General features: G+C 32.4%; 5 protein-coding genes, 2 long non-coding RNA genes and 5 pseudogenes across 9 annotated transcripts; 10 read left to right on the top strand and 2 right to left on the bottom strand.

The window, feature by feature from the left end:
- The first annotated feature begins 2,329 nt into the window (after positions 1–2,329).
- LOC149492215 (putative O-methyltransferase 3) lies at positions 2,330–3,718 on the top strand (annotated as a pseudogene).
- Positions 3,719–3,812: 94 nt separating this feature from the next.
- Positions 3,813–6,073, top strand: LOC149492214 (trans-resveratrol di-O-methyltransferase pseudogene; annotated as a pseudogene).
- Positions 6,074–8,372: 2,299 nt separating this feature from the next.
- On the top strand, positions 8,373–13,105 carry LOC149492213 (putative O-methyltransferase 3; annotated as a pseudogene).
- A 289-nt stretch (positions 13,106–13,394) lies between these two features.
- LOC149492212 (uncharacterized) lies at positions 13,395–16,495 on the top strand. Its single transcript, XR_016319084.1, has 2 exons — positions 13,395–13,979; positions 16,266–16,495. It is a non-coding gene; the product is annotated as an uncharacterized LOC149492212 (long non-coding RNA).
- A 2,128-nt stretch (positions 16,496–18,623) lies between these two features.
- LOC149492211 (OPA3-like protein) lies at positions 18,624–20,668 on the bottom strand. Of its 2 annotated transcripts, XM_089716797.1 has the most exons (5): positions 20,369–20,668; positions 20,120–20,254; positions 19,805–19,891; positions 19,606–19,644; positions 18,624–19,083 (listed from the first exon to the last, which is right to left on the bottom strand). In XM_089716797.1, exons 1-5 carry the CDS (start codon positions 20,495–20,497, stop codon positions 18,925–18,927), a joined length of 549 nt encoding a protein of 182 aa, XP_089572923.1. In that variant the 5' UTR covers positions 20,498–20,668; the 3' UTR covers positions 18,624–18,924. The 2 variants fall into 2 exon arrangements, with proteins under 2 accessions (XP_089572923.1, XP_089572924.1); XM_089716798.1 differs by lacking the exon at positions 19,606–19,644 and having other exon boundaries at positions 20,369–20,666.
- A 4,563-nt stretch (positions 20,669–25,231) lies between these two features.
- On the top strand, positions 25,232–26,745 carry LOC149492210 (putative O-methyltransferase 3). Its single transcript, XM_089716802.1, has 2 exons — positions 25,232–26,079; positions 26,237–26,745. The coding sequence occupies exons 1-2, from the start codon at positions 25,291–25,293 to the stop codon at positions 26,534–26,536; spliced, it is 1,089 nt and encodes a 362-aa protein (XP_089572928.1). The 5' UTR covers positions 25,232–25,290; the 3' UTR covers positions 26,537–26,745.
- An 11,825-nt stretch (positions 26,746–38,570) lies between these two features.
- Positions 38,571–39,957, top strand: LOC149492209 (putative O-methyltransferase 3). The gene is made up of 2 exons (XM_089716796.1): positions 38,571–39,418; positions 39,576–39,957. Exons 1-2 carry the CDS (start codon positions 38,630–38,632, stop codon positions 39,873–39,875), a joined length of 1,089 nt encoding a protein of 362 aa, XP_089572922.1. The 5' UTR covers positions 38,571–38,629; the 3' UTR covers positions 39,876–39,957.
- A 985-nt stretch (positions 39,958–40,942) lies between these two features.
- LOC149492208 (trans-resveratrol di-O-methyltransferase pseudogene) lies at positions 40,943–42,326 on the top strand (annotated as a pseudogene).
- Positions 42,327–44,629: 2,303 nt separating this feature from the next.
- On the top strand, positions 44,630–49,356 carry LOC149492207 (putative O-methyltransferase 3; annotated as a pseudogene).
- A 637-nt stretch (positions 49,357–49,993) lies between these two features.
- Positions 49,994–52,754, top strand: LOC149492206 (uncharacterized). The gene is made up of 2 exons (XR_016319085.1): positions 49,994–50,236; positions 52,525–52,754. It is a non-coding gene; the product is annotated as an uncharacterized LOC149492206 (long non-coding RNA).
- Positions 52,755–61,868: 9,114 nt separating this feature from the next.
- On the bottom strand, positions 61,869–63,684 carry LOC149492205 (OPA3-like protein). 2 transcript variants are annotated; one of them, XM_089716801.1, is made up of 5 exons: positions 63,386–63,684; positions 63,137–63,271; positions 62,822–62,908; positions 62,623–62,665; positions 61,869–62,100 (listed from the first exon to the last, which is right to left on the bottom strand). In XM_089716801.1, exons 1-4 carry the CDS (start codon positions 63,512–63,514, stop codon positions 62,654–62,656), a joined length of 363 nt encoding a protein of 120 aa, XP_089572927.1. In that variant the 5' UTR covers positions 63,515–63,684; the 3' UTR covers positions 61,869–62,100; positions 62,623–62,653. The 2 variants fall into 2 exon arrangements, with proteins under 2 accessions (XP_089572927.1, XP_089572926.1); XM_089716800.1 differs by lacking the exon at positions 62,623–62,665 and having other exon boundaries at positions 63,386–63,683.
- A 4,545-nt stretch (positions 63,685–68,229) lies between these two features.
- LOC149492204 (putative O-methyltransferase 3) lies at positions 68,230–69,743 on the top strand. Its single transcript, XM_089716799.1, has 2 exons — positions 68,230–69,077; positions 69,235–69,743. The coding sequence occupies exons 1-2, from the start codon at positions 68,289–68,291 to the stop codon at positions 69,532–69,534; spliced, it is 1,089 nt and encodes a 362-aa protein (XP_089572925.1). The 5' UTR covers positions 68,230–68,288; the 3' UTR covers positions 69,535–69,743.
- Positions 69,744–72,089: the final 2,346 nt, after the last annotated feature.

Here is a 72,089-nt window from a genome sequence, read left to right as displayed (position 1 = left end):
AGAAGTAAAGCCTACATGTGAAAAATGCAACTCCTTTGAAGACGAATTAAATCTCAATTTCTTGTTTTCAGATATGATTATTAATGACCATAAAAAATGTGAGGTACAACTGGAGGGGACATTGGATGAGAGTTTAAATGAAAATAAGCAGAAAGCAATATTGGTGGATGAAGAAATAATTGAGACTATTGATTTGAGCTCATCAATGGTCTTTATATATACACCACCAGAAGATCCTTTCTTTCCAATAATACCACATTTAATAAATTGTGTTCTCCATGATCTAATACAGGTTTTTCCCCAAGTTCATCCTTCAAAGCAAGATGTTGTTGGTATGACGAGCATAAATTTTCTCAAACTAGCCAATCTTGAGGGTATTTTCAACCAAGACCCATGTGTGATACTACATGATACATACTATGGGCGAATGCCGTTATTTGATAAACTTCTCAAAAGTCGAGTTTAAAGACTTTAAACAAAACAGTAATGGAAGGCAACCCATCATTTTCTTTCTCTTCCTTTGCAAATTTTTATTTTATTTTATTTATTTTTACTTATATTTTTCATTTTGTTCTCCCATCTTTAAACCATTATTTTCTTTTATTTTGGTGTTTTATAATATTGCAGGTCAAAAAAAAAATTTGAAAACTGATTGAAACTGCAAGAGTCAGGCTCTAGCACCCCCAGGCCGTGCTATCTAGCACCCCCGTGCTGTCTCCACAGAAAAGTACACTCATAGTCAGACTCTAGCACCCCAGGCCGTGCTATCTAGCACCCTCGTGCTACACAGCACCCCCGTGCTACCTAGCACCCCCGTGCTACCTAGCACTCCCAATCAGCACGGTCAGCTTTACTTTACTTTTAATTATTATTATTTATTTTTTACTCTACCTACTTTTTCTTTCTTCCTTTTTTGTTTGTTTTACTCTAATTTTTTTTTACTTTCTTTCTTTTTATGGTCCTACTCTACCCACTTTTGCATTTTTTTTCTTCCTTTCTTTTTGACTTATCGTTCACATTTTTTTTCTTTCTTCTTCTTTAATCATTTGCTTTTAATGATTCAATTTTTTTTTCTTTTCTTTCTTTAGAAAAAAAGTAAAAAAAAATGACTTACGTTCATTTGTTTTTATTATTTGCTTTTAATTAGGATTTTTCTTTATTTTTATTTCAATTTTTTTTTCTTCTCAACAATTAGGTCTATATTATTGTTATTATTATTATTATTGTGTTATGTTATTCTTTCCCATTTTCAGCATTTAGCCATTAAAACCATACTCTTTGTTTCCTTGTCATTTGTTGTATTTGTCAATGTAATGGTGGTAAGATGTTTTCTACTTTATTTTATTTTCTTACCTTGCATTGATTATTTATGATAAGTTTGAGGAATTGATCTTATTTTTGCACACATTGGGGACAATGTGCTAGATTAAGTTGGGGAAAGGAAAATTTTAGTTAAAATTTTAATTTTTTTTTATTTTGTTTGTTTATTTCATTAGTTTAATATGGTTGGAATAATTATGAGCAAGTTTAAAAAATTATCATAATTCATTAACTTGCAATGAATTTTGTTGTTCTTCGAAGCTAATTATTTTTTCAGCTTAAATTTTAATTTTTGACTTAACACGATTCTTTGATTTAACTATTTGTTTCTAAGATTATAAACACTAATTTTTTGTGAAATCTATATATAGATGTGTTTTAATCAAAATTTATTTAACATTGGCGTTCCTAGAATAAATTAAAATTCTGTTCGAGATAAAAATTTTAAATGCTTACATTTATAAAGAGATGATTTAGGCATTCTTTGTTAAAACTTCATATTTAGCCTAGACCACCTAAGTTAAAGTATGACCCTTGCAACCAATTTGAAGCCTATATCAAAAATTTATTATTCACCCATATTTAAACCTAGCCATTAAACCAAATTAATTTTCTACCTTAAGTGCAATAATGTGTAATTGAAGGATTTAATTTTTATTAAAACATAGCAATAAAGGGAGAAAATTTCATTAATACTAGCAAATGAGGAAAGAAGATTGATCTCTATTAATGAAAAAAATACATGGGAAAGAAGATTGATTTTTTTTGTAAAAAAGGTATGAGGATATTTTCTACTTTCTAATATATTATTATTCTTATATTAACTTCAGAATATTTGTGGCAACTACCATGCATCAATGTGAATAATGTGAAAAAATAAAATAAAATATATGCTAATGCATGGGGGAAAAATAAAATAATTAGCGTTTGAAAAAAAATAATAATAAAGAAAGAAAGGAAGAAATCCCCCACCACTCTCTCTATATATACTTAAAAGTATTTGATTGATTGTTCATCATATTTGTACTTCTACCATATCCTAATACTATTAGCCTCAAGCCCATAAAAATGGCTCATTTGGCTGAAGAAATTCTAAACCTAGATTCTGATCAGCAGCTTGAAGCTCAAGCTCATATATGGAACCATATTTTCAACTTCATAAATTCCATGTCCTTAAAATGTGCAATTCAATTAGGAATACCAGACGCCATTAACAAGCATGGCAAGCTCATGACTCTTTCTGACCTAATCAATGCCCTATCTATACACCCAACCAAAGCGCATTGCATTCCTCGCCTGATGCGCATTTTAGTCCATTCTGGCTTTTTTGCTGTAGCAAAAATAGAAGAAAATGGCCGAGAAATAGAAGGGTATGTTCTTACTAATGCATCGAAGCTTCTTGTTAAAGAAAATCCATTGAGTGTGACACCGTTCTTGCTAGCCATGCTTGATCCTGCTTTAACAGGACCATGGCATTATTTAAGCACTTGGTTCTTGAAAGATGATAGAACCCCATTTCATATATTTCACGGAAACGAATTATGGGAATCTGCTGGTCAACATCCTAAGCTCAACAATTTTTTTAATGAAGCTATGGCAAGTGATGCTAGGTTGGTTATGAGTATTATGATAAAAGAATGCAAAGAAGTGTTTGATGGGTTGAAGTCATTGGTTGATGTTGGAGGTGGAACAGGAACTGTGGCTAAAACTTTAGCTAATGCATTTCCTCATTTGGATTGCTTTGTCTTCGATCTCCCTCATGTCGTTGCTGGTCTTCAAGATGGTGAGAACTTGAAATTCGTTGGTGGTAACATGTTCGAGGAGATTCCTCCTGCAGCTGATGCAATTTTACTGAAGGCATGTACTGAAATTTATGCTCTCTCTTTTTTCTATCTTTTCTTTATTTTACTTGGTATTAGATGAAAGGTTGTCTTGCTTTTGAATGTCTAACCTTCTGCATGCTGCGCTGATATTCTGCTAACAATTTTTTAATTTTATTTTCGATCATAAATAGTGGATTTTGCATGATTGGAGTGATGAGATGAATGCATAAAGATATTGAAGAAATGTAAAGAAGCAATTAAAGGCAGAAAAGGAGGAAAGCTGATTATTATAGATATGGTGATGGAGACCCACAAACAGAATAATGACTGCATTGAAACTCAGCTTTTCTTTGACATGTTGATGATGGTGTTGGTTAGTGGTAAAGAAAGAAACAAAAAAGAATGGGCTAAACTCTTTTTTGATGCTGGTTTTAGTGACTATAAGATAACCCCTGTGTTGGGTTCAAGGTGTGTAATTGAAGTTTATCTTTAATTAATATTATATATCATTACCGTATATGTGAAATAGGTTGTCTCGTGCTGTATTTACTCTTAATTAAGCATTATTTTGACAATATCGTAAACTTATAGTTACATTTCCAAAATTTCTTTTTTCTCATACCTTTCTATATAAAGCTTAGCATATGAAAATACTATTTTCTTTTTCCAATGACATTGCAATTTATTGTATTTTATTTTATTTTAGGAAGGTGCTTTTTAAGAAAAAAGATTTTGACATTATTGTTTAATACTAAGTGGATTAAATTAATAATTTCTATCGATTTTACCTTCTACCAATTACAGATTCAAATAATTGTTCTCAATAGACAGATGAAATAATTATTATAAGAAATGATTTTAGCAGAAGGAATCAATTTTTCGGATAAAATTAATTCATTTTCAATAGGATAATAAAAATTATTCCAAATTTTATTATTTTCGGATCCTTGCTACATTGATATCCACAGAAGAGTTTCAAAATACCAAATTTTAGAAGAGGAAAAAGTCGCACTGACAACCTCTATTGATACAAGAAATTTATCCAAACTTACTCTAAACTATCCACCACAGAAATTCACAATTATTCATACATTGAACTGCCACAAAAATGAAATAAAAAAAAAAAAAAGTTCACGTGGAAACTCCCTAGTAACAATGAAAAAAAAAAAAAAAAGATTAATAAATTAACAAAATCAAAAACGCATAACCTTATTAAATCTATCAACTGTTATATGCCTGGAAGATAATACGTGATTTATTCCAAACGATGTAGATTTCGTTCTAAAAAAGAAAACACAATGTTTTATTGAAGAAAAATAATGCTTGTCCTTATCATATCTAGCAAAATCTTGAGAAACATGAGTACTATTCAAACAATATACACATGTTAACATATAAAATTAATTAATTCAGACACAACCCAACCCCATTAACAATAATTCTGCTAGTATTAATTACTCTCCAGGGCAATATATATATAGAGAGAGGGAGAGGTTAGAAGGTGTGTGCATCAACTTATCATATAGTTAGTACTAATTAAGTACTGTTGATGGTTTTGGTTACTAGAGAAACATAGATGAGCTACTCAAAGCTCAGTCTCATACATGGACACATTCTCTGCAATTCATAAAGTCCATGTCTCTAAAATGTGCAGTTTGAACTAGGCATACCTGATGCTATTAGCAACCACCACGGCCAACCCATGCCTCTTTCTGACCTAGTTTCTGCTTTACAGGTTGAGCCTGCTAAAACTCACCATCTTCACCATCTAATGCGAATTCTTGTTTATTCTGGTTTCTTTTCTTTAAAAGAAGATGGCTATTTACTTACTCCATCCTCTTGTCTTCTTCTAAAAGACACTCCTTTAAATTCAAGACCTTTTATATCTCTTGTTGATGATCCTATTCTAACAGAACCGTGTAATTGCATGAGCACATGGCTTAAAGATGATTATGATCAAACACCGTTTGTAACTGCATTTGGAGAGTCGCTATGGGAACATGCAGGGCATGAAATTAGGGTTAATAACTTGTTTAATGAAGCAATGGCTAGTGATAGCTTTTTAATTAGTGAGGCGGTGATAGTCAAGTGTAAGGAGGCATTTGAAGGGTTGGATTCTTTGGTTGATGTTGCAGGTGGAACTGGAAATATGGCCAAGGCTATCGCTAATACTTTTCCAAATTTGAAGTGTACTGTTTTGGATCTTCCCCATGTTGTTGCTGGTTTACAAGGCATTAAGAATTTGAATTTTCTTGCTGGGGACATGTTTGAGGCTGTTCCTCCTGCTGATGCAGTTTTGCTCAAGGTATACCAATTAGTTTACTCTTATTTATTTATTTATTTATTTTTTATTAACTAGAGGTATCCTAATTTACTGGATGAAGACTAAATCATGCTCGCATCTAGTCAACCCACGAAAAGGTAAGTGCTCAAACTGAATATTTACGACATCCATGAAAATCAAACCTTCAATCCTACTTAAAAAGAGAAAAATATTAAACTACACACACACAAACATAAGTTTCAATATTTTACTTTTATCACTTGGAATGTGAAAATTTGATTTAGCTAACACAATTGATTTGATAAACAGGGATTCTCTGCTTCAACACAATTAAGACAAGGGGATAATATAAAGTTATAAACACAAACTTGTAATTCCCATATTCGCATCTCCTCCTTTCTTGCTTCTGATCTGGAACTTCTCTGGACTTCAAAAGTGACCTGAAAAAAACAAAATGGAATTTCATAAGTTTACCCATTCATGAACAAATTACAATTATTTCCTGGTTGGAAGAAACAGCAAACCCAAACATTCATATGTTAATACAAATTCAAGAAAAACAATGCAAAATTGCAAATGCATGTCTAAAATTGAATCTTTTTGTATACAGACAATTATTGATGGAGTTCGATCCACTCCAACTTAACTTCTTTTGAAGCTGAAGTAAACTTTTGTAGAATCTTGAGTTTTAAATTTATTTGCGGTAATTGTTTAGTAAGTTTAAATGAACCGAGACGTTTAGAACTTGGCTGGAAAAAAGTTCAAAAAAGCCTGCAAAGTAAGTTTTGCCCATAAGCAATACAAGATTATCGAACTTGATCAAGCTTTTGTATATATACGTACGATATTTATTTTAGACTTATTTGAGCCTTAAGTCCATCTTAAATTTAAAATTTTTGAGTTGAATTCAAGCTTTAAGTTGAATTTAAGCTCAATTAGAATTTTCAGATTCGTCAATTTCAAGTTGAATTTCGAACCTCACACGATCAAGCTCAACTCGATTCATTTATACCCTTAACTACAATGCTCAATGAAAACGACTTTCAGCTTGTTAGACGTGCTCATAAATTGGTATGTCTTTCATAATTCTAATAAACCGTCTTCCATTCCATTTCCTTCAATAAGGGCCTGCAAAGTAAGTTTTGCTCATATGCAATTTAAGATTAGCATTTTTTTTTTTTTTTTTTTTGGGGGTAATACAATGAGAAATCAGAACTTCAGAGTGCGCCTACAATAGGCAACACTTCTTAAATCATGATCAAGCCAATTACATAAAGCAGGAGGACATAAATCCAAGATATGGGTTCTATCTTGTGACAGAGAAGCATTAGCAGCCAACCAGTCAGCACAACAGTTGACTTCTCGAAAAACGTGGGAAATTTGGCAAACCCACTCTCCTTCCAACAATCGATGAACACTAGCCACCACGGCCTGGCAACTCCCTGGCACCTCCCCTTCTTTTCTAACCATCTTAACCACAGTAAGGTAATCACATTCAACCTGCAATTTAAGATTAACAAAAAATTTTGGTTGTATACTCACAGGCAATGAGATCAGTGCCCAGTCCGTAAAGGGTCTTAATCCCAAGTGAAGGTCATGAATTGCTTCATGTGCCAATGTTTTTTAAAAGGCAATGTTTTGCACTATTTTGAAGAATTGTTTGTTTTATTTTGCCGATGTTTTCTAAAAGTAATTAGGCAAAAAAGGAAAAACAATCGAGCTATTGTGAATAACGCTTATCAATTGGGGGTTAACTGGGATATGGGACTCCTTAGAAAATCTCCCTCACCAAATACTATAAGCCATAATAATTTATTATCATAAAAAAAATCTCCACACTCTCATCTCTCTATATATGCATGTTTGATCATATTTGTATCTCTATCATATCAAAATACTATAAGCCATAATAATAACAAAACCCTTAAAATAGTTTGTAATGTATATTTGTGATGCTACTCACTGTCGTCTAACTAATTAATTTTTTTTAGTACGATTAATTAGGAGCAATACAACCCACTAAAGATAAATAATGCAAATTAAAATTAAAATTAATTGTTATAAAATCAAGGATTTAATTTGGTGAGAATAAAAATTAATTATTAAGAGAATAAAAATATTGACAATTGAACTTATATATCAATCTACTTATATACAAAGCTAATCTAATAAACGTATTGTTTGTATGGTACTGCTCAATGTGTTACCCCTAATATGACGTGGATATAATTGTATTTTCGTTAAAAAATAGTAACAAAAATATATTTTTAAATGACAATTACTTATTCACCAAGTTAATTTAATAAATATATTTATTTATATGGTATTTGCCTACCTAATATGACGTTGATATAACTGCTTTTTCGTTAACAAATAGTAACAAAATAATTTTTTTAAAATGACAATTAATTATTCATGAGCAAGCCTCGTAAATATTTTCCAAATACAACAACGCATGAAATAATATTTAAAAAAAGAATAAATTAGAAAATTTCAAAAACAATATCAAAAAGAGTAAATCACAATTATTTTTTTTATTGTTTTTGTTTTAGTATCAAGAGGTATTAATCCTGTCCCATGGTTTGTGTCTTATGCTTACGGGGATGGATTCAATTACTGTTTTTTATTCAATATAAATATAAAAAATAAAAAAATAAAAATCTCCTAGATTAGTGGAGTGCAAGAAGATAGGACTTTGATTTTTGAGTGGACGCAGAGGGAAAGAAACAGCGACAGAAAAAAGAAAAACAGAAAATTCCTAATAAAAAGGAAAATAAATATAATATTATTCGATTAGAAGAGTTGCACACCGTTCAATACACCAGACGTCATGAGTCACTCGATAAATATAATAAATAAATATAATTGTCAATATCTCATCATATTTATATCTCTACGAACCATATCCTAATACAATTAACAAACCCATAAAAATGGCTGAAGAAATTCTAAACCTAGATTCTGATCAGCAACTTGAAGCTCAAGCTCATATATGGAACCATATTTTCAACTTCATAAATTCCATGTCCTTAAAATGTGCAATTCAATTAGGAATACCAGACGCCATTAACAAGCATGGCAAGCTCATGACTCTTTCTGACCTAATCAATGCCCTATCTATACACCCAACCAAAGCGCATTGCATTCCTCGCCTGATGCGCATTTTAGTCCATTCTGGCTTTTTTACTGTAGCAAAAATAGAAGAAAATGGCTGAGAAATAGAAGGGTATGTTCTTACTAATGCATCGAAGCTTCTTGTTAAAGAAAATCCATCGAGTGTGACACCGTTCTAGCTAGCCATGCTTGATCCTGTTTGAACAGGACCATGGCATTATTTAAGCACTTGGCTCTTGAATGGTGACCAAACACCATTTCATACATCGCATGGAAAGGCATTGTGGGAATATGCTGAAGATAATCCTAATCTGAACAATCTTTTTAACAAAGCTATGGCAAGTGATGCCAGGTTGGTTATGAGTATTATGATAAAAGAATGCAAAGAAGTTTTTGATGGGTTGAAGTCATTGACTGATGTTGGAGGTGGAACAGGAACTATGGGTAAAGGCTTAGCTGATGCTTTCCCTCACTTGGATTGCGTCGTTTTTGATCTCCCACATGTCGTTGCTGGTCTTCAAGATGGTGATAACTTGAAATTTGTTGGTGGCAGCATGTTTGAGGAGATTCCTCCGGCTGATGCCATTTTACTAAAGGCATGTTCGTTTCTATCTTTTTTCTGCCTTTAGTAAAATGACATCAGTCGGAGGAATCTCCTCAATCATGCTGCCACCAACAAATTTCAAGTTATCACCATCTTGAAGACCAGCAACGACATGTGGGAGATCAAAAACGACGCAATCCAAGTGAGGGAGGAAGGTTTTCAACTCACTCAAGAAGAAAAGAAAAATCACACACAGAAAACTTGTTACCCAAGATGCTCTAGACAGTTACAACTAAAAACGTCTCTCTCTTGATTTTTCCGTAACCAACCTGTAACCTCCCACTGTTGTTGTTATAAGTATGAAGAAGATAAACAGTATGTGTTTTGTCATTGCCTTCATTATCCATGCGACACCGTTTTTCCTTTTTATAATCTTTTTCTTTCTTGTATAATGAAACGACCTCGTTGGTTAATACTAGCCGTTATTCACAGCGGCTTGCTTCCTCTGTTACTGCCTTCTTCAAACCACCATCATCTTCAATCCTCTGTTAGGGTTAAAAGCATCAGATCTGATAATGGTGCAGAATTCTTGATGAAAGATTATTATGCAGCAGAGGGAATTTTACATCAAACTGTTTGTCCAGAAACCCTAGAGCAAAATGCAGTTGTAGAAAGAAAGCATCAGCATATACTCAATGTCACAAGAAGTCTTTTGTTTCAAGCTAACTTGCCAAAGATTTTTTGGAATTTTGCTGTACTACATGCCACTTATCTCATTAATAGAATTCCAACTCCCCTATTGCAGGAATGCTCTCCATATGAAAAGCTTTATCATAGCCTGCCAGATCTTTCAATCTTAAAGGTTTTTGGAAGCTTGTGTTATGCAAATACTTTACAAGCTGGGAGAACTAAGTTAGAGCCTAGAGCTCAAAAGTGTGTGTTTTTAGGCTACAAAGAGGGTACCAAAGGGTATTTAATGCTGAATTTGCATACTAGAGGATTATTGGTTTCAAGGAATGTTATATTCTACGAAACTATTTTTCCTTATTCTGCAACTCAGTTTCAACCATTATTGCCTCAACTTAATGACACATATGCAGATGCAGACTATGTTCCTATATCACCTGCAGCAGATGCAGTCAATGCAACAGGTGTAGTTGATACTCTTATGCAGAATGATGGCTCAAGACGATCCACAAGGACAAGGAGAGCCCCTCAATATTTGCAGGATTACCATTGTAATTTGGCATATCATAATCACACTACGCCTATTGCTTCTACACAACACTCTATTTCCCAAGTGCTTACCTATTCTCAGTTGTCTCCTTCCTACAAACATTTTATTTTAAATGTTTCTTGTCTTCAAGAACCAAAAACATATAAACAAGCCGTTAAACATCTTGTATGGAGGGAGGCTATGGATAAGGAGCTTGAAGCCTTGGCTTTAAATAATACCTGGACTGTGGTTCCTCTTCCACCAAACAGGGTCCCTATTGGCTGTAAATGGGTGTATAAAACAAAATTGAAGTCAGATGGTTCTATAGAAAGGCACAAGGCTAGACTAGTTGCCAAGGGTTACACACAGGTTGAGGGCCAGGACTTCTTTGATACTTTTTCTCCTGTAGCTAAAGTTACAACTATCAGACTTCTCTTAGCTTTAGCTACAATGAAAGGGTGGTTTTTGGAGCAGCTTGATGTAAACAATGCTTTTCTTCATGGGGATTTACATGAAGAAATTTATATGGAGGCTCCTTTGGGGTTACAGGTTCCTGATGGTTCAGTTTGTAAGCTGCAGAAGAGTTTATATGGCTTGAAGCAAGCCAGTAGACAATGGTTTCATAAGTTAACGACTTTTCTTGTTGCTATTGGCTATCAACAATCTCAATCAGATCACTCTCTATTCACTAAATCAAAAGGGGAACAATTTACTGCCTTATTGATATATGTAGATGATATTGTTCTAGCAGGGAATGATTCTTCTGAGATTAGCTTAGTCAAAGCTTCTTTGGATGCCAAATTCAAGATAAAAGATCTTGGTAAGCTAAGGTACTTTCTTGGATTGGAAATTGCTAGGTCAAAGGCAGGATTTCACATATGTCAGAGAAAGTATGCACTAGAGCTCCTAACTGAGTATGGAGTTTTAGGTGCTAAGTCTTCCTCCTCTCCTATGGATTATAATGCCAAATTCAGCAAAGATGATGGTGATTTGTTGACTGATATAACAAGTTACAGAAAACTAGTGGGGCAGCTATTATACCTCACTACCACAAGGCCAGATATTACTTATGCTGTCAATACCTTGAGCCAATTTCTCTCTGCACCAAGAACAACTCATTATCAGGCATTGCTCAAGATTCTTAGATATGTTAAATCTAGTCCTGGTAATGGTTTATTCTATAAAGCTAGTTCGGCACCAAAGCTAACTGCCTTTAGTGACTCTAATTGGGACGGGTGCCCTGACACAAGGCGCTCTATAACAGGTTATGCAATTTACCTGGGAGATTCTTTGATCAGCTGGAAATCAAAGAAGCAAGTGATTGTGTCCAGATCTTCTTCAGAAGCTGAATATTGAGCTCTTGCTATCACAACATGTAAGCTTCAATGGTTGAGCTATCTGCTGTCCGATCTTGGTCATAATTTATCTGCACCCATCAGTCTCTTTTGTGATAATCAATCAGCAATTTATCTCACAGCTAATCCTGCCTTTCATGAGCGATCGAAGCATATAGAGATAGATTGCCATTTTATTCGAGAAAAGGTTAATTCTGGCCTTGTTCATCTTATGCCTATTTCTACAGAGCTGCAGCTTGCTGACTTGTATACCAAATCTCTTTCTCCTTCACGCTTTAAGTTTCTCATGTCCAAACTGGGCATGTCTGACATCCATGGCCCAGCTTGCCGGGGGGGGGGGGGGTGGGGTAACAGAGGATTGAAGATGATGGTGGTTTGAAGAAGGCAGTAACAGAGGAAGCAAGCCGTTGTGAATAATGGCTAGTATTAAGCAACGACGTCGTTTCATTATACAAGAAAGAAAAAGATTATAAAAAGGAAAAACGGTGTCGCATGGATAATGAAGGCAATGACAAAACACATACTGTTTATCTTCTTCATACTTATAACAACAACAGTGGGAGGTTACAGGTTGGTTACAGAAAAATCAAGAGAGAGACGTTTTTAGTTGTAACTGTATAGAGCATCTTGGGTAACAAGTTTTCTGTGTGTGATTTTTCTTTTCTTCTTGAGTGAGTTGAAAACCTTCCTCTGTTTTTCCTCTCTTGTATCTGAAATCTGTAATCTTCTGCACTTGTATCTGTTATCTTCTTCTTCAATGAGATGAATTCAATCAAATTTTATAGGGAAAGCATCAGCTAAGCCTTTAGCCATAGTTCCTGTTCCACCTCCAACATCAGTCAATGACTTCAACCCATCAAAAACTTCTTTGCATTCTTTTATCATAATACTCATAACCAACCTGGCATCACTTGCCATAGCTTTGTTAAAAAGATTGTTCAGATTAGGCTGATGCCATTTTTTTTTTTTTTTTTGTTCCTCTTTTTGTATCTGTTAACAATTTTTGGTTCTTATGGTTGGTTATAAGCAGTGGATTTTGCACGATTGGAGCGATGAAGAATGCATAAAGATATTGAAGAAATGTAAAGAAGCAATTAAGGGCAGAAAAGGAGGAAAGCTGATTATTGTAGATATGGTGATGGGAACCCAAAAACAGAATAATGACTCAATTGAAACACAACTTTTCTTTGATATGCTGATGATGGTGTTGCACAATGGTAAAGAAAGAAACAAGGAAGAATGGGCTAAACTCTTTTCTGATGCTGGTTTTAGTGATTATAAGATAACCCATAAGTTGGGTTTAAGATCTGTAATTGAAGTTTATCCTTAATTAATATATGATTAAGTAAAAAGCTCCACTATTGGTGAGAGATGGACAGGCTGAAGTTTGAGCAAGGTTAATAGCTATAGGTTATAATTAAGTTTGATGGAGGAGATTAATTCTCTTCTATGTTCTTTTGGTTTGGTTATTTGTGATTGTAAAATCTCTAGCACAAGAGATTTCTATTATTTGCTTTAATAAATATTTGGTTTGATCGAGCCTGTAACGCCCCATTTTTTCTGTGTCTGAAATAGTAAGTTACCGGTCTGTGAATAGTATCATCGGTCCGAGAATAAATATTATTTTTGTCCGGAAAAATTACTATGTATGTTTAATATTTTCTTTAATATTTTTGGAGTATGTATACATTATTTTTATGGGTAGAAAGTAAGTAATGAATATTTTTTGGAGAAATTAGAGAATTAGTGAATAGTGAATTATGTTGTTATATTAATTAAAGAAATTAGAGAAATTATTTTTATGGAGTAAATTTGAGATGGTGTTATATTAATTAAGGAAATTAGAGGAATTATTTTTAAGGATTAAATTTAAGAATTTTTATGGAGATAAATAATATTTTGAAGGAATTTAATTTGGAGAATATTTGTAGCCATTAGATTGAATTACATTGCTCAATCCTAGCCATCCAATTTTGGTGAAAGGACCAAATTACCCTTTAGTCAACTCCATTATTTGAGCAACATGTTTTCTTCCTCTTCCTATCCATCTAACGTGAACTTCTTTCTTCTTCTCCTCCATTTTAACTTGAGCCTCTCTTTCTCTTCTCTTTGTTTTCTTCACTTATACTCACTAAATCCACCAATTTGACACCACTCAACTTGATCTAATTAATCAATCTTTGAGATTAAAGCTTGAGAAATGATATTTGGTGAATAATTTCAAGTAATTTGGAGGACAAAGGGTGGATAACTTCCTACCAAAGATAAGGGAAAACTAAGGTATCAAGAGTCTTATTTAAGCTTGTTAGAGCTTATGTTTAAGGTAAGTGTTCATAAATCCTCTTACCTTGTTTAAATTTTTGATTTTGTGAAGTTTATACTATTTTGTGAAAATTGGAAATTTTATATGAAATAATTTGATTATTGAATTTTGGTGGTATACATGTGTTCTTGGGAGATTTCTAAGCATGCTTATATGTTGAATTGATGAGGAAAACATTTTCTTCTTCATCCTCCAAGAGTGGCAGAACCTATTGATGAATAAGGCCTTAAGTTTTCTTGTTATTCTTTGAGGATTTGTGATCTTAAGATGATATTTGATGAGTATTGAGTATGTGGTAGAAATCTCTACCTTGTATATGATTTAAGTAAGCTGAAATTAGGACAAAGTGTTATTGGGTGTGATTAAGGACTGTTTTTCGATCCTTTTGATTTTCCATTGGTGTCTGAGTCCTTCATGAAAGTTTTAGGTCTACTTCTTAGCTTTCCAACCCATCCTCTTGTGTCCAATTTGGATATATAGCTCAACTTATGGCTAAAACACCTAAACTAACTCTGTTATGACGGGCCACATGCATTACTGAATTGAGTGCCCATTTTGACCACTATAATGGTAATATTATGTTCTGAGTTCTTCATAACAGTTGTTTCCCTGTGTCTTGATACTTCTCTGGTTTTGGATTGGTTTGATTTGAGTGTTTGGATAAGTAGGAATTTGATAAACATTGAAATTAGTTCGGCTGAATCAGGTCTAGACTGTTGGTCTGTGTTCCTAGCTTTTGTTTGCCATCTTAAAGATTGATCTGGGCTGTGGTCCCTTCATAACATTTGTAGTATTTTGTCTTAGCTTTCTAATGAATCAAACATCACTCAATTTGGAGACACAGAACTTAAGTTATGTCTTAAAAACCCAGCAAAGGTCAAGATTATATTAATGCTGGAAATTTTCTATGTCTTAAATCATAGGTTTATTTGGATAAAAGTATGTATAAATCATGTGTGATGAAGTTCTCTTGATTATTTGTGTGGTTTAGCATTTACTTGACAATAAGTTTAACAAGTGTTGTAGTGGATATGTTGAAATGGATATAAATTGAAAAAGTGTGGAATTGGTTTAGATAATGCATGATGAGGGTTGAAATTGATACTTTTGTACATAAGAGTTGTGTTAGCATGCTTGATTGGAGAAGGAAATTCCTCCCCTTGGTACCACCTTAGTGTAGTAAAGCTTACTTAATTATTTTATATATATGATATAAATATGATTATTTGATAACTTTTATATATTTAGAGTTTTAACAAAGAAATGGGTATTTAAGGTGTATGTGCTTTGAATTTTGAATAAGAAAGTTTTAAAAGAAAAGGAATTTATGATAAATTTCCTATATTGAGTAATTATGTTTAAGTATATGAGTTACTTAAGTTCTAAAGTAAGCTTACATGTATGATTTCACATGATAAGAAATTGTCTATGTTAAGTAATTATGTTTAAGTATGATTCTAAAGTAAGCTTGCATTATGAATTTAAGAAGACTAAAGAATAAGACAAGTTTTCTGATAAGTGATATGAAGAAAGAATTAAAACAAGGATTTTGGGCTCTAATATACTTAGTGTGAATTTGATGCGTGATTTGATTTTTATTCTATCTGATGAGCATGCTCGGCATTTGATGCCATTCTGATAAGAAGCTATGATCGTATGCTAGACACGTGGGTGTCTTCTGTTCTGTTAGGGCGGACGCGCTTTATATATTCTGAATCTGTTGGCGACCTAAGGCCATTCTGAATCTGTTCTGAAAACTTATATGCTTCTCTTTCTCCTAAGTGTATGCGAGCCCTATGGAAAATATCTGTAATACAATTAAACGAATGAGATCATATTATTTTAGTAAACATTACTTTGGAAATTACTGATTATGTTATCAAATGAATTTTCAAAGCATGATATTTCGATACATAGTATTAAAAATAAAGAGTATATGTATTGGTATAATGTTTAAGTAATGAATTTATGATTTGAAAGAATTAAATTATTTATGTTAATAATTATAAGTTTATTTTAAGGAACCAAAGTATTTATGATGATAAAATGTCTTAAGTAAAGGATTTATGGTATAAAGAATTAAATTCTTTATGTTATTAATTACTAGTATATGTGCTATTTGTTTTGCTATAAATGGAAATGTATGTTGAATTTTAATGCATTTATGATTGTAAATAATTTTATGAAATTTGTTTTAAAGTAAGTTGCTATCGCAACTTGGTAAGTATGTGAATTATGAGCACCACTGAGTTTTATACTCAGCGCGTCGATTTTTATCACGCGTAGGTTGAAGATGTTGTTGCTACTTGAAGATTAGAAGAATAGTATCAAAGCAGAAGTGACTAATTTGGGAGTAGTCGATTGAGATTTATATAATGAAGAATTATGGCATGTATAATTGTTACATTTCCAGATATTATGTTATTTGAAATATAATTGAAGTATGTAATTATAAAGTATTTTGATGTATATATTTGGAGAGAAGAATAAGATTTATTAAATGATTGAATATGAAATATTTGAAGTCAGTTGATATGATTAGTTCATTAAGACTTGATAGATATAATGAATGCAATTAATTGATGGATCTAAAATACTATTGAGGATTTATTCAATTATGAAAATATAAAAGTGTTGTTATATTATAAAGATTATTTGGAGATGTTGAAAGTTTAGAGTTTAATTGGGAGTATTTTGTATTCACATGTTTGGCGAGCTCAGTTTTTAAAGGGATATTCTTACAATATTTCTGTAGGAATTTTCCCAATGTATATAAAAAAAAAAATGCAAGGAAAATGAAATGAAATCACTATTATAAAAATAAAAAAAAAATTTACTCGCTAAACTTGTGAATACTCAGTTACTTCTAATTCATAATTTTAGTTTTATGATTTATATGTTAAGTTAAGACGGTGTCTCCGGCACCGAATGTGGCATCCGCCGTCGGGTCTCTCGGGACTGGGTGGCGGGTGTTACAGAGCCAAAACTCACAATATGATCCAAAAAAACCCACGTCTTGACACTATCCATTTCCACAATAGTTAATTTACAAAATGCTCCTGACAGTGATTTTCGCAAGTGTACGAAATTGCAATAAGTAATATAGAATGAGAAGAGTATTGTATCCAGAGGGATTGTATACCAAGTTCTAAAATTATATTAACCTATTATTATTTAAACGGCGATCTAGAAAAATTATTTTAAGAAACTAAATTCGACAAATAAAGATAATAAAAAGAAATCAAACAAGGGCAATTATTGATTAAAAGAATCAAGGATTTAAAACTATTAAGGATTTGTCTTAATTCTATCCAATTTATTTTATTAGTTCGTTAATCAATTTTAATTGTCAAAGTAGAGGAAACAACCCTAAAATTATTAACACGTTCTCCAGATGTATTGTTAGTTATTTTAACCCGGTCTAATTATCCATCTTCCAATAGCACAATCAAATATGAATTAAATCATTAAGTTTTATGGTTGCTTATGAATTCATAACCTAAGGTCGTTAACTTATGAAAACGCCCCATGAGTCAAACCTTAAAGCTTCCGCATCAAGTTATTATTCTCGTGTAATTTATTACATTTTTCGTATCAAAAGCCCTTATCCCGATAGTGATTAATGAAATAAATCAATCCAGGAGTATTAAGTTTAATAATAAATTATACTTTGAATAAAGAAAAACAAATCTAATATTATAAATTGGAAAAGAAATTAAGCTATATCAAATCCCTATTATGAGAGTTTAGTTGATTTTTCTTGGGCGTGCTAGAGTCTGAGTGTCCACTTGATTTTTCTTGAATCCAGTACGGGCGTGCTGAGGTGCACGGGCATGGCGTGGTAGAGCCTGAGTGTTTTGATTTATTTTGCTCTTTTCTATGCCAAAACCTTATAAATTTCCTTAAGATCAAATGAATTATGATTCAGGGAAGCTTTGAACAAAAACATAAAGAAAACTAAATAAAAACTAATTAAAATAATTAAGAGCACTGAAAATCCTAATAAAAACCATATTAAAAATACTAAAGAAATAACACCTATCACTTCCATTGATTTTTTTATTTTCATAATTTAGAGAAAACTGTGGTTAACCTACAACGATGTAGAGAGGAAAACAATTAATCTATCATAACTTGTATCCACTAACTTCTTAGCTAAGATTGGATTAAGAATGTTAAATATATCTTCTGTGAGGCAACTTTGTTTGCTGAAGATAAGTCTCTTAATTCTAATGTTTTTGAGAGCATACTACTAGATTATGATAGAGGCTTAATCACCAAACAAAGCCTGAATCTTTGATTTTCTTTTTTTAATTTATTTTTTTTGAAATTTGGCAAATACTTTTAATTTTGTTGATCAATGCCCTATATTTATTTTCTATATATATTTTTCATTGTCAATTCTAGCATCCGAATAAAGTCCAATTGGATGCGATCGGCAGCTTCGGTAATGAAAGAACTCAGTTAGCGTACCTTGGATATGCCAATTATTATACCATGGATATGCGAATTGCCTACAGACACAGTCCATATTTTTATTTTTCAAATTTGGTAGTGTTAAAGGGTACTCTAGAAATGATATTCTTGAATACGCATATAAAATTATTGAAAAATATCTATTGCTGTAGCTATGATGAAGATTAATCAGTTAACAATAATCAAGTTAACAATTGTAGTTTAATCAAATTAAACTACAATCAAGTGTTAGATGTTCTGCAAAATAAGGCAAACAGAGAAATTGAGGAACAATGTGTACACCAGCTTTTTTCTATACTTCGCTTACAAATGGGAAGTAACGAAAGAAAAGTGATTCGGCTAATAAGTAAATATGGAAAAGACAGATGCTTCCCCCCAAGACCAAAACCAATGCAAGTTAACTGTTCGGTGAAGTTAGTTCTTACTGTGCATCTCCATACTGCAGCCTGATTCTTGATTCCCACAGTTATCATGTTGAATTTGTTTTTCCATCTTGGAATACATGGCCATGCCTGGAGTTGAAAAGGCCAGCAAGTCCTCGTCCTTTGACAAGTTTTTCCAGGTCTTCGAGTTTGCGTTTAAGAAGTTCAACTTCCTTCGCTAATTCTTCATCTCTTTGTTTCATCTCCTGCAACAGCAGTACATTTTGCTTAAGAACAGACTAGAGCATTAAGTGTATATTTCCAAATATTAATTGCAAGCAAAACATCTGAATCCCTGACTAATGAGTGAAGATATTTGTTTTTAACAGCTGATAACATAACCAAAACACATATAGAAAGGGCAAGAGCACCGGTAGGTCATAAACTAAAATTCTCCACAGCTCAAACAGAAGCATAAACCAAAGTGATAAAGGTTTGACAAGCACTTATAATTCCTAGTTGATGGTACCCAAACCACTATTACACATTTGAAGTTAACATTTGATAAGATAATTTAGATAGACACAAGTAGAGTAAATTGCACCACTTTCTGATGGATCCATTCCATGTGAGGAAATGGCATATTCAATAAATAAATAGACAATGCATCAACTTGATTTTCCATGATTAGAAATTTTACATTTTAGAATTCCAGGCAACCCATGCCTGCAGCCTACACAGATTATATAATTTTTTGAGACCAAGTGGATAATGCTTGAATTAAATACCTTATCATCTTTATCATATTCCATCCATCTGTCAACTCCCTTCCTTCCTCAATTGCAATAAAGAAAAAATACAACGAAAAATGGATAATGGGCAGAAACAAAGCTTCTCTATTAGAAAGGTGTATAAAAATGTCAATCAAAATATAATGTCAGGGCAACACAATGGGTCAAGGGATGATATAAAGTTAAGAACACATACTTGTAATTCCCGTATTCGCATCTCCTCCTTTCTTGCTTCTGATCTGGAACTCCTTTGGACTTCAAAAGTGACAGCAGCTGCAGCAACCTGAAAGAAATGGGAATTTCATCAGTTTACCCAATTCATGCAAAACCAGTTTAGAATTATTCCTGCTTGGAAAAAACAATGTATGAAATTTATATACCAGAAAACAAAAACATTTAGATGTTGATACACATTCAAGAACAGCAATGCAAAATTGCAAATGTATGCCTAAAAATCCAATCTTTTTTATATAATTTTAGACCAGTAACAGGAACCGGAAGAGAGAAATACCGTAAAAACAAAGAGTTCCCCAATAAGATCAGCTGCAGCTTGGACAGCCTTCTCCTCATCCAAAGGACGTATTGCAACATTAGTTGCATGACCGTAAATCCGCCTTTGCACTGTTGTTGTGAATCGATGGTTTGCCTAATAAAGGAAAATAAACTGAAATCGACAAAGTTATAGATAAAGACAGAATATTTACAGATCAAGAATTGACATAATTGCACAAGAAGGGAAACGAATAGAAGAGAAGAGAACCTGTGCAATGCTGATTATGAACTGACGGAACCTGGGGTGCAGCCCTGCTTCCTTCTTGAGCCTATTGGCTATGGGTTTGCAAACCGTTTTGAGAGCAAGCGTTCCTAGCTTTACCACTGGTAAAATCATATTACTTCTTTATACGTTTTCGACCACTTCACTTGTTTGGTTGCAGCGCACATAAGCCGTTCGACGTTGTTACTCAAAGAAATAAAAGATGAACTAGGAGACAAGCAGAGAACCACCATACAATCGCGCCTTCTCGACACAGAAGGTTTTTTCAGACGGCGCGCTTTAACCACGTGTCATAATTATAATATGCTTTGTCAGCTGACTGCGCTCTGCCAAAAACGACATCGTTTTTTTTAGATGAAATCTCGTTATAGTAATGCGTGTCATGAAATCTGTGACATATAGCTAACCTGTCGTTCACCGACTGCGACAAGCCCTACAAGGACTCCACTTGACAAACTGCAAAACTTCTTCATTTAGGCTTCTTTTATTTTTAGAAATAACTTATTTGAAAAGTATTTTTAGATTTTGATATTTGAATTGTAGAAGAAAATCAGTTAATGACAAATATTTTAGTTATTTGAAGTAATATTAATGATATTATTAATTATTTATTAAATTGTTGAGAAAAACTGAAAAACTTTTTAGATATTAAATTAAAAAAGATACTGAAAATTTTTTATTATTTAAAATATCAATGCTATTATTAATTATTTAGTTAGTTAAAGAACTATTTTTTCTATAAATTTTTTTATCGTTGTATATTATATTTATTAAGTTGTATTTAATATATTATTAAAAATCTGTTTTCCGCTTTATCAAATTATCATCTTATTTGTAAAATTATTAAATTATAGAAATTGTAGCGCCATTAATTTATTTTAAATAAGTATACAATTCAATTAAATGTTTAGGCTTTAGTTAAAGTTTATAATTTAAACGATTTATCTTATCATAGATAATTCCATACAAATAAAATTTTTCAATTCAAATGGATGATACATAGATGGATGTATTATTTATTGTATAATTAAATTATTTAACAGTAAAATATACTTTAATTATTTATTAATATTAATTAGGTTTTTACCAAATTAAAAGTTCCAGAAAGCAAGAATGCTTTTCCCTTTAGCAAAAAGATATAGTAAAATTCTTTTACGTCAAAATAACAGGAGATATTCAAAGCCTCCTATGAGTTGTGATTCTTAATTTCAACAACCTAATATTTCGTGGACTACCTTTCAAACGAATACCTAGATGAGACAAAAACCTTTCCAAAAAAAGCTAGTGAAGGCCAAGAAGATAAATGAAAAAACAAAACTAACAATTAATTTATTTGATAATTAATAATAAATAATACAGCAAATGAGAGAGTATCTTATAAGACAGCATTAATAAATTAGTCAATGGAAAAAGAACGCATATAAATTTTTTTAATTAAATCAATATTCATGTGAATTGCATTCAGATCAAGACGGAATAAAAGAAGCCCTCCATTTTGCTTTCTTTATGCTTTCGTTTCTTCGAAAAGTTTTGAAACAGAAATAATCAATTTATTAATTAGTAGAATATTCAAAAATTTGGGAATGTTTAGTAATTAATTACTTGATTGCATTATGTACATGGAATCAGTTGGCAAGACATCAATACAAAATTATTCCAATTCAAACAACATATTCACCGTCGCTTAACCGAATTAAAAGAAAAAAATATTTTTAAAAAGCTACATGCACTTCATATACAACTAAATAATTGCTCACTAAAGAAAAGATTTTTTATTCACATGTAAGTGGAAGATTGAGGAAGGTAGAGAGATATATAGATCATTAGCAATCCAATCCAGTGCCATGAACGTTTTTTATGTTGTTAATTTTATTATTTATATATAGTAAGAGTTAAATCTGATAGCTAAGTTTTAACTAGACTTTGTAATTTAAATAATTTGTTCGTATAGATAATAATTCCATATGGACAAAGTGATCTTATAAAAATATTAAAATCCAATCAAATCATAATTTGTTAGTATAGATAATAATTCTATATGGATAAAGAGACCTTAAAAAATATTAAAACCCAATCCAATTATAATAAAATGAAAAAGAAAAGTAAAAAATCTATAAAAAAATGATAAATAAGAATGTTGAATAGAGAGAACGTGTTAGCTTATTTTTTACTTCAAGATTATATATAGATTAGGAAGGTAGATTTTCTAAACAAATATATTTTTTGGTTAAATATAACAAATATTTTTAATTGTAACATTAACTAAGTACTCTTACGTGCGTGGGTTCATGACATTGTCAACTACTTGCAAAGCATGATAAGACGATTAAGCGTTGTAACTTTCACAATAGCTGGAGACAAAAGGCACCATATGCCATGCCGATCCCCATAAGTTAAAGGTAAAGGAATCCATCAGTAGTAGCTTTGATTGGTCTTGTCATTTATATGAGAAGTAAAAAATATCGTGTAACACTCGCCGCCCAATCCTGAAAGATCCGACGGTGGATGTCACATTCAGTGCCGGAGGCACCGTCCTAACCTACATATAAATCATACAACCATATTATGAATTAGAAGTGACTTAGTATTCACAAGTTTAGCAAGTAATAATATTTTGTTTTGAAAATGATTTGGGAGAGTCCTACAGAAAAACTGCAAGAGTTTCTCCTAAAAATAGAGGTTACCAAACATATGAATACAAAACACTCCCAAATTCAAACTCCAAACCCCATCAAACTCCAATAACAACACAATAACACTTCTATAATTTCATAACTACATAATTACTCAATAACATTTTAATATTCATCACTTAAATACATTCATTATATATATATATCAAGTCCTTATTTTCTTAATCATACCAACTATCTTAAACGAGAATAAACTATATGATCTCAGGATATGTTCATATAATCTCATCATGCTTTATGAGAATTTACTTTATGCAAATCTTTGAATGTGATATTTAAACTAAATTAATATCACCTTACTATATTTATATTTGTAGACCTTTGTTATTGAATTTAAGTGTATGGTGAAGAAAAAATAAGGAGAAGAAGAATGGGGAGTTGGCGTTAACACGGAGAAGAAGAAGAAAAGAAAAAGTGTTGCTCAATAATTGAGAAGTTGACTTATAAAGCAACTAAAGGGTAGTTTAGTCTTTTCCCACAATTGGATGGCTAAGATTAAGTCAAAAGTAATCTCATCTAATGGCTACAAATAATCTCCAATTAAATTCCTTCAAAATATTATTTATCTTCATAAAATTCTCAAACTTAATCCTTAAAAATTCCGCAAATTTCCTTACTTAATATAACACCATAATTCACTATTCACTAATTATCTAAATTCTCCAAAAATATTCTTTACTTATTTTCTACTCATAAAAATCATGTATGCATAATCCAAAAATATTAAATAAAATATGACACATAGATAGTAATTTTTTCGGACCAAAATAATACTTATTCCCGAACTGATGGTACTATTCACAGAGCGGTGGTACTATTTACAGACCGGTAAAACTATTATTTTAGACACAGAAAAATCAAGGCGTTACATATCGAGTTATTAGTTGGATATTTTAATTGGATTTTACAAAATTGGGATCCATTAATTTGTGATTCTTGTCCACTTCTAGTGCAAATCCATCAAAAGTTTTTTTTTTTTCAGAAAATGTTGTTTTACTATATTGTTTTTGGTTTTCATGGGTTTATTAGGAAAATTTGGAGTTCTATTGTTAGATTATATATATATATATATTAAACTATAGGTATCCGGACTCTATTATTAAGGACCGTCTAATTCGACTCGGGACTTAATCACAGTTAAAGCTCTTCGTGTTTCCATGTAGGTGAGTTTAATGGACATCGAAATCAAGAGCTCTTGATTTTTTTTATATTTTAGATGTGGTTGTTGATGGGTTTTGCTAGTTTTGATATTAGAAATTGTGTTGCCATTGGATGAAATTGTTGGCATTAAGATTGAATCTTGCTGTGTGTTCAGATGTTGGATTGTATTTTTTTTTTCTTCTTATTTTTATCGGAGGTGGGAAAATAAAGGAAATGAATTTCTGTTTATTGTTTGGTTGGGATTGAAAATTTGACAATTCTATATATCGGTGGTCCATATACTGCCAAATGGTTTTATTGAAAAAAATTTCTTGAATATATCCGGGTGTTCCCATACACTAAGTCAATTAAAAAAATATTATTATTTTTATCTTTTTTTTCTTAATGTATGATTAAAAATACTATCATTTAAAGTATAACATTATTTGTAATTGATTTAGTGTATAAGTGAGTTCATAAACTGGATATAGGTAAGTGTTTTCCTTTATTGAATTAATTTATTATATGGATGAAGCCATACACTAGATAAATAAATATATATAATTATCGTATCATAAACCAAATCAATTTTTTTATTAGTTTTTATCAAGGGCATCATCTCACATCCCGTTTAACGGTTAAATGAGAAACTAATCCCTTTTATTATTAAATTAGAGATTTTATTGGTAAATGATTATCATTAAATCAGAAATTCTATTCATGAAAAAATACATGGGAAAGAAGATTGATTTTTTTTTTTTTTTTTTTTTTTGTAAAAAAGGTGTGAGGATATTTTCTACTTTCTTATATATTATTATTCTTATATTAACTTCAGAATATTTGTGGCAACTACCACGCATCAATGTGAATAATGTGAAAAAAATAAAATAAAATATATACTAATGCATGGGGGAAAAATAAAATAATTAGCGTTTGAAAAAAAATAATAATAAAGAAAGAAAGGAAGAAATCCCCCACCACTCTCTCTATATATACTTAAAAGTATTTGATTGATTGTTCATCATATTTGTACTTCTACCATATCCTAATACTATTAGCCTCAAGCCCATAAAAATGGCTCATTTGGCTGAAGAAATTCTAAACCTAGATTCTGATCAGCAGCTTGAAGCTCAAGCTCATATATGGAACCATATTTTCAACTTCATAAATTCCATGTCCTTAAAATGTGCAATTCAATTAGGAATACCAGACGCCATTAACAAGCATGGCAAGCTCATGACTCTTTCTGACCTAATCAATGCCCTATCTATACACCCAACCAAAGCGCATTGCATTCCTCGCCTGATGCGCATTTTAGTCCATTCTGGCTTTTTTGCTGTAGCAAAAATAGAAGAAAATGGCCGAGAAATAAAAGGGTATGTTCTTACTAATGCATCGAAGCTTCTTGTTAAAGAAAATCCATCGAGTGTGGCACCGTTCTTGCTAGCCATGCTTGATCCAGTTTCAACAGGACCATGGCATTATTTAAGCACTTGGTTCTTGAATGATGATCCACAGACATTTTATACATTTCATGGAAAGACATTTTGGGAGTATGCTGGTCAAGATCCTAAGCTCAACAATTTTTTTAATGAAGCTATGGCAAGTGATGCTAGGTTGGTTATGAGTATTATGATAAAAGAATGCAAAGGAGTGTTTGATGGATTGAAGTCATTGGTTGATGTTGGAGGTGGAACAGGAACTGTGGCTACAATTTTAGCTAATGCATTTCCTCACTTGGTTTGCTTTGTCTTCGATCTCCCCCATGTCGTTGCTGGTCTTCAAGATGGTGAGAACTTGAAATTCGTTGGTGGTAACATGTTCGAGGAGATTCCTCCTGCAGCTGATGCAATTTTACTGAAGGCATGTACTGAAATTTATGCTCTCTCTTTTTTCTATCTTTTCCTTATTTTACTTGGTATTAGATGAAAGGTAATCTTGCTTTTGAATGTCTAACCTCCTGCATGCTGCGCTGATATTCTGCTAACAATTTTTTAATTTTATTTTCGATCATAAGCAGTGGATTTTGCATGATTGGAGTGATGAAGAATGCATAAAGATATTGAAGAAATGTAAAGAAGCAATTAAGGGCAGAAAAGGAGGAAAGCTGATTATTATAGATATGGTGATGGAGACCCACAAACAGAATAATGACTCCATTGAAACTCAGCTTTTCTTTGACATGTTGATGATGGTGTTGGTTAGTGGTAAAGAAAGAAACAAGAAAGAATGGGCTAAACTCTTTTTTGATGCTGGTTTTGGTGACTATAAGATAACCCATGTGTTGGGTTTAAGGTCTGTAATTGAAGTTTATCTTTAATTAGTATTATGTATTACTACCATATATGTGAAATAGGTAGAGTAATATGTGGGTTTGTTTCAATTTGTGAAAAGTGAGAGTAGGGGTCGAATTCTATTTAGAGGCTTTACTATAAATGTTATTAACGAGTTGGTGAATATTACTCAATGAGGAGGTTGTCTCTTGCTGTATTTACTCAATGAATGTTTTAAAATAATTGTTTAATACTACTAATTACAGTTTGAAATAATTGTTTTGAAGAGACAGATGAAATAATTATTTATATTAAAAAATTATTTTATTTTTTAGGTAAGACTTTTGTAGCCATCACATTCACAATTTCAAATTTACAAATTACAAAATTTTATAAATGTCATTATTTGAACATCTAATTAAACACAAATGGATTGTTTTATTGAGCATAATATATAATAATTTAATTATGTAGACGAAAATTTCATTAGATTTTATTAGCAAAATCGTATTACAAGTGAATTTTTATGCTATTAGATAGTATTTTTCTAAGAACACTGCACACACGAATGAAAAGGATAAGATTAAAATCCTTTAAGATTTTGTTTAGAAAAGAGAGAGAAGAAAATAATAAAACGTATATCACATTAAATGATGTAATTTTTTCAATTTAATAATAAAAATTAAATTTAAATCGAAGTTTTTGAATTTTTTAAAAATTAATATTAGAAATCCTTTCATTAAAAGAGGAGTATATAAACCAACCACCAATTGGTCCAGTATAATGAAGCGTTGGATCCTATAAGCAATGTCTAAGACTCGAACTCTAGATACCAGACGATTTAAAAAAAAAAAAAAAAGAGGAGTACATAATATTCAATTTGAGTAAATCAAAAACTTAAACGCGCTAAAGTGGAAAAAAAGAAGATGAAATTTGAGTAAATCAAAAACTTAAACGTGCTAAATTGGAAAAAAAAGAAGATGAAAACCATTGATATTTTTTTTACAAATTTGCCAATTCAGTAATAAAGAAAATAATAAAGGACATAACTTGAGTATTTTTATAGGAATAAGAAATGATTTTAGCAGAAGAAATCAATTTTTCGGAAAAAAAAAAATTCATTTTCAAATAGGATAATAAAAAATTATTCCAAATTTTATTCTTTTCGGATACTTGCAACATTGATATTCACAGAAGAGTTTCAAAATACCAAACTTTAAAAAAGAAAAAAGTCGCACTAGCAACCTCTATTCATACAAGAAATTTATCCAAACTTAGTCTAAAATATCCAACCATAAGAAATTCACAATTCATTCGTACATTGAACTGCCAACAACAATGAAATAAAAAAAAAGTCCACGTGTGATGAGGCGCTGGATTTCATAAGTAATGTCTAAGATTCGAACTCTAAATACCAGACGATTTAAAACAAAAAAAAAAAAAAAGGAGTACACGATATTAAATTCAAGTAAATCAAAAACTTAAACGTGCTAAAGTGGAAAAAAAGAAGATGAAAACCATTGATATTTTTTTTTTCAAATTTGCCAATTCAGTAATAAAGAAAATAATAAAAGACATAACTTGAGTATTTTTATAGGAATAAGAAATGATTTTAGCAGAAGAAATCAATTTTTCGGATAAAAATTAATTCATTTTCAAATAGGATAATAAAAAATTATTTCAAATTTTATTCTTTTCGGATACATTGATATCCACATAAGAGTTTGAAAATACCAAATTTTAAAAAAGGAAAAAGTCATACTAGCAACCTCTATTGAGCAATCCTTGTCAAATCTAGCAACATTTTCACCCAATATTTATCACAATCTTGAGCAAAAGTGAGCCTTGTTGAAACAAAAGTGAAATTACACACATATATTATTTACAAAAAAAAATAATAATAATAATTGAGGTTCTAACCCAGTTTAATTAGGTGTGTACTAGGGCCGCACAGGACCCATGCGTTGACAGGCTTTTTCGCAAGTATATGAAATCACAAACAAGTAATAAAGAATGAGTAAAATATCGTCCCACGAAAATTGTATACCAAGTACGAAAATTGTGTTACCTACTATTATTTAAATGATAAAAAGGAAAATAGATTGAAAAATAAAATAAAACAATGAGTAAGAAATCAAACAAAAATATTTGATGAAAATAAATCAATGATTAAAAACTATTAGGAATTTTGACTTCACTTAATTCTATCCAATTTATTTTATTAGTTTGATAATCAATTTTAATTGTTCAAGTAAGTGAAACAATTCTAAAATTACTAACAAGCTCTCCTGATGTATTGTTAGCTATTTTTAACCCAGTCTAATTACATATCTTCTAATAACGCAACTAAACATGAATTAAATAATTAAGTTTTATGGTTTGTTTAAAAATTTATAATTTAAATTCGTTAACTTATAAAGTACCGCACGGCAGATTCAAATTAACAGAGCTAAGAATACGAGAGAAAAAGCTTTGTTGTGGTGTTTATCGTTTTTTGGGAGAGAAAAACATTTCAATTTCATGCAAATGCATTCAGTAAGCTGTTAACTGCTAAGGAAGGCAGGTCGATATATAGGCTTGTTTAGAAACTTTCCCGGAAAATGAACAACGGTGTCGTGAGTCAACATGGAAGGAAATGACCATCATACCCCCCTAATTTTTTTCTTCAATTTTTTTATAAACAAATAAATAAATAAATTTCATTAGTATTGTTAGGGTCCCGGCAATAAAATTACGATAATAACACAGCGGAAAAATATAAATATGACACAGATATTTACGTGATTCACCCTTTAACTGTTAGGGCTACGTCCACGGGACAAAAACCGAATAATTCTTCCACTATTAAAAATAGTAGGCTTACAAAGAGAGTAATACAAAAATAGTGGCACTCGAAAGTGTTTCCCAAATTATCCTCACTATTTTCTCTACCCGAGTTTTAGAACCCAATTCTAAAACTGAAACTCTCTCAAAAACTCTCTTCGCTCGGTTGTGTGTATTGAGATGGCTGAGCCATCTCCTATTTATAGGAGAGGGTAGACGCATTAACTACGCGTCCACCGAAATACAGGTCACCTACCAAAGAAATCTCCCATTTCCTTCTTTCCTTTTTCAACTACGTGTGGGTCCTACCACGTTTTCCATTCTTCTCTCTTTTTTTTTTTATTTGTATTTGTTTCAAATGTGGGTCCCATTGAGTGGGCACCGCACAACAAATCTCCCCCTGCACACTCAAGTGGGGACGTTAGCCATACCGGCTATCTTTCTGCAAGTGACAAGTTTCTCCGTAGGTAAAGCTTTAGTCATCAAATCAGCGCCATTATCATCAGTGTGAATCTTTTCAATCTGAAATAACTTCATCTCCAGCGCATCGTGTATCCAATTATACCTCACATCAATGTGCTTTGACCTTGAATGAAAGGTCGAATTCTTGTTGAGATGTATCGCGCTTTGACTATCACATAGCAGAATGTACGTCTCTTGTTCTACACCCAATTCTTGTAGGAATTTCTTCATCCACAAGAGTTCTTTGCTAGCTTCTGTAATGGCGATATATTCTGCCTCAGTGGATGAGAGTGCAACACATTTTTGCAATTTTGATTGCCAAGAAACTGCTGCTCCTGCAAAAGTCATCAGATATCCAGAAGTTGATTTGCGCGAATCAACATCACCACCCATATCTGAATCTGTGTAACCATCTAACACAGGTGTATTATCACCAAAACATAAGCACATTTTGTAAGTGCCCTTAAGATACCTGAGAATCCACTTTACTGCATGCTAGTGTTCTTTACCTAGATTTGAAAGAAATCGGCTAACAACACCAACAGCATGAGCAATATCCGGTCTTGTGCATACCATGGCGTACATCAAGCTGCCAACGGCGGATGCATAAGGAATCTTCTTCAGTTCTTCTTTTTCTTTCTCACTTGAAGGACATTGACTGAGACTTAATTTGAAATGACCTGCAAGTGGAGTACTAATTGGTTTCGCATTGCTCATGTTGAATCTGTTGAGAACTTTCTCGATATACTTTTCTTGAGACAGCCACAACTTTCTCTTTTTCCTGTCTCTGGAGATCTTCATTCCGAGTATCTGTTTTGCCGATCCCAAATCCTTCATGGTAAAGGATTTTCCAAGTTCCTTTTTCAAGCTCTCAATTTTCTTAGCATCTTGGCCCACAATAAGCATATCATCCACATATAACAAGAGAATAATAAAGTCGCCTTCTGTGAACTTTTTCACAAATACACAATGATCAGAAGTAGTTTTCTCATACCCGTGATTCACCATGAAAGAGTCAAACTTTTTGTACCATTGTTTGGGAGCTTGTTTGAGGCCATACAAGCTCTTCTGCAATTTACACACCAAGTGTTCTTTGCCTTTGACTCTGAATCCTTCTGGTTGCTCCATATAAATTTCCTCCTCTAAGTCACCATGGAGGAAAGCAGTCTTTACGTCAAGTTGCTCGATCTCCAAATTCAGGCTAGCTGCTAATCCGAGCACAACTCTGATAGAAGACATCTTGACTACGGGTGAGAAAATTTCTTCAAAGTCAACTCCTTTCTTCTGACCGAATCCCTTCACAACCAGTCTCGCCTTGTACCTTGGTTGTGAGTTGTTCTGTTCAGCCTTCAACCTGAACACCCATTTGTTCTTCAGTGCCTTCTTACCTTGAGGCAGTTTCACCAACTCATAAGTCTGGTTCTCATGCAAGGACTCCATCTCATCTTGCATGGCTTTCAACCACTCATTCTTTTTACAATCTTCCATTGCCTCCTGGTAGTTCTCTGGTTCTCCCCCTTGAGTCAATAAGTCATACTCATTAGGAGAATATCTCTGGGAAGGTATCCTGCCTCTCGCAGATCTTCTCAATTGAGGCAGTTCTTCTATTGGAGCTGGTTCAGCATCATTCTGAACAGGTTCATCATTTTGTGGTTCTACACGAGGTTCTGCATCAAGACTAACAGGAAACTCATTGATAGACTTTGGCTTTTCATTTTTCTCAAAGTCTTCAATGGTTTGGTCTTCCAGGAATACGACATCTCTGCTTCTGATGAGCTTCTTTTCAACTGGATCCCATAATCTGTACCCAAAATCATCATTTCCATAACCCAAGAAGATACACTATTTTGACTTCGAATCAAGCTTGGATCTTTCATCTTTTGGAACATGAACAAAAGCCCTGCAGCCAAATATTCTAAGATGATCGTAAGAAATATTTTTCCCTGACCACACCTTTTCTGGTACATCTCCGTTGAGGGAGGTTGAAGGTGAAAGGTTGATCAAGTAAACTGCAGTATTCATTGCTTCAGCCCAAAAGGTTTTCGGAAGTTTAGCATGAGAGAGCATGCATCGAACCCTTTCAACAATGGTCCTGTTCATTCTCTCTACAACTCCATTCTGTTGTGGAGTTTTGGGAACTGTCTTCTGAAGTCTGATGCCGTGTTCTGAGCAATACTTTTCAAACGGTCCTCTGTACTCACCACCATTATTAGCTCTAACACATTTTAACTTTCTTCCCGTTTGTCTTTCAACACTGACATGAAAGACTTTAAACATATCCAGCACTTGGTCTTTTGACTTTATTGGAAAAGCCCACACCTTTCTAGAATGATCATCAATAAAAGCTAACATAATATGAGCAACCACTCAAGGATTTGTCACCCATTGAGCAAACATCAGTGTGTACCAATTCTAGAATACCAGGTTTTCTAGATGGAGAATGAGATCTTTGAAAGGAAACTCTATGTTGTTTACCAGACAAGCAATCAGAGCACATTTTAATAGGCAAACCTTTCAAAGACAGCATTTTCTTCTTGGTGAGAGTCTCCATTCCTTTCTCACTCAAATGCCCAAGTCGTTTGTGCCATAACTCAGCAGATGAATTTTCAACTGCATTCACTACTCCTGTGCAAACTTTAGCCTGGGTCTAGTAGAGGGTGTTGAACTTTCTTCCTCGACTGAACACCAAATTACCTTTGGAAAGCTTCCACGTCCTGTTAACAAATAGATTTGCATAGCCCAATTCATCAAGACAATGAACTGAGATCAGATTGAAGTTTGCTGTAGGAGTGTATCTCACATCTTCTAACCAGAGATCATGACCAGCATTGATTTTGATGTATATTGTTCCAATGCCGCAATTTTTCACATATGTGCCATTCAAAGTCTTGACATGGCCGTAATCTCCGAGGGTAAGGGATGAGAAATATTCCTTCTTTGAAGAAATATGATAAGAACATGCAGAGTCAATAATCCAAAGAGATTGTTGACTAGTGGAACACTCACTGAGACCAGCATGAGAAATCAGCGCACTACCATCACCAAGTGCGTCAGCATCAATAGCTACTGAAGCTACCTCCGTATCGTCTTTTTCCTCATCATTTTCTTTGGCTCGTTCCTTCTTCCACTTTCTGCAGTGCCTTTGGATGTGACCGGGCTTGCCACAATGATAGCAAGTGACTCCTTTTCTTGACTTGGATCTTCTCCGTGAATGGTCACGTTTGTCTGGATTTTGGGGGTATCTTGTTCTGCTTCTCCCCCTCCTTTCTGTAACTGTAACGAGTGCGTCTGAGTTGCTACTCGTAGCATTCTCCTTACGTCTGGTTTCCTCATTCAGAATGCTTTCCTTAACTGTGGTTAAGGTCAGATTCCCCTCCGACAAATTACTGAGCGTAACAGTCAATGTCTCCCAACTGTCCGGCAAGGAACTCAATAAGAATAGTGCCTGCACCTGGTCGTCAAACACTATCTTTGACGTTGTCAGTTGGTTCACTATTTCTTGAAGTTTGCCCAAGTGATCTGAAGCACTTTCGCCGTCTCTGTACTTTAGATTTACAAGCTTTTTAATTAAAAAAGCTTTGTTTGGGCATTCTTCCGCTCATACATATCCTCCAACTTCTTCCAGATTGAATAGGCATCTTTCTCATGAGCGATATGATTTATGACGCTCATTTCAACAAACTGCCTGATGGTTGCGACTGCTTTTCTGTTAATTGACTTCCAATCGCTTTCATTTATTGAAGTTGGTCTGACCCCTTTCAACTCAATCGTTTCAAAGAGATCTTTGCAGCATAGAAGATCTTCCATTAATATCTTCCATACTGCATAGTTTGATGAGTTGAGTCTAACCATTGTGCCTGTTGTTTTGTCGTCCATTTTTGACTTGTGCAGAATATTAACACCAACAGAAACCGTATACGTGAATAGTAGTATACGTGAATAGTGACCGTATGACTGAATAGTAATAGTATACGTAAACAGTACCTGTATTCGTGAATAGTAATTGTATACGTGAATAGTGCTGGGCTTACTTGAAACGGACTCAGCAACAGTAACGCAATAGTACTGTTCACTATCAACTTTGAGTTACTATTTTACTATTCATCACTAAGTCGATTCTGCAACGTCTTTCCGAACGGACTGCACCAATGGACTCGGCGTAATTTTCTCGTCGTCGTGGTATATTTATTTTCAAAATATATCCACGGATCCGGTAAACCTTCAGCTCTGATATCACTTGTTAGGGTCCCGGCAATAAAATTACGATAATAACACAGCGGAAAAATATAAATATGACACAGATATTTACGTGGTTCACCCTTTAACTGTTAGGGCTACGTCCACGGGACAAAAACTGAATAATTCTTCCACTATTAAAAATAGTAGGCTTACAAAGAGAGTAATAAAAAATAGTGGCACTCGAAAGTGTTTCCCAAATTATCCTCACTATTTTCTCTACCCGAGTTTTAGAACCCAATTCTAAAACTGAAACTCTCTCAAAAACTCTCTTCGCTCGGTTGTGTGTGTTGAGATGGCTGAGCCATCTCCTATTTATAGGAGAGGGTAGACGCGTTAAGTACGCGTCCACTGAAATACAGGTCACCTACCCAAGAAATCTCCCATTTCTTTCTTTCCTTTTTCAACTACGAGTGGGTCCTACCATATTTTCCATTCTTCTTTTTTTTATTTGTTTCAAATGTGGGTCCCATTAAGTGGCACCGCACAACAAGTATAACATTTACCTTGCCATTACGATAAGCAAAAGTTCATATTTTTAACGTTACTTTTTGCATTTGTTTTTTCTTCTTAGCTTGGGCCTACTTATTTGATCTTATCTCCTCTTTCTTTCTTCCAATTTATAGCTTTGTATATAGTTTTGTTTTTATTTAGAAGTTAAGTATTCAAGAGTTGTGCAAAGTTTCAAGGAAGCCATCCAAGTAATTTATCACTAGTTCTTATTTCTAAACTGTTAATTTTGTTTATTTCTTTCATTATTCTTATTGATTATGGAATATTTATCAAGTATTATTGAGTTTTATTTAAGTACTATGTGTAACTAAATTCTTATACTAGGAGTTTGATGTAGCTTAGTCTCTTTTCCAATTTATGCAATTAGATTTATTTTTCCTTATTCAAGTTATGATTTATTAATGAACCTAGTGCTTCTAGGTAGAATTTTCCCCTAGAAAGATTTATTTCAATTATCACTATCGGAAGAAGGATCTTTGATATGAAAAGGTTAATAAAACACATGAGAATAATAACTTGATGCGGAAGCTATATAGGTTTGACTCATGGGGGGTTTTTATGATTTATCAAACTTAAATTGTAAATTCATAAACAACTACATAACTTAATGATTTAATTCACAGTTAATTGCGCTATTGGAAGATAGGTAATTAAATGGAATTAAAATAGCTAGCAATACATCGGAAGAGCTTGTTAGTGAATTCAGAGTTGTTTCCCCTACTTGAATAATTAAATTGACTAATGAACTAATGAAATAAATTGGATGGAATTAAGTGAAATCAAAACCCCTAGTAGTTTCTATTCCTTGATTTCTTTTAATCAATTTTTGTTTACTTAACTCTTGTTTATTTTACATTTATAAAACAATTCTTTCAATTATCGTTTAAATAATAACAAGATAACATAATTTTGGTACTTGGATTACAATCCTCGTGGGAACGATATCTTACTCATCATATATTACTTGTAGCGATTCGTACACTTGCGAAATAAGCTGTCAAGTTTTTGACTCCGTTGCCGGGGATTGGCAATACCAATATCAATACGAATTATCTTGTTATTAATTTAGACATTTTGTTTTATTTCGTAATTGAAATATTTGTTTATATTATATGTATTTTTTTTTCTTTGTTTTTGTTGATTTTCTTTTTCATCATTTTTTTGCAAGTATTTGAGATGTATTATCAACAAATAGTTGCAAATTTTAATCAACAACACTTGGAGCCATTTTATGCAGCTTGGGCAAGATTTAATGAATTATTGGAAAAATGTCCTTATCATAATTTTATAAATAAATATCTCACTTACATATTCTATTGTGGATTAAATGAAGAAACTAGAAATTGGGTAGCTAATGGTATTCACCTTATAGAAAGCAGCTATGAAAATATACTTTACATGTTAAATGATATGGCAGATTTTGACTACCGTTGGCATTGGGATCAATCATTGCAGGGCTGGAATCACCAATATCCTCAAAATTTTGAATATGAAGAAGAAAAACAAAAGAATTTAGAGGATTTGATTGCTGCCCTTACTAAATCTCACATTAATTTATGAATGAAACTCGTGAGACCTTTAAAATCCAACAAACAGCAATAGAAAATTTGGAGGTACAAGCAGCAGAATTGATAACCATGGCAATTAATGGATATCGAGATGAGGAGTGCAATTCTGAGGAAACTTCATGGGAAATTGCATATTTAGAAGAAGTAAAGCCTACATGTGAAAAATGCAACTCCTTTGAAGACGAATTAAATCTCAATTTCTTGTTTTCAGATATGATTATTAATGACCATAAAAAATGTGAGGTACAACTGGAGGGGACATTGGATGAGAGTTTAAATGAAAATAAGCAGAAAGCAATATTGGTGGATGAAGAAATAATTGAGACTATTGATTTGAGCTCATCAATGGTCTTTATATATACACCACCAGAAGATCCTTTCTTTCCAATAATACCACATTTAATAAATTGTGTTCTCCATGATCTAATACAGGTTTTTCCCCAAGTTCATCCTTCAAAGCAAGATGTTGTTGGTATGACGAGCATAAATTTTCTCAAACTAGCCAATCTTGAGGGTATTTTCAACCAAGACCCATGTGTGATACTACATGATACATACTATGGGCGAATGCCGTTATTTGATAAACTTCTCAAAAGTCGAGTTTAAAGACTTTAAACAAAACAGTAATGGAAGGCAACCCATCATTTTCTTTCTCTTCCTTTGCAAATTTTTATTTTATTTTATTTATTTTTACTTATATTTTTCATTTTGTTCTCCCATCTTTAAACCATTATTTTCTTTTATTTTGGTGTTTTATACTCATATTGCAGGTCAAAAAAAAAATTTGAAAACTGATTGAAACTGCAAGAGTCAGGCTCTAGCACCCCCAGGCCGTGCTATCTAGCACCCCCGTGCTGTCTCCACAGAAAAGTACACTCATAGTCAGACTCTAGCACCCCAGGCCGTGCTATCTAGCACCCTCGTGCTACACAGCACCCCCGTGCTACCTAGCACCCCCGTGCTACCTAGCACTCCCAATCAGCACGGTCAGCTTTACTTTACTTTTAATTATTATTATTTATTTTTTTACTCTACCTACTTTTTCTTTCTTCCTTTTTTGTTTGTTTTACTCTAATTTTTTTTTACTTTCTTTCTTTTTATGGTCCTACTCTACCCACTTTTGCATTTTTTTTCTTCCTTTCTTTTTGACTTATCGTTCACATTTTTTTTCTTTCTTCTTCTTTAATCATTTGCTTTTAATGATTCAATTTTTTTTTTCTTTTCTTTCTTTAGAAAAAAAAGTAAAAAAAAATGACTTACGTTCATTTGTTTTTATTATTTGCTTTTAATTAGGATTTTTCTTTATTTTTATTTCAATTTTTTTTTCTTCTCAACAATTAGGTCTATATTATTGTTATTATTATTATTATTGTGTTATGTTATTCTTTCCCATTTTCAGCATTTAGCCATTAAAACCATACTCTTTGTTTCCTTGTCATTTGTTGTATTTGTCAATGTAATGGTGGTAAGATGTTTTCTACTTTATTTTTATTTTCTTACCTTGCATTGATTATTTATGATAAGTTTGAGGAATTGATCTTATTTTTGCACACATTGGGGACAATGTGCTAGATTAAGTTGGGGAAAGGAAAATTTTAGTTAAAATTTTAATTTTTTTTTATTTTGTTTGTTTATTTCATTAGTTTAATATGGTTGGAATAATTATGAGCAAGTTTAAAAAATTATCATAATTCATTAACTTGCAATGAATTTTGTTGTTCTTCGAAGCTAATTATTTTTTCAGCTTAAATTTTAATTTTTGACTTAACACGATTCTTTGATTTAACTATTTGTTTCTAAGATTATAAACACTAATTTTTTGTGAAATCTATGATATATAGATGTGTTTTAATCAAAATTTATTTAACATTGGCGTTCCTAGAATAAATTAAAATTCTGTTCGAGATAAAAATTTTAAATGCTTACATTTATAAAGAGATGATTTAGGCATTCTTTGTTAAAACTTCATATTTAGCCTAGACCACCTAAGTTAAAGTATGACCCTTGCAACCAATTTGAAGCCTATATCAAAAATTTATTATTCACCCATATTTAAACCTAGCCATTAAACCAAATTAATTTTCTACCTTAAGTGCAATAATGTGTAATTGAAGGATTTAATTTTTATTAAAACATAGCAATAAAGGGAGAAAATTTCATTAATACTAGCAAATGAGGAAAGAAGATTGATCTCTATTAATGAAAAAAATACATGGGAAAGAAGATTGATTTTTTTTGTAAAAAAGGTATGAGGATATTTTCTACTTTCTAATATATTATTATTCTTATATTAACTTCAGAATATTTGTGGCAACTACCATGCATCAATGTGAATAATGTGAAAAAATAAAATAAAATATATGCTAATGCATGGGGGAAAAATAAAATAATTAGCGTTTGAAAAAAAATAATAATAAAGAAAGAAAGGAAGAAATCCCCCACCACTCTCTCTATATATACTTAAAAGTATTTGATTGATTGTTCATCATATTTGTACTTCTACCATATCCTAATACTATTAGCCTCAAGCCCATAAAAATGGCTCATTTGGCTGAAGAAATTCTAAACCTAGATTCTGATCAGCAGCTTGAAGCTCAAGCTCATATATGGAACCATATTTTCAACTTCATAAATTCCATGTCCTTAAAATGTGCAATTCAATTAGGAATACCAGACGCCATTAACAAGCATGGCAAGCTCATGACTCTTTCTGACCTAATCAATGCCCTATCTATACACCCAACCAAAGCGCATTGCATTCCTCGCCTGATGCGCATTTTAGTCCATTCTGGCTTTTTTGCTGTAGCAAAAATAGAAGAAAATGGCCGAGAAATAGAAGGGTATGTTCTTACTAATGCATCGAAGCTTCTTGTTAAAGAAAATCCATTGAGTGTGACACCGTTCTTGCTAGCCATGCTTGATCCTGCTTTAACAGGACCATGGCATTATTTAAGCACTTGGTTCTTGAAAGATGATAGAACCCCATTTCATATATTTCACGGAAACGAATTATGGGAATCTGCTGGTCAACATCCTAAGCTCAACAATTTTTTTAATGAAGCTATGGCAAGTGATGCTAGGTTGGTTATGAGTATTATGATAAAAGAATGCAAAGAAGTGTTTGATGGGTTGAAGTCATTGGTTGATGTTGGAGGTGGAACAGGAACTGTGGCTAAAACTTTAGCTAATGCATTTCCTCATTTGGATTGCTTTGTCTTCGATCTCCCTCATGTCGTTGCTGGTCTTCAAGATGGTGAGAACTTGAAATTCGTTGGTGGTAACATGTTCGAGGAGATTCCTCCTGCAGCTGATGCAATTTTACTGAAGGCATGTACTGAAATTTATGCTCTCTCTTTTTTCTATCTTTTCTTTATTTTACTTGGTATTAGATGAAAGGTTGTCTTGCTTTTGAATGTCTAACCTTCTGCATGCTGCGCTGATATTCTGCTAACAATTTTTTAATTTTATTTTCGATCATAAATAGTGGATTTTGCATGATTGGAGTGATGAAGAATGCATAAAGATATTGAAGAAATGTAAAGAAGCAATTAAAGGCAGAAAAGGAGGAAAGCTGATTATTATAGATATGGTGATGGAGACCCACAAACAGAATAATGACTGCATTGAAACTCAGCTTTTCTTTGACATGTTGATGATGGTGTTGGTTAGTGGTAAAGAAAGAAACAAAAAAGAATGGGCTAAACTCTTTTTTGATGCTGGTTTTAGTGACTATAAGATAACCCCTGTGTTGGGTTCAAGGTGTGTAATTGAAGTTTATCTTTAATTAATATTATATATCATTACCGTATATGTGAAATAGGTTGTCTCGTGCTGTATTTACTCTTAATTAAGCATTATTTTGACAATATCGTAAACTTATAGTTACATTTCCAAAATTTCTTTTTTCTCATACCTTTCTATATAAAGCTTAGCATATGAAAATACTATTTTCTTTTTCCAATGACATTGCAATTTATTGTATTTTATTTTATTTTAGGAAAGGTGCTTTTTAAGAAAAAAGATTTTGACATTATTGTTTAATACTAAGTGGATTAAATTAATAATTTCTATCGATTTTACCTTCTACCAATTACAGATTCAAATAATTGTTCTCAATAGACAGATGAAATAATTATTTATAAGAAATGATTTTAGCAGAAGGAATCAATTTTTCGGATAAAAATTAATTCATTTTCAAATAGGATAATAAAAAATTATTCCAAATTTTATTATTTTCGGATCCTTGCTACATTGATATCCACAGAAGAGTTTCAAAATACCAAATTTTAGAAGAGGAAAAAGTCGCACTGACAACCTCTATTGATACAAGAAATTTATCCAAACTTAATCTAAACTATCCAACCACAGGAAATTCACAATTTATTCATACATTGAACTGCCAACAAAAATGAAATAAAAAAAAAAAAAGTTCACGTGGAAACTCCCTAGTAACAATGAAAAAAAAAAAAAAAAGATTAATAAATTAACAAAATCAAAAACGCATAACCTTATTAAATCTATCAACTGTTATATGCCTGGAAGATTAATACGTGATTTATTCCAAACGATGTAGATTTCGTTCTAAAAAAGAAAAACACAATGTTTTATTGAAGAAAAATAATGCTTGTCCTTATCATATCTAGCAAAATCTTGAGAAACATGAGTACTATTCAAACAATATACACATGTTAAACATATAAAATTAATTAATTCAGACACAACCCAACCCCATTAACAATAATTCTGCTAGTATTAATTACTCTCCAGGGCAATATATATATAGAGAGAGGGAGAGGTTAGAAGGTGTGTGCATCAACTTATCATATAGTTAGTACTAATTAAGTACTGTTGATGGTTTTGGTTACTAGAGAAAACATAGATGAGCTACTCAAAGCTCAGTCTCATACATGGACACATTCTCTGCAATTCATAAAGTCCATGTCTCTAAAATGTGCAGTTGAACTAGGCATACCTGATGCTATTAGCAACCACCACGGCCAACCCATGCCTCTTTCTGACCTAGTTTCTGCTTTACAGGTTGAGCCTGCTAAAACTCACCATCTTCACCATCTAATGCGAATTCTTGTTTATTCTGGTTTCTTTTCTTTAAAAGAAGATGGCTATTTACTTACTCCATCCTCTTGTCTTCTTCTAAAAGACACTCCTTTAAATTCAAGACCTTTTATATCTCTTGTTGATGATCCTATTCTAACAGAACCGTGTAATTGCATGAGCACATGGCTTAAAGATGATTATGATCAAACACCGTTTGTAACTGCATTTGGAGAGTCGCTATGGGAACATGCAGGGCATGAAATTAGGGTTAATAACTTGTTTAATGAAGCAATGGCTAGTGATAGCTTTTTAATTAGTGAGGCGGTGATAGTCAAGTGTAAGGAGGCATTTGAAGGGTTGGATTCTTTGGTTGATGTTGCAGGTGGAACTGGAAATATGGCCAAGGCTATCGCTAATACTTTTCCAAATTTGAAGTGTACTGTTTTGGATCTTCCCCATGTTGTTGCTGGTTTACAAGGCATTAAGAATTTGAATTTTCTTGCTGGGGACATGTTTGAGGCTGTTCCTCCTGCTGATGCAGTTTTGCTCAAGGTATACCAATTAGTTTACTCTTATTTATTTATTTATTTATTTTTTATTAACTAGAGGTATCCTAATCTACTGGATGAAGACTAAATCATGCTCGCATCTAGTCAACCCACGAAAAGGTAAGTGCTCAAACTGAATATTTACGACATCCATGAAAATCAAACCTTCAATCCTACTTAAAAAGAGAAAAATATTAAACTACACACACACAAACATAAGTTTCAATATTTTACTTTTATCACTTGGAATGTGAAAATTTGATTTAGCTAACACAATTGATTTGATAAACAGGGGATTCTCTGCTTCAACACAATTAAGACAAGGGGATAATATAAAGTTATAAACACAAACTTGTAATTCCCATATTCGCATCTCCTCCTTTCTTGCTTCTGATCTGGAACTTCTCTGGACTTCAAAAGTGACCTGAAAAAAACAAAATGGAATTTCATAAGTTTACCCAATTCATGAACAAATTACAATTATTTCCTGGTTGGAAGAAACAGCAAACCCAAACATTCATATGTTAATACAAATTCAAGAAAAACAATGCAAAATTGCAAATGCATGTCTAAAAATTGAATCTTTTTGTATACAGACAATTATTGATGGAGTTCGATCCACTCCAACTTAACTTCTTTTGAAGCTGAAGTAAACTTTTGTAGAATCTTGAGTTTTAAATTTATTTGCGGTAATTGTTTAGTAAGTTTAAATGAACCGAGACGTTTAGAACTTGGCTGGAAAAAAGTTCAAAAAAGCCTGCAAAGTAAGTTTTGCCCATAAGCAATACAAGATTATCGAACTTGATCAAGCTTTTGTATATATACGTACGATATTTATTTTAGACTTATTTGAGCCTTAAGTCCATCTTAAATTTAAAATTTTTTGAGTTGAATTCAAGCTTTAAGTTGAATTTAAGCTCAATTAGAATTTTCAGATTCGTCAATTTCAAGTTGAATTTCGAACCTCACACGATCAAGCTCAACTCGATTCATTTATACCCTTAACTACAATGCTCAATGAAAACGACTTTCAGCTTGTTAGACGTGCTCATAAATTGGTATGTCTTTCATAATTCTAATAAACCGTCTTCCATTCCATTTCCTTCAATAAGGGCCTGCAAAGTAAGTTTTGCTCATATGCAATTTAAGATTAGCATTTTTTTTTTTTTTTTTTTTTGGGGGTAATACAATGAGAAATCAGAACTTCAGAGTGCGCCTACAATAGGCAACACTTCTTAAATCATGATCAAGCCAATTACATAAAGCAGGAGGACATAAATCCAAGATATGGGTTCTATCTTGTGACAGAGAAGCATTAGCAGCCAACCAGTCAGCACAACAGTTGACTTCTCGAAAAACGTGGGAAATTTGGCAAACCCACTCTCCTTCCAACAATCGATGAACACTAGCCACCACGGCCTGGCAACTCCCTGGCACCTCCCCTTCTTTTCTAACCATCTTAACCACAGTAAGGTAATCACATTCAACCTGCAATTTAAGATTAACAAAAAATTTTGGTTGTATACTCACAGGCAATGAGATCAGTGCCCAGTCCGTAAAGGGTCTTAATCCCAAGTGAAGGTCATGAATTGCTTCATGTGCCAATGTTTTTTAAAAGGCAATGTTTTGCACTATTTTGAAGAATTGTTTGTTTTATTTTGCCGATGTTTTCTAAAAGTAATTAGGCAAAAAAGGAAAAACAATCGAGCTATTGTGAATAACGCTTATCAATTGGGGGTTAACTGGGATATGGGACTCCTTAGAAAATCTCCCTCACCAAATACTATAAGCCATAATAATTTATTATCATAAAAAAAATCTCCACACTCTCATCTCTCTATATATGCATGTTTGATCATATTTGTATCTCTATCATATCAAAATACTATAAGCCATAATAATAACAAAACCCTTAAAATAGTTTGTAATGTATATTTGTGATGCTACTCACTGTCGTCTAACTAATTAATTTTTTTTAGTACGATTAATTAGGAGCAATACAACCCACTAAAGATAAATAATGCAAATTAAAATTAAAATTAATTGTTATAAAATCAAGGATTTAATTTGGTGAGAATAAAAATTAATTATTTAAGAGAATAAAAATATTGACAATTGAACTTATATATCAATCTACTTATATACAAAGCTAATCTAATAAACGTATTTGTTTGTATGGTACTGCTCAATGTGTTACCCCTAATATGACGTGGATATAATTGTATTTTCGTTAAAAAATAGTAACAAAAATATATTTTTAAATGACAATTACTTATTCACCAAGTTAATTTAATAAATATATTTATTTATATGGTATTTGCCTACCTAATATGACGTTGATATAACTGCTTTTTCGTTAACAAATAGTAACAAAATAATTTTTTTAAAATGACAATTAATTATTCATGAGCAAGCCTCGTAAATATTTTCCAAATACAACAACGCATGAAATAATATTTAAAAAAAGAATAAATTAGAAAATTTCAAAAACAATATCAAAAAGAGTAAATCACAATTATTTTTTTTATTGTTTTTGTTTTAGTATCAAGAGGTATTAATCCTGTCCCATGGTTTGTGTCTTATGCTTACGGGGATGGATTCAATTACTGTTTTTTATTCAATATAAATATAAAAAATAAAAAAATAAAAATCTCCTAGATTAGTGGAGTGCAAGAAGATAGGACTTTGATTTTTGAGTGGACGCAGAGGGAAAGAAACAGCGACAGAAAAAAGAAAAACAGAAAATTCCTAATAAAAAGGAAAATAAATATAATATTATTCGATTAGAAGAGTTGCACACCGTTCAATACACCAGACGTCATGAGTCACTCGATAAATATAATAAATAAATATAATTGTCAATATCTCATCATATTTATATCTCTACGAACCATATCCTAATACAATTAACAAACCCATAAAAATGGCTGAAGAAATTCTAAACCTAGATTCTGATCAGCAACTTGAAGCTCAAGCTCATATATGGAACCATATTTTCAACTTCATAAATTCCATGTCCTTAAAATGTGCAATTCAATTAGGAATACCAGACGCCATTAACAAGCATGGCAAGCTCATGACTCTTTCTGACCTAATCAATGCCCTATCTATACACCCAACCAAAGCGCATTGCATTCCTCGCCTGATGCGCATTTTAGTCCATTCTGGCTTTTTTACTGTAGCAAAAATAGAAGAAAATGGCTGAGAAATAGAAGGGTATGTTCTTACTAATGCATCGAAGCTTCTTGTTAAAGAAAATCCATCGAGTGTGACACCGTTCTAGCTAGCCATGCTTGATCCTGTTTGAACAGGACCATGGCATTATTTAAGCACTTGGCTCTTGAATGGTGACCAAACACCATTTCATACATCGCATGGAAAGGCATTGTGGGAATATGCTGAAGATAATCCTAATCTGAACAATCTTTTTAACAAAGCTATGGCAAGTGATGCCAGGTTGGTTATGAGTATTATGATAAAAGAATGCAAAGAAGTTTTTGATGGGTTGAAGTCATTGACTGATGTTGGAGGTGGAACAGGAACTATGGGTAAAGGCTTAGCTGATGCTTTCCCTCACTTGGATTGCGTCGTTTTTGATCTCCCACATGTCGTTGCTGGTCTTCAAGATGGTGATAACTTGAAATTTGTTGGTGGCAGCATGTTTGAGGAGATTCCTCCGGCTGATGCCATTTTACTAAAGGCATGTTCATTTCTATCTTTTTTCTGCCTTTAGTAAAATGACATCAGTCGGAGGAATCTCCTCAATCATGCTGCCACCAACAAATTTCAAGTTATCACCATCTTGAAGACCAGCAACGACATGTGGGAGATCAAAAACGACGCAATCCAAGTGAGGGAGGAAGGTTTTCAACTCACTCAAGAAGAAAAGAAAAATCACACACAGAAAACTTGTTACCCAAGATGCTCTAGACAGTTACAACTAAAAACGTCTCTCTCTTGATTTTTCCGTAACCAACCTGTAACCTCCCACTGTTGTTGTTATAAGTATGAAGAAGATAAACAGTATGTGTTTTGTCATTGCCTTCATTATCCATGCGACACCGTTTTTCCTTTTTATAATCTTTTTCTTTCTTGTATAATGAAACGACCTCGTTGGTTAATACTAGCCGTTATTCACAGCGGCTTGCTTCCTCTGTTACTGCCTTCTTCAAACCACCATCATCTTCAATCCTCTGTTAGGGTTAAAAGCATCAGATCTGATAATGGTGCAGAATTCTTGATGAAAGATTATTATGCAGCAGAGGGAATTTTACATCAAACTGTTTGTCCAGAAACCCTAGAGCAAAATGCAGTTGTAGAAAGAAAGCATCAGCATATACTCAATGTCACAAGAAGTCTTTTGTTTCAAGCTAACTTGCCAAAGATTTTTTGGAATTTTGCTGTACTACATGCCACTTATCTCATTAATAGAATTCCAACTCCCCTATTGCAGGAATGCTCTCCATATGAAAAGCTTTATCATAGCCTGCCAGATCTTTCAATCTTAAAGGTTTTTGGAAGCTTGTGTTATGCAAATACTTTACAAGCTGGGAGAACTAAGTTAGAGCCTAGAGCTCAAAAGTGTGTGTTTTTAGGCTACAAAGAGGGTACCAAAGGGTATTTAATGCTGAATTTGCATACTAGAGGATTATTGGTTTCAAGGAATGTTATATTCTACGAAACTATTTTTCCTTATTCTGCAACTCAGTTTCAACCATTATTGCCTCAACTTAATGACACATATGCAGATGCAGACTATGTTCCTATATCACCTGCAGCAGATGCAGTCAATGCAACAGGTGTAGTTGATACTCTTATGCAGAATGATGGCTCAAGACGATCCACAAGGACAAGGAGAGCCCCTCAATATTTGCAGGATTACCATTGTAATTTGGCATATCATAATCACACTACGCCTATTGCTTCTACACAACACTCTATTTCCCAAGTGCTTACCTATTCTCAGTTGTCTCCTTCCTACAAACATTTTATTTTAAATGTTTCTTGTCTTCAAGAACCAAAAACATATAAACAAGCCGTTAAACATCTTGTATGGAGGGAGGCTATGGATAAGGAGCTTGAAGCCTTGGCTTTAAATAATACCTGGACTGTGGTTCCTCTTCCACCAAACAGGGTCCCTATTGGCTGTAAATGGGTGTATAAAACAAAATTGAAGTCAGATGGTTCTATAGAAAGGCACAAGGCTAGACTAGTTGCCAAGGGTTACACACAGGTTGAGGGCCAGGACTTCTTTGATACTTTTTCTCCTGTAGCTAAAGTTACAACTATCAGACTTCTCTTAGCTTTAGCTACAATGAAAGGGTGGTTTTTGGAGCAGCTTGATGTAAACAATGCTTTTCTTCATGGGGATTTACATGAAGAAATTTATATGGAGGCTCCTTTGGGGTTACAGGTTCCTGATGGTTCAGTTTGTAAGCTGCAGAAGAGTTTATATGGCTTGAAGCAAGCCAGTAGACAATGGTTTCATAAGTTAACGACTTTTCTTGTTGCTATTGGCTATCAACAATCTCAATCAGATCACTCTCTATTCACTAAATCAAAAGGGGAACAATTTACTGCCTTATTGATATATGTAGATGATATTGTTCTAGCAGGGAATGATTCTTCTGAGATTAGCTTAGTCAAAGCTTCTTTGGATGCCAAATTCAAGATAAAAGATCTTGGTAAGCTAAGGTACTTTCTTGGATTGGAAATTGCTAGGTCAAAGGCAGGATTTCACATATGTCAGAGAAAGTATGCACTAGAGCTCCTAACTGAGTATGGAGTTTTAGGTGCTAAGTCTTCCTCCTCTCCTATGGATTATAATGCCAAATTCAGCAAAGATGATGGTGATTTGTTGACTGATATAACAAGTTACAGAAAACTAGTGGGGCAGCTATTATACCTCACTACCACAAGGCCAGATATTACTTATGCTGTCAATACCTTGAGCCAATTTCTCTCTGCACCAAGAACAACTCATTATCAGGCATTGCTCAAGATTCTTAGATATGTTAAATCTAGTCCTGGTAATGGTTTATTCTATAAAGCTAGTTCGGCACCAAAGCTAACTGCCTTTAGTGACTCTAATTGGGACGGGTGCCCTGACACAAGGCGCTCTATAACAGGTTATGCAATTTACCTGGGAGATTCTTTGATCAGCTGGAAATCAAAGAAGCAAGTGATTGTGTCCAGATCTTCTTCAGAAGCTGAATATTGAGCTCTTGCTATCACAACATGTAAGCTTCAATGGTTGAGCTATCTGCTGTCCGATCTTGGTCATAATTTATCTGCACCCATCAGTCTCTTTTGTGATAATCAATCAGCAATTTATCTCACAGCTAATCCTGCCTTTCATGAGCGATCGAAGCATATAGAGATAGATTGCCATTTTATTCGAGAAAAGGTTAATTCTGGCCTTGTTCATCTTATGCCTATTTCTACAGAGCTGCAGCTTGCTGACTTGTATACCAAATCTCTTTCTCCTTCACGCTTTAAGTTTCTCATGTCCAAACTGGGCATGTCTGACATCCATGGCCCAGCTTGCCGGGGGGGGGGGGGTGGGGTAACAGAGGATTGAAGATGATGGTGGTTTGAAGAAGGCAGTAACAGAGGAAGCAAGCCGTTGTGAATAATGGCTAGTATTAAGCAACGACGTCGTTTCATTATACAAGAAAGAAAAAGATTATAAAAAGGAAAAACGGTGTCGCATGGATAATGAAGGCAATGACAAAACACATACTGTTTATCTTCTTCATACTTATAACAACAACAGTGGGAGGTTACAGGTTGGTTACAGAAAAATCAAGAGAGAGACGTTTTTAGTTGTAACTGTATAGAGCATCTTGGGTAACAAGTTTTCTGTGTGTGATTTTTCTTTTCTTCTTGAGTGAGTTGAAAACCTTCCTCTGTTTTTCCTCTCTTGTATCTGAAATCTGTAATCTTCTGCACTTGTATCTGTTATCTTCTTCTTCAATGAGATGAATTCAATCAAATTTTATAGGGAAAGCATCAGCTAAGCCTTTAGCCATAGTTCCTGTTCCACCTCCAACATCAGTCAATGACTTCAACCCATCAAAAACTTCTTTGCATTCTTTTATCATAATACTCATAACCAACCTGGCATCACTTGCCATAGCTTTGTTAAAAAGATTGTTCAGATTAGGCTGATGCCATTTTTTTTTTTTTTTTTTGTTCCTCTTTTTGTATCTGTTAACAATTTTTGGTTCTTATGGTTGGTTATAAGCAGTGGATTTTGCACGATTGGAGCGATGAAGAATGCATAAAGATATTGAAGAAATGTAAAGAAGCAATTAAGGGCAGAAAAGGAGGAAAGCTGATTATTGTAGATATGGTGATGGGAACCCAAAAACAGAATAATGACTCAATTGAAACACAACTTTTCTTTGATATGCTGATGATGGTGTTGCACAATGGTAAAGAAAGAAACAAGGAAGAATGGGCTAAACTCTTTTCTGATGCTGGTTTTAGTGATTATAAGATAACCCATAAGTTGGGTTTAAGATCTGTAATTGAAGTTTATCCTTAATTAATATATGATTAAGTAAAAAGCTCCACTATTGGTGAGAGATGGACAGGCTGAAGTTTGAGCAAGGTTAATAGCTATAGGTTATAATTAAGTTTGATGGAGGAGATTAATTCTCTTCTATGTTCTTTTGGTTTGGTTATTTGTGATTGTAAAATCTCTAGCACAAGAGATTTCTATTATTTGCTTTAATAAATATTTGGTTTGATCGAGCCTGTAACGCCCCATTTTTTCTGTGTCTGAAATAGTAAGTTACCGGTCTGTGAATAGTATCATCGGTCCGAGAATAAATATTATTTTTGTCCGGAAAAATTACTATGTATGTTTAATATTTTCTTTAATATTTTTGGAGTATGTATACATTATTTTTATGGGTAGAAAGTAAGTAATGAATATTTTTTGGAGAAATTAGAGAATTAGTGAATAGTGAATTATGTTGTTATATTAATTAAAGAAATTAGAGAAATTATTTTTATGGAGTAAATTTGAGATGGTGTTATATTAATTAAGGAAATTAGAGGAATTATTTTTAAGGATTAAATTTAAGAATTTTTATGGAGATAAATAATATTTTGAAGGAATTTAATTTGGAGAATATTTGTAGCCATTAGATTGAATTACATTGCTCAATCCTAGCCATCCAATTTTGGTGAAAGGACCAAATTACCCTTTAGTCAACTCCATTATTTGAGCAACATGTTTTCTTCCTCTTCCTATCCATCTAACGTGAACTTCTTTCTTCTTTTCCTCCATTTTAACTTGAGCCTCTCTTTCTCTTCTCTTTGTTTTCTTCACTTATACTCACTAAATCCACCAATTTGACACCACTCAACTTGATCTAATTAATCAATCTTTGAGATTAAAGCTTGAGAAATGATATTTGGTGAATAATTTCAAGTAATTTGGAGGACAAAGGGTGGATAACTTCCTACCAAAGATAAGGGAAAACTAAGGTATCAAGAGTCTTATTTAAGCTTGTTAGAGCTTATGTTTAAGGTAAGTGTTCATAAATCCTCTTACCTTGTTTAAATTTTTGATTTTGTGAAGTTTATACTATTTTGTGAAAATTGGAAATTTTATATGAAATAATTTGATTATTGAATTTTGGTGGTATACATGTGTTCTTGGGAGATTTCTAAGCATGCTTATATGTTGAATTGATGAGGAAAACATTTTCTTCTTCATCCTCCAAGAGTGGCAGAACCTATTGATGAATAAGGCCTTAAGTTTTCTTGTTATTCTTTGAGGATTTGTGATCTTAAGATGATATTTGATGAGTATTGAGTATGTGGTAGAAATCTCTACCTTGTATATGATTTAAGTAAGCTGAAATTAGGACAAAGTGTTATTGGGTGTGATTAAGGACTGTTTTTCGATCCTTTTGATTTTCCATTGGTGTCTGAGTCCTTCATGAAAGTTTTAGGTCTACTTCTTAGCTTTCCAACCCATCCTCTTGTGTCCAATTTGGATATATATAGCTCAACTTATGGCTAAAACACCTAAACTAACTCTGTTATGACGGGCCACATGCATTACTGAATTGAGTGCCCATTTTGACCACTATAATGGTAATATTATGTTCTGAGTTCTTCATAACAGTTGTTTCCCTGTGTCTTGATACTTCTCTGGTTTTGGATTGGTTTGATTTGAGTGTTTGGATAAGTAGGAATTTGATAAACATTGAAATTAGTTCGGCTGAATCAGGTCTAGACTGTTGGTCTGTGTTCCTAGCTTTTGTTTGCCATCTTAAAGATTGATCTGGGCTGTGGTCCCTTCATAACATTTGTAGTATTTTGTCTTAGCTTTCTAATGAATCAAACATCACTCAATTTGGAGACACAGAACTTAAGTTATGTCTTAAAAACCCAGCAAAGGTCAAGATTATATTAATGCTGGAAATTTTCTATGTCTTAAATCATAGGTTTATTTGGATAAAAGTATGTATAAATCATGTGTGATGAAGTTCTCTTGATTATTTGTGTGGTTTAGCATTTACTTGACAATAAGTTTAACAAGTGTTGTAGTGGATATGTTGAAATGGATATAAATTGAAAAAGTGTGGAATTGGTTTAGATAATGCATGATGAGGGTTGAAATTGATACTTTTGTACATAAGAGTTGTGTTAGCATGCTTGATTGGAGAAGGAAATTCCTCCCCTTGGTACCACCTTAGTGTAGTAAAGCTTACTTAATTATTTTATATATATGATATAAATATGATTATTTGATAACTTTTATATATTTAGAGTTTTAACAAAGAAATGGGTATTTAAGGTGTATGTGCTTTGAATTTTGAATAAGAAAGTTTTAAAAGAAAAGGAATTTATGATAAATTTCCTATATTGAGTAATTATGTTTAAGTATATGAGTTACTTAAGTTCTAAAGTAAGCTTACATGTATGATTTCACATGATAAGAAATTGTCTATGTTAAGTAATTATGTTTAAGTATGATTCTAAAGTAAGCTTGCATTATGAATTTAAGAAGACTAAAGAATAAGACAAGTTTTCTGATAAGTGATATGAAGAAAGAATTAAAACAAGGATTTTGGGCTCTAATATACTTAGTGTGAATTTGATGCGTGATTTGATTTTTATTCTATCTGATGAGCATGCTCGGCATTTGATGCCATTCTGATAAGAAGCTATGATCGTATGCTAGACACGTGGGTGTCTTCTGTTCTGTTAGGGCGGACGCGCTTTATATATTCTGAATCTGTTGGCGACCTAAGGCCATTCTGAATCTGTTCTGAAAACTTATATGCTTCTCTTTCTCCTAAGTGTATGCGAGCCCTATGGAAAATATCTGTAATACAATTAAACGAATGAGATCATATTATTTTAGTAAACATTACTTTGGAAATTACTGATTATGTTATCAAATGAATTTTCAAAGCATGATATTTCGATACATAGTATTAAAAATAAAGAGTATATGTATTGGTATAATGTTTAAGTAATGAATTTATGATTTGAAAGAATTAAATTATTTATGTTAATAATTATAAGTTTATTTTAAGGAACCAAAGTATTTATGATGATAAAATGTCTTAAGTAAAGGATTTATGGTATAAAGAATTAAATTCTTTATGTTATTAATTACTAGTATATGTGCTATTTGTTTTGCTATAAATGGAAATGTATGTTGAATTTTAATGCATTTATGATTGTAAATAATTTTATGAAATTTGTTTTAAAGTAAGTTGCTATCGCAACTTGGTAAGTATGTGAATTATGAGCACCACTGAGTTTTATACTCAGCGCGTCGATTTTTATCACGCGTAGGTTGAAGATGTTGTTGCTACTTGAAGATTAGAAGAATAGTATCAAAGCAGAAGTGACTAATTTGGGAGTAGTCGATTGAGATTTATATAATGAAGAATTATGGCATGTATAATTGTTACATTTCCAGATATTATGTTATTTGAAATATAATTGAAGTATGTAATTATAAAGTATTTTGATGTATATATTTGGAGAGAAGAATAAGATTTATTAAATGATTGAATATGAAATATTTGAAGTCAGTTGATATGATTAGTTCATTAAGACTTGATAGATATAATGAATGCAATTAATTGATGGATCTAAAATACTATTGAGGATTTATTCAATTATGAAAATATAAAAGTGTTGTTATATTATAAAGATTATTTGGAGATGTTGAAAGTTTAGAGTTTAATTGGGAGTATTTTGTATTCACATGTTTGGCGAGCTCAGTTTTTAAAGGGATATTCTTACAATATTTCTGTAGGAATTTTCCCAATGTATATAAAAAAAAAAATGCAAGGAAAATGAAATGAAATCACTATTATAAAAATAAAAAAAAAATTTACTCGCTAAACTTGTGAATACTCAGTTACTTCTAATTCATAATTTTAGTTTTATGATTTATATGTTAAGTTAAGACGGTGTCTCCGGCACCGAATGTGGCATCCGCCGTCGGGTCTCTCGGGACTGGGTGGCGGGTGTTACAGAGCCAAAACTCACAATATGATCCAAAAAAACCCACGTCTTGACACTATCCATTTCCACAATAGTTAATTTACAAAATGCTCCTGACAGTGATTTTCGCAAGTGTACGAAATTGCAATAAGTAATATAGAATGAGAAGAGTATTGTATCCAGAGGGATTGTATACCAAGTTCTAAAATTATATTAACCTATTATTATTTAAACGGCGATCTAGAAAAATTATTTTAAGAAACTAAATTCGACAAATAAAGATAATAAAAAGAAATCAAACAAGGGCAATTATTGATTAAAAGAATCAAGGATTTAAAACTATTAAGGATTTGTCTTAATTCTATCCAATTTATTTTATTAGTTCGTTAATCAATTTTAATTGTCAAAGTAGAGGAAACAACCCTAAAATTATTAACACGTTCTCCAGATGTATTGTTAGTTATTTTAACCCGGTCTAATTATCCATCTTCCAATAGCACAATCAAATATGAATTAAATCATTAAGTTTTATGGTTGCTTATGAATTCATAACCTAAGGTCGTTAACTTATGAAAACGCCCCATGAGTCAAACCTTAAAGCTTCCGCATCAAGTTATTATTCTCGTGTAATTTATTACATTTTTCGTATCAAAAGCCCTTATCCCGATAGTGATTAATGAAATAAATCAATCCAGGAGTATTAAGTTTAATAATAAATTATACTTTGAATAAAGAAAAACAAATCTAATATTATAAATTGGAAAAGAAATTAAGCTATATCAAATCCCTATTATGAGAGTTTAGTTGATTTTTCTTGGGCGTGCTAGAGTCTGAGTGTCCACTTGATTTTTCTTGAATCCAGTACGGGCGTGCTGAGGTGCACGGGCATGGCGTGGTAGAGCCTGAGTGTTTTGATTTATTTTGCTCTTTTCTATGCCAAAACCTTATAAATTTCCTTAAGATCAAATGAATTATGATTCAGGGAAGCTTTGAACAAAAACATAAAGAAAACTAAATAAAAACTAATTAAAATAATTAAGAGCACTGAAAATCCTAATAAAAACCATATTAAAAATACTAAAGAAATAACACCTATCACTTCCATTGATTTTTTTATTTTCATAATTTAGAGAAAACTGTGGTTAACCTACAACGATGTAGAGAGGAAAACAATTAATCTATCATAACTTGTATCCACTAACTTCTTAGCTAAGATTGGATTAAGAATGTTAAATATATCTTCTGTGAGGCAACTTTGTTTGCTGAAGATAAGTCTCTTAATTCTAATGTTTTTGAGAGCATACTACTAGATTATGATAGAGGCTTAATCACCAAACAAAGCCTGAATCTTTGATTTTCTTTTTTTAATTTATTTTTTTTGAAATTTGGCAAATACTTTTAATTTTGTTGATCAATGCCCTATATTTATTTTCTATATATATTTTTCATTGTCAATTCTAGCATCCGAATAAAGTCCAATTGGATGCGATCGGCAGCTTCGGGAATGAAAGAACTCAGTTAGCGTACCTTGGATATGCCAATTATTATACCATGGATATGCGAATTGCCTACAGACACAGTCCATATTTTTATTTTTCAAATTTGGTAGTGTTAAAGGGTACTCTAGAAATGATATTCTTGAATACGCATATAAAATTATTGAAAAATATCTATTGCTGTAGCTATGATGAAGATTAATCAGTTAACAATAATCAAGTTAACAATTGTAGTTTAATCAAATTAAACTACAATCAAGTGTTAGATGTTCTGCAAAATAAGGCAAACAGAGAAATTGAGGAACAATGTGTACACCAGCTTTTTTCTATACTTCGCTTACAAATGGGAAGTAACGAAAGAAAAGTGATTCGGCTAATAAGTAAATATGGAAAAGACAGATGCTTCCCCCCAAGACCAAAACCAATGCAAGTTAACTGTTCGGTGAAGTTAGTTCTTACTGTGCATCTCCATACTGCAGCCTGATTCTTGATTCCCACAGTTATCATGTTGAATTTGTTTTTCCATCTTGGAATACATGTAAGAATTAATCTCAAATAATTCAATAATAACCTAGATCGTGCAAACCACTAGATTCAACAAAATAGATTGAATAAGAAAAGGTTGCGTACCTGACATCGTTGTTCGTCGATCTTGATGTATAAAATTAGGTTTGCAGCCTTCCAGAGAATTGAAGAATCGATTTAGCGGAAGCAATACGAAAGGAACGTAAAACTGAATCGTATTCAACTCCTCTGGGGACCACGACCTTTATATACCTGTAGGGTTAGTACAATTCCTATTTCGGTCCTTTAACGAAATAGGAATTATATAATGGTCTCTACACTTAATATCTATAATTAGTTGATACCTCAATAGTCAATTATTCACAATCAAGACCACATTTGAAATTGACTTTACAATTGGACTGCTGTACATATTTAATTTTACATATTAAGCCCACAATAGAAAATTAAATCCAACAATCTCCCACTTGGGCGAACATATGTTAAATAAAATACATACACCAAAATGAGCTCAACAAACGCAGTCATACAAGGTATCCAAAAACAATCTCGTCCATTAGTTATATTGATAAAGAGCTGAAGAAACATTCGCCATAGATCTCATGACTAAGTTCATCATCAACTACATTACCAATACCCCTAAATGACATAGATTCATTATAGAAGTGTAGCATGAAAACTACATGTAATGTGATCATCATGTCTGTTTCCAACTGGTCACCAACAAAAGTGAGATCAAGCAAAACAATAATAATAATACAGAGTGTAACCATCAACCAAAATGAGTACTCAACAAAATTTCATAATAAAACATATCCAAAATAAAATAGAGCATTCAAAAAACATAATGTATACATAAAGAGCAAACTCCCACTAAAACTAGACAGTCTCAAACAAAACGATACCCATATGAGCGGTGTGCTCATGGAAAACTTTCGGTATCACTGCCTTTGTAAGCGGATCTGCAATCATAGAGTTTGTTCCAATATGCTCTAAGGATATCTGTCCACTCTGTACCCTCTCCTTCACAGCCAAGAACTTAATCTCAATGTGTTTTGATCGAGAAGAGCTCCTGTTGTTGTTGGAGAATAAAACGGCTGACCTGCTGTCACAATACAACTTCAGTGGTCTTTCTATTCCACCTACTACACGCAGCCCAGTGACAAGGTTTCTCAGCCAAATAGCTTGATTGGATGCCTCATAAGATGCTACAAATTCAGCTTCCATGGTGGAGGTTGCCACTAGAGTTTGTTTCACACTCTTCCAAGAAATAGCACCGCCAGCCAATAGAAAAACGTAGCCAGATGTGGATTTTCTACTATCTTGGCATCCAGCGAAATCAGAATCAGTATACCCAATGATCTCAAGCTGATCTGATCTCCTATATGTGAGCATATGTCCCTTAGTCCTCTGAAGATATCTCATGACTCTTTTGGCTGCTTTCCAATGATCCATTCCTGGATTGCTGAGATATCTACCTAACATGCCAACTATAAAAGAAATGTCTGGACGAGTACAAACTTGAACATACATAAGACTTCCTACAGCTGACGCATAAGGAACCTTTTGCATTTCCTGAATTTCAAGTTCACTCTTTGGACATTGTTGATTACTAAATTTATCACCTTTTGCAATAGGGGTATCCAATGGTCTAGAATTCTGCATACCAAATCTCTTGAGCACTTTATCAATATAGCTCTTTTGTGATAATCCAAGAATACCTCGAGAACGGTCTCGATGTATCTGAATCCCTAAAACAAAAGAAGCTTCACCTAAATCTTTCATCTCAAAATGCTTTGAAAGAAAAACTTTGGTTTCATGCAACAAGACTTTACAATTAGTAGCAAGAAGTATGTCATCCACATATAAGACCAAAAAGATAAACCTACTCCCACTGAACTTATGGTACACACAATTTTCAACAGTATTTGCCTCAAAGCCAAACGAGACAATTACTTGGTTGAATTTAAAGTACCATTGACGAGAAGCTTGCTTGAGTCCATAAATGGATTTCTTTAATTTGCATACCAGATGTTTTGGATCTCCAATTATAAAACTTTCTGGTTGCACCATATATATTGTTTCATCAATGTCGCCATTGAGAAACGCAGTCTTAACATCCATTTGATGAAGCTCAAGATCAAGATTTGCAACTAAGGCCATGATTGTCCTAAAAGAATCCTTCGAAGAAACTGGAGAGAAGGTTTCTTTATAGTCAATCCCTTCCTTTTGAGTAAAGCCTTTTGCTACAAGACGTGCTTTATATCTCTCCACATTACCTTGAGAATCCCTTTTGGTTTTAAATATCCATTTGCAACCAATGGGTTTCTTTCCTTCAGGTAATTGAACAAGATCCCAAACTTGATTGTCTTGCATAGACTTATACTCTTCGTTCATTGCCTCAATCCACTTATGAGAGTCAGAACTCTGCATGGCATGATAGAAACTAACTGGATCATCATCTATCATGTCTACAGTATCCTCATGTTCCTGAAGAAACACTATATAATCATCTGGAATAGCACTTCTTCTCTCCCTAGTAGATCTCCTCAAAGGCATTTGAACAGACTCTAATTCTTGAGGTTGTTGAATTTGTTCTTGAGGAAGAATAGCATTGTCTTGAATTGGATCTTGAATAGTGACAGGAGCAACTGGAGTCTGTACGCTATCAGAAACAACAAAAGGAATGAGAACCGAATCATCCTTACTTGGTTCCTCTTCAAAGACAATGTTTCTTTCTTTATTTCTCCCTCCAAAATCAACATCCTCAAAAAATGTTGCAATTCTCGTTTCAAAAAAAGTTCTGGAAGTAGGATTATAAAACTTGTAACCCCTAGACCGCTCAGAATATCCAACAAAGTAGCTGCTGATAGTTTTGGAGTCCAGTTTTGTTTCATTCGGCTTGTAAGGCCTTGCTTCAGCTGGACATCCCCAAACATGAAGATGCTTTAGACTAGGCTTACGTCCAGTCCAAAGTTCATAAGGTGTTTTAGCAACTGCTTTAGATGGAATCCTATTGAGAAGATAAGCTGCTGTCTTTAACGCTTCACCCCACAGAGACTCTGGTAAAGTAGAATGACTAATCATACTCCTTACCATATCCATAAGAGTCCTATTACGTCTCTCAGATACACCATTCATGCTGGGAGTACCAGGCATTGTATATTGAGGGATAATTCCACATTCCTGTAGGAAAAGCGCAAAAGGTCCTGGACGTTGTTCGCCTGAACCGTCATATTTACCATAATATTCACCACCACGGTCAGATCGAACAGATTTAATCTTCTTTCCTAGTTGATTTTCAACTTCGGCTTTATAAGATTTAAACACGTCCAAAGACTCAGATTTTTCATGAATGAGATATAAGTAACCATAACGAGAATAGTCATCAATGAATGATATAAAATATCTTTGGCCATTTCTAGTTGCAATATGGAATGGACCGCAAATATCTGTATGAATCAGTTCTAAAACATTGGATGACCGAATGGCACCTAGTCTCTTTTGTTTAGTCTGTTTTCCTTTAATACACTCAATACAAGAATCCAAACCTGTGTAATCAAGTGTATCTAAGATACCATCAGAAACAAGACGCTCAATTCTCGATTTGGATAAATGACCCAAACGTCTATGCCAAAGTACAGCTGAGTTATCAATATTCAACTTTCTTTTGGTACCTCTTGTAGTAACATGCAGGGATTCATGATAACTAGTATCAATGTCTAACATATATAGATTATCACATTCATTCAAGCAACCAGTACCCAAAACTTTTGAATTCATAGATAAAGTGAATATACTGTCTCCAAAAGAACAATGAAAACCAGATTTGTCCAAAAAGGAAACAGAAATCAAATTCCTTCTAAAAGAGGGAATAACAAAAGTATCTATAAGATCCAAAAAATAGCCAGTACTTAAACATAATCTAAAATGTCCAATTGCCTCTACTTCAACCAGATCGCCATTTCCTACATAGACGTATCTTTCACCGTCAGTTGGCTTTCTGTAGTTGAGGCAGCCCAGCAATGAAACACTTATATGAGCGGTAGCACCAGAATCCATCCAATAAGTGTTTTTAGGAGCTGAAGTTAAATTAACTTCACAACAGACTAAAACAAGGTACTTACCCCTCTTTGCAAGCCAAATAGCAAATTTAGGACAGTCCTTTCTCAAGTGATCCGTCTTTCCACAAAAGAAGCATTTTGGCACATAAGGCTTCTTTTGTACTGGATCTACAGCAGTAGCAGCAGCAGGTTTCTCAATAGCCTTTTCAACAGTCTTTGCAAAAGGCCTCTTTCTTTTCTTGTTCTTGCCCTTCCCAGCTGAAGAAACAAAATGAGCACTCTCTCTTTTGTTAGAATTCATCTTTTCCTCCTCATCAACACAATGAGAAATGAGCTCTTTAAGAGTCCATTTATTCGGCTGACAATTATAGGAAGTCCTAATTTGTCCATACTGAGAAGGAAGAGAATTCATAACCATATGGACTAAAAGGTCATCTGGTAAAGCCATACCCAGCGCCTTCAGTCTCTTTGCAATCTGAGACATGCTAAGAATATGCTCCCGAACACCACCATTGCCAGCAAACTTCATGGAGGTTAATTTTCCTAAAAGTGTTCCCACTTCGGCTTTGTCATTCTTGACATAAGCCCTCTCCAGCTCGGCAAGATAGTTTTGAGCATTGTTCTTTTCAGCTGAGACAGAGTCTCGAACATGTTCTCGGACTCCTTTCTGCATGATCATTAGACCTAAGCGATTAGAACGCTCCCACTTCTCATACTGAACCCTTTGAACATCAGTGCTCGTATCAGTAAGAGGAGCAGGTTCGTCCATCCTGAATGCAAGATCCAAATCCATACAGCCCAGAAAGATCATAATATCTGATTTCCAAGACTCAAAATTTGATCCCTCAAGTTTAGGGACACAATCAGGATTAAATGACATGTTAGCTGACATCAGAGAAAATAAACAAATAGATAAGTATAAGCTTACAATCCACAAATGAAACAATTCACATAAGTAGAGATTAAAAAATGGAAATAAGATACAGACACAACATTAATATTCTCATCTTTGGATGTAAAACATTAACTTGTAATTAGTATCTCAATGCAGCAATCAAATATTGATAACATAGTCCTGACAAATAATAAATCTTCCTTTGGGCCGATATATCATTGTCATGGAAAATAATCAAACAATTATCACATATTTATTGCCAAACATGTATTCAAAACTCAGCCAGATAGCAACCTTCCTTTGGGCCGATTAACTATCCGCAACGAATTCTAATACACCTGTCTAATATTCTAAAATAAATCAATTCAAGCAATAGAGGTCACTTTGGTGACTTATTGATCAAATCAATTTATTTTAACAAATATCAAACACAATAGGGACTTAATCACTCCAAAATTTAATCTCAAGTCGACAAATTAAATCATTTAATTGTAATTAAAACAAAACAATTGCAATTAAATGAATTGATTGTCTAAATATTTAATAATCTAAAATTATTTAGTCCAAAAAAAAATTATAATCTAGTCTTTAAGTCACTAAATTTGAGACTAAATTATAAAATAGGACTAAATATATTTGAATAAATAAAGTTCAGGGTCTAATCGAAAGAAAACAGAAAATTAAAGCCTAATCTGGAGTTACAGAAAATTTAGGGCCTAATCTGAAATTACAGAAAATTTAGGGCCTAATCTGAAATTACAGAAAATTTAGGGACCTAATCTGAAGTTACAGAAAATTTAGGGACCTAATCTGAAGTTACAGAAAATTAAAGGACCTAATCTGAAGTTACAGAAAATTAAGGGACCAATATGAAATTACAGAAAATTAAGGGACTAATACAAAAAAAACATAAAATTAGGAATCTAATATGAAATTTTCCAGGGACCTAACTGTTATTTTCCATCCCTAACCTAAAAAACAAAACGATAAGGGACGGAAAATAACAGGTTCCAGCCCCTTTCCGCCGCCAACAATGGAGGTTTTTTTTTTTTTTTTTTTTTTTTTTTTTTTTTTTTTTTTTTTTTTTTTTTTTTTTTTTTTTTTTTTTTTAACAAGATCCAGCCAGCAAAGAAAAAAAAAATACCAAACGAACAATTAATCGTTAATGGCGTTAGTTCAAAACCTCTTACCTGTTCTTGGGAATCCGAAGAACAGTGAGAACAAAAATATATATATACATTTTTTTTTTATTAAACAAAACCCTCAATCTATAAACAGTAGGGTAAACAAATAAATAAATAAAAAAATACGAAAAACCAATCTAAAATCTAGCAATTATGCACAAGGCTCTGATACCACTTGTAAGAATTAATCTCAAATAATTCAATAATAACCTAGATCGTGCAAACCACTAGATTCAACAAAATAGATTGAATAAGAAAAGGTTGCGTACCTGACATCGTTGTTCGTCGATCTTGATGTATAAAATTAGGTTTGCAGCCTTCCAGAGAATTGAAGAATCGATTTAGCGGAAGCAATACGAAAGGAACGTAAAACTGAATCGTATTCAACTCCTCTGGGGACCACGACCTTTATATACCTGTAGGGTTAGTACAATTCCTATTTCGGTCCTTTAACGAAATAGGAATTATATAATGGTCTCTACACTTAATATCTATAATTAGTTGATACCTCAATAGTCAATTATTCACAATCAAGACCACATTTGAAATTGACTTTACAATTGGACTGCTGTACATATTTAATTTTACATATTAAGCCCACAATAGAAAATTAAATCCAACAATACATGGCCATGCCTGGAGTTGAAAAGGCCAGCAAGTCCTCGTCCTTTGACAAGTTTTTCCAGGTCTTCGAGTTTGCGTTTAAGAAGTTCAACTTCCTTCGCTAATTCTTCATCTCTTTGTTTCATCTCCTGCAACAGCAGTACATTTTGCTTAAGAACAGACTAGAGCATTAAGTGTATATTTCCAAATATTAATTGCAAGCAAAACATCTGAATCCCTGACTAATGAGTGAAGATATTTGTTTTTAACAGCTGATAACATAACCAAAACACATATAGAAAGGGCAAGAGCACCGGTAGGTCATAAACTAAAATTCTCCACAGCTCAAACAGAAGCATAAACCAAAGTGATAAAGGTTTGACAAGCACTTATAATTCCTAGTTGATGGTACCCAAACCACTATTACACATTTGAAGTTAACATTTGATAAGATAATTTAGATAGACACAAGTAGAGTAAATTGCACCACTTTCTGATGGATCCATTCCATGTGAGGAAATGGCATATTCAATAAATAAATAGACAATGCATCAACTTGATTTTCCATGATTAGAAATTTTACATTTTAGAATTCCAGGCAACCCATGCCTGCAGCCTACACAGATTATATAATTTTTTGAGACCAAGTGGATAATGCTTGAATTAAATACCTTATCATCTTTATCATATTCCATCCATCTGTCAACTCCCTTCCTTCCTCAATTGCAATAAAGAAAAAATACAACGAAAAATGGATAATGGGCAGAAACAAAGCTTCTCTATTAGAAAGGTGTATAAAAATGTCAATCAAAATATAATGTCAGGGCAACACAATGGGTCAAGGGATGATATAAAGTTAAGAACACATACTTGTAATTCCCGTATTCGCATCTCCTCCTTTCTTGCTTCTGATCTGGAACTCCTTTGGACTTCAAAAGTGACAGCAGCTGCAGCAACCTGAAAGAAATGGGAATTTCATCAGTTTACCCAATTCATGCAAAACCAGTTTAGAATTATTCCTGCTTGGAAAAAACAATGTATGAAATTTATATACCAGAAAACAAAAACATTTAGATGTTGATACACATTCAAGAACAGCAATGCAAAATTGCAAATGTATGCCTAAAAATCCAATCTTTTTTATATAATTTTAGACCAGTAACAGGAACCGGAAGAGAGAAATACCGTAAAAACAAAGAGTTCCCCAATAAGATCAGCTGCAGCTTGGACAGCCTTCTCCTCATCCAAAGGACGTATTGCAACATTAGTTGCATGACCGTAAATCCGCCTTTGCACTGTTGTTGTGAATCGATGGTTTGCCTAATAAAGGAAAATAAACTGAAATCGACAAAGTTATAGATAAAGACAGAATATTTACAGATCAAGAATTGACATAATTGCACAAGAAGGGAAACGAATAGAAGAGAAGAGAACCTGTGCAATGCTGATTATGAACTGACGGAACCTGGGGTGCAGCCCTGCTTCCTTCTTGAGCCTATTGGCTATGGGTTTGCAAACCGTTTTGAGAGCAAGCGTTCCTAGCTTTACCACTGGTAAAATCATATTACTTCTTTATACGTTTTCGACCACTTCACTTGTTTGGTTGCAGCGCACATAAGCCGTTCGACGTTGTTACTCAAAGAAATAAAAGATGAACTAGGAGACAAGCAGAGAACCACCATACAATCGCGCCTTCTCGACACAGAAGGTTTTTTCAGACGGCGCGCTTTAACCACGTGTCATAATTATAATATGCTTTGTCAGCTGACTGCGCTCTGCCAAAAACGACATCGTTTTTTTTAGATGAAATCTCGTTATAGTAATGCGTGTCATGAAATCTGTGACATATAGCTAACCTGTCGTTCACCGACTGCGACAAGCCCTACAAGGACTCCACTTGACAAACTGCAAAACTTCTTCATTTAGGCTTCTTTTATTTTTAGAAATAACTTATTTGAAAAGTATTTTAGATTTTGATATTTGAATTGTAGAAGAAAATCAGTTAATGACAAATATTTTAGTTATTTGAAGTAATATTAATGATATTATTAATTATTTATTAAATTGTTGAGAAAAACTGAAAAACTTTTTAGATATTAAATTAAAAAAGATACTGAAAATTTTTTATTATTTAAAATATCAATGCTATTATTAATTATTTAGTTAGTTAAAGAACTATTTTTTCTATAAATTTTTTATCGTTGTATATTATATTTATTAAGTTGTATTTAATATATTATTAAAAATCTGTTTTCCGCTTTATCAAATTATCATCTTATTTGTAAAATTATTAAATTATAGAAATTGTAGCGCCATTAATTTATTTTAAATAAGTATACAATTCAATTAAATGTTTAGGCTTTAGTTAAAGTTTATAATTTAAACGATTTATCTTATCATAGATAATTCCATACAAATAAAATTTTTCAATTCAAATGGATGATACATAGATGGATGTATTATTTATTGTATAATTAAATTATTTAACAGTAAAATATACTTTAATTATTTATTAATATTAAAGTTCCAGAAAGCAAGAATGCTTTTCCCTTTAGCAAAAAGATATAGTAAAATTCTTTTACGTCAAAATAACAGGAGATATTCAAAGCCTCCTATGAGTTGTGATTCTTAATTTCAACAACCTAATATTTCGTGGACTACCTTTCAAACGAATACCTAGATGAGACAAAAACCTTTCCAAAAAAAGCTAGTGAAGGCCAAGAAGATAAATGAAAAAACAAAACTAACAATTAATTTATTTGATAATTAATAATAAATAATACAGCAAATGAGAGAGTATCTTATAAGACAGCATTAATAAATTAGTCAATGGAAAAAGAACGCATATAAATTTTTTTAATTAAACCAATATTCATGTGAATTGCATTCAGATCAAGACGGAATAAAAGAAGCCCTCCATTTTGCTTTCTTTATGCTTTCGTTTCTTCGAAAAGTTTTGAAACAGAAATAATCAATTTATTAATTAGTAGAATATTCAAAAATTTGGGAATGTTTAGTAATTAATTACTTGATTGCATTATGTACATGGAATCAGTTGGCAAGACATCAATACAAAATTATTCCAATTCAAACAACATATTCACCGTCGCTTAACCGAATTAAAAGAAAAAAATATTTTTAAAAAGCTACATGCACTTCATATACAACTAAATAATTGCTCACTAAAGAAAAGATTTTTTATTCACATGTAAGTGGAAGATTGAGGAAGGTAGAGAGAGATATAGATCATTAGCAATCCAATCCAGTGCCATGAACGTTTTTTATGTTGTTAATTTTATTATTTATATATAGTAAGAGTTAAATCTGATAGCTAAGTTTTAACTAGACTTTGTAATTTAAATAATTTGTTCCTATAGATAATAATTCCATATGGACAAAGTGATCTTATAAAAATATTAAAATCCAATCAAATCATAATTTGTTAGTATAGATAATAATTCTATATGGATAAAGAGACCTTAAAAAATATTAAAACCCAATCCAATTATAATAAAATGAAAAAGAAAAGTAAAAAATCTATAAAAAAATGATAAATAAGAATGTTGAATAGAGAGAACGTGTTAGCTTATTTTTTACTTCAAGATTATATATAGATTAGGAAGGTAGATTTTCTAAACAAATATATTTTTTTGGTTAAATATAACAAATATTTTTAATTGTAACATTAACTAAGTACTCTTACGTGCGTGGGTTCATGACATTGTCAACTACTTGCAAAGCATGATAAGACGATTAAGCGTTGTAACTTTCACAATAGCTGGAGACAAAAGGCACCATATGCCATGCCGATCCCCATAAGTTAAAGGTAAAGGAATCCATCAGTAGTAGCTTTGATTGGTCTTGTCATTTATATGAGAAGTAAAAAATATCGTGTAACACTCGCCGCCCAATCCTGAAAGATCCGACGGTGGATGTCACATTCAGTGCCGGAGGCACCGTCCTAACCTACATATAAATCATACAACCATATTATGAATTAGAAGTGACTTAGTATTCACAAGTTTAGCAAGTAATAATATTTTGTTTTGAAAATGATTTGGGAGAGTCCTACAGAAAAACTGCAAGAGTTTCTCCTAAAAATAGAGGTTACCAAACATATGAATACAAAACACTCCCAAATTCAAACTCCAAACCCCATCAAACTCCAATAACAACACAATAACACTTCTATAATTTCATAACTACATAATTACTCAATAACATTTTAATATTCATCACTTAAATACATTCATTATATATATATATCAAGTCCTTATTTTCTTAATCATACCAACTATCTTAAACGAGAATAAACTATATGATCTCAGGATATGTTCATATAATCTCATCATGCTTTATGAGAATTTACTTTATGCAAATCTTTGAATGTGATATTTAAACTAAATTAATATCACCTTACTATATTTATATTTGTAGACCTTTGTTATTGAATTTAAGTGTATGGTGAAGAAAAAATAAGGAGAAGAAGAATAGGGAGTTGGCGTTAACACGGAGAAGAAGAAGAAAAGAAAAAGTGTTGCTCAATAATTGAGAAGTTGACTTATAAAGCAACTAAAGGGTAGTTTAGTCTTTTCCCACAATTGGATGGCTAAGATTAAGTCAAAAGTAATCTCATCTAATGGCTACAAATAATCTCCAATTAAATTCCTTCAAAATATTATTTATCTTCATAAAATTCTCAAACTTAATCCTTAAAAATTCCGCAAATTTCCTTACTTAATATAACACCATAATTCACTATTCACTAATTATCTAAATTCTCCAAAAATATTCTTTACTTATTTTCTACTCATAAAAATCATGTATGCATAATCCAAAAATATTAAATAAAATATGACACATAGATAGTAATTTTTTCGGACCAAAATAATACTTATTCCCGAACTGATGGTACTATTCACAGAGCGGTGGTACTATTTACAGACCGGTAAAACTATTATTTTAGACACAGAAAAATCAAGGCGTTACATATCGAGTTATTAGTTGGATATTTTAATTGGATTTTACAAAATTGGGATCCATTAATTTGTGATTCCTGTCCACTTCTAGTGCAAATCCATCAAAAGTTTTTTTTTTTTTCAGAAAATGTTGTTTTACTATATTGTTTTTGGTTTTCATGGGTTTATTAGGAAAATTTGGAGTTCTATTGTTAGATTATATATATATATATATTAAACTATAGGTATCCGGACTCTATTATTAAGGACCGTCTAATTCGACTCGGGACTTAATCACAGTTAAAGCTCTTCGTGTTTCCATGTAGGTGAGTTTAATGGACATCGAAATCAAGAGCTCTTGATTTTTTTTATATTTTAGATGTGGTTGTTGATGGGTTTTGCTAGTTTTGATATTAGAAATTGTGTTGCCATTGGATGAAATTGTTGGCATTAAGATTGAATCTTGCTGTGTGTTCAGATGTTGGATTGTATTTTTTTTTTCTTCTTATTTTTATCGGAGGTGGGAAAATAAAGGAAATGAATTTCTGTTTATTGTTTGGTTGGGATTGAAAATTTGACAATTCTATATATCGGTGGTCCATATACTGCCAAATGGTTTTATTGAAAAAAATTTCTTGAATATATCCGGGTGTTCCCATACACTAAGTCAATTAAAAAAATATTATTATTTTATCTTTTTTTTCTTAATGTATGATTAAAAATACTATCATTTAAAGTATAACATTATTTGTAATTGATTTAGTGTATAAGTGAGTTCATAAACTGGATATAGGTAAGTGTTTTCCTTTATTGAATTAATTTATTATATGGATGAAGCCATACACCAGATAAATAAATATATATAATTATCGTATCATAAACCAAATCAATTTTTTTATTAGTTTTTATCAAGGGCATCATCTCACATCCCGTTTAACGGTTAAATGAGAAACTAATCCCTTTTATTATTAAATTAGAGATTTTATTGGTAAATGATTATCATTAAATCAGAAATTCTATTCATGAAAAAATACATGGGAAAGAAGATTGATTTTTTTTTTTTTTTTTTTTTTTTTTGTAAAAAAGGTGTGAGGATATTTTCTACTTTCTTATATATTATTATTCTTATATTAACTTCAGAATATTTGTGGCAACTACCACGCATCAATGTGAATAATGTGAAAAAAATAAAATAAAATATATACTAATGCATGGGGGAAAAATAAAATAATTAGCGTTTGAAAAAAAATAATAATAAAGAAAGAAAGGAAGAAATCCCCCACCACTCTCTCTATATATACTTAAAAGTATTTGATTGATTGTTCATCATATTTGTACTTCTACCATATCCTAATACTATTAGCCTCAAGCCCATAAAAATGGCTCATTTGGCTGAAGAAATTCTAAACCTAGATTCTGATCAGCAGCTTGAAGCTCAAGCTCATATATGGAACCATATTTTCAACTTCATAAATTCCATGTCCTTAAAATGTGCAATTCAATTAGGAATACCAGACGCCATTAACAAGCATGGCAAGCTCATGACTCTTTCTGACCTAATCAATGCCCTATCTATACACCCAACCAAAGCGCATTGCATTCCTCGCCTGATGCGCATTTTAGTCCATTCTGGCTTTTTTGCTGTAGCAAAAATAGAAGAAAATGGCCGAGAAATAAAAGGGTATGTTCTTACTAATGCATCGAAGCTTCTTGTTAAAGAAAATCCATCGAGTGTGGCACCGTTCTTGCTAGCCATGCTTGATCCAGTTTCAACAGGACCATGGCATTATTTAAGCACTTGGTTCTTGAATGATGATCCACAGACATTTTATACATTTCATGGAAAGACATTTTGGGAGTATGCTGGTCAAGATCCTAAGCTCAACAATTTTTTTAATGAAGCTATGGCAAGTGATGCTAGGTTGGTTATGAGTATTATGATAAAAGAATGCAAAGGAGTGTTTGATGGATTGAAGTCATTGGTTGATGTTGGAGGTGGAACAGGAACTGTGGCTACAATTTTAGCTAATGCATTTCCTCACTTGGTTTGCTTTGTCTTCGATCTCCCCCATGTCGTTGCTGGTCTTCAAGATGGTGAGAACTTGAAATTCGTTGGTGGTAACATGTTCGAGGAGATTCCTCCTGCAGCTGATGCAATTTTACTGAAGGCATGTACTGAAATTTATGCTCTCTCTTTTTTCTATCTTTTCCTTATTTTACTTGGTATTAGATGAAAGGTAATCTTGCTTTTGAATGTCTAACCTCCTGCATGCTGCGCTGATATTCTGCTAACAATTTTTTAATTTTATTTTCGATCATAAGCAGTGGATTTTGCATGATTGGAGTGATGAAGAATGCATAAAGATATTGAAGAAATGTAAAGAAGCAATTAAGGGCAGAAAAGGAGGAAAGCTGATTATTATAGATATGGTGATGGAGACCCACAAACAGAATAATGACTCCATTGAAACTCAGCTTTTCTTTGACATGTTGATGATGGTGTTGGTTAGTGGTAAAGAAAGAAACAAGAAAGAATGGGCTAAACTCTTTTTTGATGCTGGTTTTGGTGACTATAAGATAACCCATGTGTTGGGTTTAAGGTCTGTAATTGAAGTTTATCTTTAATTAGTATTATGTATTACTACCATATATGTGAAATAGGTAGAGTAATATGTGGGTTTGTTTCAATTTGTGAAAAGTGAGAGTAGGGGTCGAATTCTATTTAGAGGCTTTACTATAAATGTTATTAACGAGTTGGTGAATATTACTCAATGAGGAGGTTGTCTCTTGCTGTATTTACTCAATGAATGTTTTAAAATAATTGTTTAATATTACTAATTACAGTTTGAAATAATTGTTTTGAAGAGACAGATGAAATAATTATTTATATTAAAAAATTATTTTATTTTTTAGGTAAGACTTTTGTAGCCATCACATTCACAATTTCAAATTTACAAATTACAAAATTTTATAAATGTCATTATTTGAACATCTAATTAAACACAAATGGATTGTTTTATTGAGCATAATATATAATAATTTAATTATGTAGACGAAAATTTCATTAGATTTTATTAGCAAAATCGTATTACAAGTGAATTTTTATGCTATTAGATAGTATTTTTCTAAGAACACTGCACACACGAATGAAAAGGATAAGATTAAAATCCTTTAAGATTTTGTTTAGAAAAGAGAGAGAAGAAAATAATAAAACGTATATCACATTAAATGATGTAATTTTTTCAATTTAATAATAAAAATTAAATTTAAATCGAAGTTTTTGAATTTTTTAAAAATTAATATTAGAAATCCTTTCATTAAAAGAGGAGTATATAAACCAACCACCAATTGGTCCAGTATAATGAAGCGTTGGATCCTATAAGCAATGTCTAAGACTCGAACTCTAGATGCCAGACGATTTAAAAAAAAAAAAAAAGAGGAGTACATAATATTCAATTTGAGTAAATCAAAAACTTAAACGCGCTAAAGTGGAAAAAAAGAAGATGAAATTTGAGTAAATCAAAAACTTAAACGTGCTAAATTGGAAAAAAAAGAAGATGAAAACCATTGATATTTTTTTTACAAATTTGCCAATTCAGTAATAAAGAAAATAATAAGGACATAACTTGAGTATTTTTATAGGAATAAGAAATGATTTTAGCAGAAGAAATCAATTTTTCGGAAAAAAAAAATTCATTTTCAAATAGGATAATAAAAAATTATTCCAAATTTTATTCTTTTCGGATACTTGCAACATTGATATTCACAGAAGAGTTTCAAAATACCAAACTTTAAAAAAGAAAAAAGTCGCACTAGCAACCTCTATTCATACAAGAAATTTATCCAAACTTAGTCTAAAATATCCAACCATAAGAAATTCACAATTCATTCGTACATTGAACTGCCAACAACAATGAAATAAAAAAAAAGTCCACGTGTGATGAGGCGCTGGATTTCATAAGTAATGTCTAAGATTCGAACTCTAAATACCAGATGATTTAAAACAAAAAAAAAAAAAAGGAGTACACGATATTAAATTCAAGTAAATCAAAAACTTAAACGTGCTAAAGTGGAAAAAAAGAAGATGAAAACCATTGATATTTTTTTTTTCAAATTTGCCAATTCAGTAATAAAGAAAATAATAAAAGACATAACTTGAGTATTTTTATAGGAATAAGAAATGATTTTAGCAGAAGAAATCAATTTTTCGGATAAAAATTAATTCATTTTCAAATAGGATAATAAAAAATTATTTCAAATTTTATTCTTTTCGGATACATTGATATCCACATAGAGTTTGAAAATACCAAATTTTAAAAAAGGAAAAAGTCATACTAGCAACCTCTATTGAGCAATCCTTGTCAAATCTAGCAACATTTTCACCCAATATTTATCACAATCTTGAGCAAAAGTGAGCCTTGTTGAAACAAAAGTGAAATTACACACATATATTATTTACAAAAAAAAATAATAATAATAATTGAGGTTCTAACCCAGTTTAATTAGGTGTGTACTAGGGCCGCACAGGACCCATGCGTTGACAGGCTTTTTCGCAAGTATATGAAATCACAAACAAGTAATAAAGAATGAGTAAATATCGTCCCACGAAAATTGTATACCAAGTACGAAAATTGTGTTACCTACTATTATTTAAATGATAAAAAGGAAAATAGATTGAAAAATAAAATAAAACAATGAGTAAGAAATCAAACAAAAATATTTGATGAAAATAAATCAATGATTAAAAACTATTAGGAATTTTGACTTCACTAATTCTATCCAATTTATTTTATTAGTTTGATAATCAATTTAATTGTTCAAGTAAGTGAAACAATTCTAAAATTACTAACAAGCTCTCCTGATGTATTGTTAGCTATTTTTAACCCAGTCTAATTACATATCTTCTAATAACGCAACTAAACATGAATTAATAATTAAGTTTTATGGTTTGTTTAAAAATTTATAATTTAAATTCGTTAACTTATAAAGTACCGCACGGCAGATTCAAATTAACAGAGCTAAGAATACGAGAGAAAAAGCTTTGTTGTGGTGTTTATCGTTTTTTGGGAGAGAAAAACATTTCAATTTCATGCAAATGCATTCAGTAAGCTGTTAACTGCTAAGGAAGGCAGGTCGATATAGGCTTGTTTAGAAACTTTCCCGGAAAATGAACAACGGTG

This window comes from Jatropha curcas, unplaced genomic scaffold (genome assembly GCF_041381405.1).
Source record: "Jatropha curcas cultivar XTBG-Jc1 unplaced genomic scaffold, XTBG_Jcur_1.0 HiC_scaffold_79_pilon, whole genome shotgun sequence".
NCBI classification, from domain to species: Eukaryota; Viridiplantae; Streptophyta; class Magnoliopsida; order Malpighiales; family Euphorbiaceae; genus Jatropha; species Jatropha curcas.
Note: the sequence above shows the minus strand (reverse complement) of the source record. Positions and strands in the feature narration are given on the sequence as shown.

Bases quoted from the DNA above. Each gene is read 5' to 3' on its own strand.
- LOC149492211 (XM_089716797.1), bottom strand. From the start codon at position 20,497: ATGATTTTACCAGTGGTAAAGCTAGGAACGCTTGCTCTCAAAACGGTT. The intron at 19,892-20,119 runs GTATTTCTCTCT...CATTTCTTTCAG, and splicing joins GGGAACTCTTTGTTTTTACG to GTTGCTGCAGCTGCTGTCAC. The intron at 19,084-19,605 runs GTATTTAATTCA...CTGCTGTTGCAG, and splicing joins AATATGATAAAGATGATAAG to GAGATGAAACAAAGAGATGA.
- LOC149492210 (XM_089716802.1), top strand. From the start codon at position 25,291: ATGGCTCATTTGGCTGAAGAAATTCTAAACCTAGATTCTGATCAGCAG. The intron at 26,080-26,236 runs GCATGTACTGAA...GATCATAAGCAG, and splicing joins CTGATGCAATTTTACTGAAG to TGGATTTTGCATGATTGGAG.
- LOC149492209 (XM_089716796.1), top strand. From the start codon at position 38,630: ATGGCTCATTTGGCTGAAGAAATTCTAAACCTAGATTCTGATCAGCAG. The intron at 39,419-39,575 runs GCATGTACTGAA...GATCATAAATAG, and splicing joins CTGATGCAATTTTACTGAAG to TGGATTTTGCATGATTGGAG.
- LOC149492205 (XM_089716800.1), bottom strand. From the start codon at position 63,514: ATGATTTTACCAGTGGTAAAGCTAGGAACGCTTGCTCTCAAAACGGTT. The intron at 63,272-63,385 runs GTTCTCTTCTCT...TTCCTTTATTAG, and splicing joins TCATAATCAGCATTGCACAG to GCAAACCATCGATTCACAAC. The intron at 62,101-62,821 runs GTATGTGTTCTT...CTGCTGTTGCAG, and splicing joins TGCGAATACGGGAATTACAA to GAGATGAAACAAAGAGATGA.
- LOC149492204 (XM_089716799.1), top strand. From the start codon at position 68,289: ATGGCTCATTTGGCTGAAGAAATTCTAAACCTAGATTCTGATCAGCAG. The intron at 69,078-69,234 runs GCATGTACTGAA...GATCATAAGCAG, and splicing joins CTGATGCAATTTTACTGAAG to TGGATTTTGCATGATTGGAG.